The sequence below is a fragment of the Perna viridis genome, chromosome 7, assembly GCF_037379345.1.
Source record: "Perna viridis isolate PV_CMFRI_1.1 ecotype Kerala chromosome 7, ASM3737934v1, whole genome shotgun sequence".
Taxonomy (NCBI): domain Eukaryota; kingdom Metazoa; phylum Mollusca; class Bivalvia; order Mytilida; family Mytilidae; genus Perna; species Perna viridis.
Window position 1 is genome coordinate 22,899,109 of NC_142451.1, and position 55,672 is coordinate 22,954,780.

Consider the following 55,672-nt stretch of genomic DNA (forward strand, 5'->3'; position numbering starts at 1 on the left):
ATAAAACAAATCCATTTTTCAATATTAGAAAATCAAATCAATTGCTTATATTAAAAAATCCTTTTAACATTAGAAATCCCATTAAAAACACTTTATAATATTAGAAATCCCATTAAAAACACTTTTAACATTAGAAATCCCATTAAAAACACTTTATAATATTAGAAAACACCTATTTTTGTCCAGTTTGACTTGCCATATAACAAGGTGTTTAGTTGCATCTAGTTTAAATATATGTGGCTGAGAATTTAGCGGCCGTTCGTGTCACGTGGGAATGGTAGCGTAATTACGACATGACCGGCCGCTCATACTTATGTCGATACAGTATGTTATAAATAGATATCTAGGTCTAGGGAAGTAATAAGCAGCTCAGCAGTCTACTGGTTCAATGAACAGGTAAATATATACACATAACTCGTGTAATGTAGGCGTTGATCTTTTTATATATCAGGAGATTTATAATTACGCATTCATATCTCGTTTAATTCTCTTTCCTAAAGGATGAAGCAGTTGTAAGCAAGATTATTTTGCTGAACAGACGAAATATGGTGTACACGTTTCCATTGCATTCATAAGTTAATCTCAGCCCTCAGAGGACTTGTGTAGAGTACCGTGACGGCGAGGTTAAAGCGGTATGTAATAGACCTTTTCCATATTCCTGACTTTGTTTTTTCTTTAATTTTGAGCAAAGGAAAGTAACTCGTCAACCCAACAGACTGGTTTACTGTCAGATTGGATCAATGGACAGCAGTATACTTCAAATTCAAATATTTGATTTATTATAGCGGTATAGGTACTTAGATACTTTTTAATGATTTATTTCAACTCATTTAAATTCTTACCGAAAGGTAGATACTAAGATGCAGTTTCAAAGTAAAATTTTTATTGTTCTTCCTTTCCCCAATGAGACCGCAAACCAGGTTTTCGTGTGTTGGTGTGTTACGTCACTTGCTAAAATGGTTTGCATTCCATCAATATGAATCACGATTATTGAAAGACAGAAATTGAAGTTTTTGATCGAGCGAAAACAGTTCTGTCGATGTTCTTATATCAAATTTATATAAAATACGTATACATGTAACTTGCCGGAAAATGTCAAATATATGTGTATCAGAAACAGGTCATATCGCCATGATTTCCAGATTGAGTACAAATGAATTTAATATTTTCTGGCATGTACGTGTATTGCATATTGTATAGTGAAAAATCTCAAATATATCAAGGAAAAGAAAATTAATCGTATAATTGCATATTTGGTAGTGATATGGACATTTTTATCCCATTTATACAGCTAAATGTGCCACATATGATACTCATATGTAGCTCCATTCATATGATAATAATTTGTAATCATATGTTAATCATCAGATATTCAACATGTGATAGTCATACGTTAATTTTGGTTTGAAAACATATGATAATCATGCGGTAATCATATGTAAATTGAAATAAATGATAATTTGGTGGTCGATTCATATGATAATTATATAATGCAAACCATATGATTGTCATTGGTGGCACATTTAATTGCCTGAGTATAATACGGAAAGTTGGAAATTGATATCAGCCACAATAACTGGTTATTAGCCCGATATTATGAACAGCTGTCAATTATGATGTCCATCTACCTTTGAATTTACCATCCACCATCATAATTGACAGCTATTCAAAATTAAAAGCGGGTGTCTAATAGAATCACAAAGGTGCTTTGTGGTAGTTAAGTAGGACACATTGTATAATGTTGGGCGGATTTCTACCTAGAGAGGTATTTGAATTACTCATTAGCCTAGCTAGATTTGTATTGAAATTGGAACAAATCTATTTCAACTAGTGTAAACTGTCAATCAGACATTACATTTGTCTATCAATTAACTAACTGGATGTTTCTTTTTTTTTGTTAACGTTCTAAATATGATCATATAATTATAATTTGACAATGACTTCAACTTATTGTTTTTATATATTTAGCTACTGACAACTATATATCTCAATTTTCTTTTTAAAAAAAATGTCAAAGCGACAGACTTTTGATTTGATAAATAACAAATGGAACGAAAAATATCTCTGGAACTGAAAATGAGATACTGTAAGAAAAGAATATCACTGACACTGCAATGAAAAGAAAATGTTCGTTCATGAACCAGTACCTAACATATTTTGTGAATAAAATGTCATTTTTTGGTTAATGCAAATAAGTGACTAATACTGCTCAGTCAGAATATTAAAAATGATAAAACCTCCACTCTGTGTACATTGCTTTTTGCTCTTCAATAACGTAAGGATCGAGTAAAGATGTTCATACAATTTTCATAGCTGGCTGCTGATGATCCTTAATTGAGTCATCTGATGTAATTCTCAATAAACAAATCTGAAGGAATTTATTCGATATTCAAAATAATTAAACGTTGAAATATATATTTTTGTCAGTAATTCTACTTTTTTGTTTAGACAAAATAAATTTTGATTGAAATCATGGAAATATGCTGATATCAAAAAGGTAAACCGAAAAAGGATTCAACCACCTTGGACACCTATCGACAGGTGACTATGTTTTCAGATTGAAAGTTTGAACGTTTGTCAATATTCCAGTTAACTGCCTAAACCAAAAGCACATTTTTTTGTCCCCTAAGCTCGTTTCATTTAATTTTAAAATTTTAAGAACTAATTCTAACTAATTGATTATATGACATAGCTTGGTATAAAGTTGTTTTGTGCGAATAAAGAATAAATGTAAATTGGCATTGCGTTTAGTACTAAACACAACTTTATATCAGGGTCATGTGATAGTTTTATAATCATGATTAATTGAAACATCACATTATGAAGACTACTAGTATGTTTATATTTGTAGTACAATTAAAAGAGTAATTAAGGGACGAAGATTCAAGCAGAAATAAAAAGAATCTACTCTAATGATAAAGACTAAACAGCGAAAAAAAAAACACAAACAATAAAGGACATAAAATAACCAGAATAACACGTACAAAAAAAGGAAATGAGTAACCCGAACTTCACTAAAACCTGGGAGTATTGACCACGTACTCCGGTAGATAAACGTCTTCAGCTTTTCTAGAAACACCCGTCGAGTTGCTGAACAATTGTCACGTCCGGGATAGACGAATGAGAAAAGGAAAATTATATAGACACAATGAACGGTTCACGAGTTAATGACGACCATAAAACGTTTGTAGTGATAACATTAATCCTGTCGTATTATTTACTGTTCCAGAAGTCCAGAAGCCTACGTTTAAAATGTCTAGTTAAAATCGACAATATCAAAGGTAATTTGTTATTTCATTATTTCGTTCTATCACTTACTGATTGTCCAAATTATTTTTATATGTATACTTTTTAAAATTTTTTGTTATTAATTGCAAAGTTGCAAATTGAACGAAAAACAACAAGCCTGTATAAAAATACGATGACGAGATCCATTGCATGATACAATAATTCCGTTTTCATAGTTTTCTCAAAGCATTATCTTGTTTTGTATCCTGTGAAACTTGTTTTTGTAATACATTATATTATATATTAAGATTAAAGTATACTTTTTGTATATACATTATAAGTGTTTGTTTAAACACTTCATCGTTTACCCTATATAGCACCTCCAGACCTTTATAGCATACCCTAATAATTTCACTGAATGCACTATAATTTCAAGGGCAGATAACTCCCAACCTGATCTTCTAAAATTCTATTGATTATTTTTAGTATTTCCTGTGATGCAGAGATGTACTTTAAAATAGAGAACGCCCATCCTTGAGTGAAATTATTATATTGTCAGATCAACGGGGTTTCACCATGCATGTTTCTGAATTTTCCCATTTTGCCAGATTCTTACAAAAATTACACACAATACCTTGACATCACCACAAGTTAACAACATATTAGTACTTCAGAGGTGATCCAAAGACTTTGGAAAATGAGGATTTCAGGAAAACAATCGGAGTTACAGGCTGTTATTTGCTGATTATTTGCCATAAATTGCACGAAACAAAGAAAAGGACATACAAAATAGGGAGAGATTCAAACCCCAGACCCCCTCATGAAGCTGTCACTGCATTTACTTTTATACTTCAATTAAGTTGAAATATTACATGTATTTCTTGGTCATATTTGTAATGTCACTAATTTTTTTCAGTTTCAGTTTTCATACTTGATAGAAATGACAAGATTTATTATCAATAAAAGGGATGGGTTCAACTTTGAAGCGACATGCCTCGGCTGGGACATCAAATTTGACGATAGAAAAGGTAAAAAAGTATTCGTACGGGATAAACTTACTATCACTTTCTATTAGGGAAGATGGGGAACCAGGAATTCATGGGCTTCAGGTATTTGAACAGGGAGGATTTGGAAGTCTGTATTTACGTATTCATATAAATTGCAGAAGCAGTCTTTAAAAATAATGTATTTCAAAAACTCACCAAAATCACTTTTATTCCGCATTCAGAAACAGTAACGGACTATATATGTTGTATAATGACATCACCCTAGGCCTGACTTCTTGTGTTGTTAGTGTCCAATAACTTTCGCTTTATACTGCACTGAAACGTTTAACATGACTTTTATAATTCAATTGTCCCTTTGTTTTAGGGATAGCTTTTGGAGTTAAAGGGACATGATATTGGCCACGTCCATAAAAAGCAACTTTAATATCATTTGGTCCAATGTCGATTTTTTTATTGGATTCCTAATGAAAAAAACTATGCTTGCGTTTTTTCAATAAGAGTTCAGACAGCTGTTACATTTTTCGAGATAATAAAAACGCGTTTCTCGAAACGATATTTTGTTTTACAGTATTTGAATTGCGGAATATGGACCGATCGACGTTAATGACGTCATTGTACTAAAGCAAGTTATACAAAATAATTTGGTTTGCTCAAAGAGAACCGACAAATGAAAAAGTTTATTACAAATCGAATTGAATAACAAGAAGCGAAAGGAGGCCATGCCCCTAAAAACCAATCTTTTTATTTTGGTCTGATTAATATTTTTTCATAGGCTTCCTTGTGAAAATCTCTGCCTGTAATTTCCAATTATATTCTATGTATCTTTTTCGGTTTCAAGTTATAAAGGGCCGAAGTGATTTTTGAGTTATTTCTATTGGATTTCTCATGAAAATACTACCCTGCGTTTGTTTTTTTTATCAGAATAACATCTCTTACTGTTTTTTTTTAGTTATAGGGATCGAAGGCAAAGATTCTGAACACCACCCTTAAAGACGATTTTTTTTACATATCAAATTATGTGCTGTATTGTGTCCATAATGAACAGTAGCCAATATGCATAATTGTGTCAACAACGAATATTGTGTCAACATTTGACCCAAGTCCACATAGCTTTAAATGCTGCAGTTGTATCACGGTGAGCCTCATGAATGTTTTTATACATTCGGTTGTTGCACTTTACAGATTGATTTGAAATTGGCACTTTGCAACCCTAACTCAAATTTTATGCGTCTCTTCGCAGGGACGAAAAGTGTTATTTTATGTCTTTGTGTCGTTATATTACTTACTTGTCATTATTCTCTTTTCCGTGGATTTCATTACTTGTATTGTCAGTTTTTTTAGGTGTCTTATTGAAACCCATGTAGAATGTCTGTTTTTTTTCCGGATTTTGATTATTTTTGTTATTGTGTTCCTTATTTTATTCTGGTAAGGAAATGCATCCGTATATTTGATGATTTTCGTGTTATGGGGTCAACTTTGGTACCAATTGTCTTATTTTGATTTTTTTATTGAATTCCTCACAAAAATACCTGCCAGCATACTTTCAATTAGATATCTTTAAAATGACTTATTGTTTTCGAGTTATTAAGGATCACACCCTAAAATATCGACTTTTAACTTTTGATGCGATTTAATTTTTTTTTTAAGATTCCGTAAGAAAATCCCTTCCTGCATTTTTCATCAGATTTCAGATACCTGATTTTTTATCTTTCAAATTTCAAATTTTGTGCATTATAGTGTCCTAACCACTAGTTGTGTCAATAATGAATTGTAAGTCCCTACGCTTAGGTGTCAAAGACTAAAACTTTTTATTTGGATTTAGGTTATACGTTGGTGCATTTGATGCATTCAACATATCGTTCTTGATTTCTAGCCGGTGTTTATAAAACACTTGGTTCTTGCAAATCATAGAAAACGTGAAAGGATTCTATGAAGAATGGAGAATTTCTTTAGTGATTGGGAAATACTATCATGACGGGGATTGGGGGCTGAAAACGAAAGGTTAGGTTATGAGGTAAAAACTAAAAACATAAGTATACCAACCTATCCCTTTATCAATATTCGAGCAGATCAACTCTGAAATAGTATCTGTTGTACTGATCTGACTGCTCTAATTAACCTTCTTCATATGACTTTCGACACGATGTGGGACAGGTAATACGAATGCAAACCATCAAGTACCTTATATCTACTTTCGACAAAAAAGCTTTTTCAGTGAAAAAAATTAAATTCATTAATTTGTTTATTATAGGTGTTTTAACGCCGTGGAACCTGTCTGCATTATTTGACATTGCTGAAATAACAATACTAAAAGAAGAAACACACGATTATGCTCCGAATGTCTTATTCGTCATTCTGAAGCAAATAATGACCATCCAGAAAATTCTTTATAGGTACAGGGACTTTTCAAATGTTAAACTTAAGGTGAAAACAAGTGCAGGAAAACCAGGAAAAACTACGTTCTGTAGAGTCACTCGGGTTTACGATGGAAGGAAAAATGAACTTTTAGCAGAACGCTACACTAAGTTTGTTGGCTTGGATAGAAAAACGAGAAAAACTGTAAGTCATTCTGAAGAATATATCAAAGTCTTCATGGAGTGTCCGGACTTTTCTTCTATACTTCAAAAGCAACCCATTCCACATTTTCATTTTGATGAAAAAAAAATTGAATATAAAACTATTATTCGTTACAGCGACTATGATGCTAATAATCACACAAGTCAATCCGTGTATATCAGGTCATGTATTGATTGTGCATGCGTTGCTTCGACAACACAAAATCTTGTGCATTTCACTGGGGACATTGCCCGCTATCCGGTTGAACACTTCACCATTGAATATATTGGAGAAACTTTCGTTGGCAACGAGATAACAGTCTCATTGTGGCAAACTACGGATAATGTTACTGAACTTATGTTTCTTATTGAGAAAAGTGGTGACAAAAGCAAAGTTGCCTTCACTAAAATATTATTTGGAGACCAACCACTAAATGAAGAGAAACCTTTTTCAAAGATGTAGATATTACGCATCAGATGTGGCAGTGAAAGGATAACTACCGAATTAGTCTTTATCATAGTATCGGAGACTTGATAGTAGAAATTAATATTTTAAAGCGGATCATTCAATAAAAATAAAAGTAAAATAGTTATACTTTATAAAGATCAAGGGCAGTTGCAATTCATACAAAATGTATAAATACTTAATAATACAAAGAAGTCTACAAAGAATCTTTGGTAACGGTAAATAATAATTTGACACAATAATGTAACTATTCTTCCTACTCTGAATACACTTTTGAACTTTTGAGAATACCTTATAAGAAGTTTTATCTGAATGGACCTCAGAAATTGCCAGTAAAATTATAGTTTTATATGGCACAAAAACAAAAATACCTCGGCATCCATTGTTTGTTGGACACAGTTGTTTTCTTCAATTTAAAATGAATTGAAAATAATTGGAAAAGGGAATTAAAATACCGAAAAGGCAGCGAAACATTGTTTTTTCACGAAGAATGCGATTTATTAGTACATGTAGCAATGTCTAACCATTCTATTTCTGATTGCTATATTTTACGTATACATTTTATGTATATTCGTTTATTTAACAACACGTATTTGTATCGAATTAAAACTTCTTCAAAATAAAAGTAACATGGACACACGATCGTTGCTTTTTTAACTCTCCTAGGCCTGGTCAAAGGCCATGTGAGCTTTTGCCATCACTTGGCGTCCATTGTCGTCGTCGTCCGTTTTCGTTAACATTTATTCAAAACTCTTCTCTGACACTACTTGACCAATTAGAACCACACATGGTATGAATGTTTCCTTGGGTATCCTGCATACAACTGATTTCGGTATTTATGATCCGTTGAAAAAACATGGCCGCTGTTAATAAAAATATAACATAGGGATCAGTCAGATGTTTTTCGCATATATCTCAAAAATCGTTTGGTTCAGCAAAATTTTCACATGGTTATAGTGTTCAAAATAATAAGATCTATCTGTAGTCAATTTTTCATTTTAATCTGTTAAGCCCTTTTCGATATTTTTGACTTTTTTTAATGTTATTTCTTTCAAAAATCTTCTCTGCCATTACTTGACCAATTTGAACCAAATTTGGTATGAATGTTCCTTGGAGTATCTTGCATAAAACTGATATAGGGATTTTGATCCGTTGAAAAACATGGCTACTGTTACTAAAGATAGAACAAAGGGGTCAAACAGTAGTTTTTTGCTGAAATGATTTTATTTTATGTCTGATGTCTAATGCATATATAGGTATCCATTATTTTTCCTGCAATTGATCCGGAATTTTGATGACATCTTTGTGCGTCTTTTGTCGCGTCACCACTCGCTTATTACGAGATAGTCTTGCTAAATGCTGTTAATATCGCAAATGTCGAGTTATTAGAGAATATAGCGAATTCAATGCACAATTTAGGCGATAAGGAAACTGTAGAAATGTTTAGTGTGCAAAATATGAACCCGGATGATCTTATTTGTTGTTCCATTGGTAAAAACTGTGGAACACTACCCGTATGTACATGTTTTTCCCCAAATACTATTTGCCTATTTATTATTATTACGTGTTTTGGTTGGGTGAACAGTTGTTACGGGTATACATTATGTATCGGATTTATTTCAGTATGGTTTTTTTTCATTTTGGTGCAGTCCACCTAACGCATACTCTATATCTTGTCTTCTTGTCTTCTTCATATTAAATATTGTAAAATTGCAATTTTGTCCCTTCATTTTGCTGTGTTAACGCTGCCGCTACTCTCTAGTTTATTGGTTAACATTTTTAGAGCTTCCTAAGTTTGACAACTTGTCAGCGTACTGCTCAAATAGACACGATAGATCTTCGAATAATGCTTCAACACCTAGATCTTTACCATAGGGTAGGCCCTTGTATGTACAGTTGTATAGTTTCCTGGGTTCCGCTGGTAATTACACAATGTATCACATCCAAAATGATCACCAAACAAATGAGGCAAAATCAAAAGAATTTTCAGCTATTTTCAAACCTTCTGGATTATTTGAATTTTGGGTTATTGCATTGTTAATTTTTTGGTCAAGTAATTGATGGTAATGGTAAATAAAGAACCTTTAAACTTTTCGTGTAAATGATACAAGTCACCGACAATATTCTTATGGTTGTAAATTTTGTCACCTTTCTTTTTTAGTTCATAGTTAAGATTATGCTTTAATATTGAAATTGTCGTCGAATCTTTTTCCAAATCTCCAATTCTACAACTCTTCTTCTATTGTCTCCTTCCAATTTGTCATTATTACTTTCGTTGATCAATCTGCTTCGTCCTATTCGTTAAGATGTTTGTATTCTGTATCGATCTCAAGAATTAAATCCGAATTCGACTGTTTTTAGAGTTCGTTTTATTGTTGTATTTCCCACTACTGTCCAAGGTAAAGGGAGAGTTGGGCGCTCACAAGCATGTTTAACTCCGCAACATACGGTATGTGCCTGTCCCAAGCCAGGAACATGTAGTCCAGTGGTTGTTGTTGTTTTTGTTATGTAAAATGTTATCCGTAAGAGTTTTGTCCATAGTTTATGTTGATTTTCGTCTTTTATGAATATTTATGAAATTTATTTTGGAGCCTTTTACAGCTTGCTTTATGGTATGGGAGTTGCCCATCATTGAAGACCGTGTCCTGTAGAAGATTAATTGTTCGTTGCTTAGCATTTGGTAGATGACTATCTCATTGGCAATCATACTACGTCCTTTTTTGATTTTTGAACCATAAAGAGCTAAAGATAAATTCCTGAGATGTATATGTGATATCTACCATCTCCAAATACCTCTCTAGCATAGCAACACATGAAGTAGCCAACTCTGCCCCAGAAATAACATCTCTACCGTCATGATAAACATCGGTCTGGCTTTCTTTTTTATCAATATTATATGAGAATTGTTAAAATGAATAATTGACCCTTTTAAACTAACAAATTCATAGAAACGTAAGAAACCAGCATAGCTAATTAGGCACATAGTGGCTATACACAAATCCATTAAATTGTTCGTATTTGAACCATATTTTGATATAATATTTCGTATGATTGGCGTGATAATTGTGTGCCCAATGATCTATCTATATACCTTCACATACTGAATGTATCATATATGAGTTACATGGACCCGAAAAACCGGTCAGTAAATAAGCCCAACGAGTAGCGTAAATCGCTTCATCAATTTATCCCAATTATTTAACTTCGACAAGTGTATTAAAGGGAAAGACTACCTTTGCATTTATTTAGGCTCTTATGATAAATCATACCCACGTAAACAAAAATAAATAACCTTTAATGCAAAATTTTCTTTTATCAAATGCTCAATGCTATGCAAAGTTCAAAATCTTTAAAATGAATGTGGATAGCCATCTTGCAGAACTCTTCTATCTGAAGGAAGATCATTTGCAAATTTCCGATTGGCTCTTGACGTCACCAAGTCGGTTTGGTACTGATACAAGTACTGCAAGTGATATGTAAACAAAGAATATTCCGGAAATATTTCTACAAACCTGTTTATCTAATCACCAAAACATGTCGTCTTGTCAAGCTTATGACCGCACGAATGATAAAAGAGAAATATTCAAATATCCTAATTATAAATCGGTATTAATTAGTTAAGGAAAGGAAATTATTTTGTTTCAATTTAATTTTCATGAACATGTAACAGTGGTTTCGATATTTATGATTTGCACAATAACATAATCTCCTTTAAGTATAGTGCGAAATGCAATTGACCAGCTGTTAGCGAAGATAACGAATGTAAATTACACTACTTTCACCAGAAATTAAATGCATATTTTCACTTCCTCTGTGTGTTCGGCGCCTTTGAGGACAACATCATCTCAGGTTATTATGAGGCCAGGTCATCAAGTATGGAATCACCATTTATAACTCTGGGCATTAAAGCCCAGTGTCCAACAGAAAATATACCTGAGCAATCATTTAATTCTCCAATAGACTGACTACTTCAACTTGATGTTTGATGTACTATCGTAGGTTCCTGCTTTGTTGAAGGGGTAGTTCTTTTTCCATTAGCTAGGCTCCTTCCATAAGAGGCAAAACGGCTGCACAAAAGGGCTGACGGGGCTACATTTGATCATAAGTATGATTACCGACCGACTCAGTTGGGTAGTGTCTGTAGACATTTTATACGGAACAAGGCGATTCTTTGTTTTCATGGTTTCCATAGCACGAGATTCTGCTTGACGGACCTCTTTCTTATTTTTCACTGTCTGATGCTACATGATTAGATTTGTATTCCCTGCATCTGCTGCAGATGAATCAGCAAGGCGAATCATTCACCTATTCAATCAGATCAGATCTAGCAATATCTTTGCACTAAGGGTATCATTTGGAGACTAACAGACAATCTCATATAGCTTATTCAAGCCAGATAGAATATTTGATGCATAACATATAGTTTTTTTAAGAGTAGATTAGAGTTTAAGGATGTATAATAAATCTATGGTATATTTACAATTCATATTGATTCCATTTGTTCTTTTTATTTATATTCTATTTCGTTTTTATTCCTTTTGTTTCCAGTAATTTCGTTTCATTACACTTTTTGTCGGTTCTTTTTTTTTTTTTTTTCGTTATCATTTCGCAAATTTATGTACTAAAGAACTGAAGGTAGTTACGTCATTTTCGTTTACATCTTGTCGCCATACTGACGACTGTTTTGGCAATCGTTATCTTGGAAAAAGCTTTGATTCAATTGGTAAATGTATTTAATCATCGAAGCTAACGAATATTTTCCGAGACTGGTTTGGTTCTCAGTCGCATTTATAGCAAACTATAACTGCCATAACTGAAGGTATAAGTCGCCTTGAAACCGGACATTTGTGTCTTTTTGCATGGCCTTAATTATAGATGTAACAGAACCTAGATGATAAAAGAACCATTAACGCCCCTTCGCGAGCGTATTAAATAAAAACAAACTTAAATGAATATAAAGATAATATAAGCAGATTCTCCGCACTTGCGCATCGTCTATACTTCCTTGTCAACATAGTTTTGTCACTTCGGTCAGAATAGTCTCTTAACCATACATAGTTCTGGTCTTACATTCTACATTTATAGGATGTCGCTGACGCTCCGTTCATAGTTTATAGTAACAAAAGTAATTGAGCAACTGGGACACTAAAAAACTAAAAACTGGAAGCATGGACCAGGTGCACCCGCCGAGTTGCTCATAAAAAGTCAAGTCAAGAGCAGACGAAAAAGAAAAGGAAAATTATGACACGTTGAACAAATCAGTTTTCATGGTGCAGATGGATGTACCGTAACCATCCACGAGTTGATAATGACGACCACTAAACTTCTCCAGTCATGACTTCAATCATGTAGCAACAATATCCTATTCTAGAAGCCTAATTGTAAGAAGTCTATTGCGATACAAAAATTCAGCATAAGTACGGCAAGTTCTAGCAAAACGTATTTTAATATGCAAACTCCATACGCAGGTGCTGAAAGATCAGCATTGGATTTAATACGTTATGCAGACAAAACAATCTTGTTTTGAGCATTGTCTGCTGGTACGACTTTATATTTGTTATGTATAGTAGACAATGTTTTTGCTACATCGGGGTCTTTGATAACTGATAAAGCATTGACACTAATTGACCTACTTAAAACTTTCATACGTCTCAAAATTAAAGACGTTACAGCCTTTATTCATTCTGACATAAAATTAATGTCTTCGTTTTATCCATTTTCTTGCCTAGTCCTTCTTGGTACCATAAGAATTTTAAAGTTATAATACCAAATTATAGAGCGTAGTTCACGGTACTTATACCTTTAGGAAGAACCTTACGGGGAGATTCGTTTCCGGTGAAGTTTAAATCTCGTGTAATGACGTGACCGGAAGGACGATATTTGAATGGAGAGTGTTTACAAGACCAGTCAGATGGTTTAGTCTTGAAATCCTCGATATCGAAGTCCTGCAATAGACTTTTTGAATTGAAAATTTTGGATGCAGTAGGTGAAGTATATGCATAAGAAATAGCCGGTATTGATTTGTCTTTGAAATACGAGGACATTTTGTTCGTGACGATTTGTGATGGAGGATGTCAAATTAATTGCATCTATACCTTTATTTATAAACAGTAGTGGAAGAAATGGTCGTTTTTCATCGTCCTTACTATTAACACAAACTGGTTTAAAGAGCTGGGGAAACCAATACCCACAATAATGGCCATAAGTCTATGTATTCATGAGGTAGGTTCAGGAACAGGAGTGTCAAAATTGTTATGTAAAGGTTGGTAGTAGATGAGAGGTGTAGAATAGAGTTTCGTTCGGTTCGAATGTGATGAAGTCTAAGAGGTTGTTGTATGAAAGGAACACAACCATCCATGGAGACCTCATATACCAGTAAAGTATTGCAGTACTTAGTCTGCGTAACCGATATTCCTCTCTTTCCCGACGATAGCTTTCACTTAGGACAAGACTGTTCGTTGGATGGGATAATTTTTTCAACAATTCGAACTTTTATAGAGGGGATTGAATGATCCTTTTGATTAAAATGTTGATAAACTTTAAGGAATTTAGTGATATTAATTCCCGCACATTCGATTGTCTAATCGATCTTGTGTTTTACCAACATATACCAGACCGCATAAGTTGCATTCTAATCCGTAGATTAAGGTTTTTACTCAACTATATGAATTTACACATTGTTTTAAAGGGTGTAAATGAATGTTTCTATTTATGATATTTTATGATAATTGAACAATGCCATAGCGCATGCAAAAGGAAGCATTGTCCAGTCATTGTTTATGGCGATTTTGAAGAAATTTGATATCCCAATTCTTTACGCTATCCAAATTAATAATATGCAGTTCAATGGATGATATTTTTCCCACAAAATAAATCTTGTAACGGGAGGCGACTTCTACACTTCATCGACCACGAGGTAACGGTGCCTTTTTTATTTTACTGTGTTTGTTTTTCTTTTTCTTTCTATTATTATTTCAATTCTTCTGTCAAAAAAAAATCTTGAAAGTGTCTCCTTTTCCTCAAAAGTAGTTGATCCGATTGAGAAGTACTTCACGTTACTTCAGTTGATAATATTTCTCTCAAAAAATAGATCCGGTAACGGAGGGCGACTTGTAAATATTTCGTGGAAACGTAAATTTTAACTATTATATTTTTTCTTCCAATAATTTTTGTCCGGAGTTTTTAGAGGTAATTAATTGAAACTCGGTATAGAGGTAGATGGTATTGGGAAGGGGTGAATCGGAACTTTGGAAAAAAATGGCTGCCGTTTTCATGGAATTGCGGAAGGTTATGATCTCAGATATTGCAATATCTCGGAAACCAAGGTGGCTAAAAACTTGAAATTTGGTATGACGGTAGAACTCAATGAGCCTAATGGCTAGAAATTTCAAAAGTGGTCTGTCAATATAGTTGAATGGGAATAATTGCACAGTAATTAAAGTTGGAACATAAACTGTTGCCGAGGGCGACATTTGCTATTGCGTGCAATGGCAATGCTAGTTTTTAATATTTTTTCTTCAAATGATTTTTGTCCAAAGTTTTTAGAGAGCATCACTGGAGGTAATGGATTGAAACTTGGTATGGAGGTAGATAGTGTTAAGAATAGGCAAATCAGAACTTTTGGTGGAAACTATTGTTTGCTTGCAATTGTATTTCTGGTCTTTATTTCCATTTGTTGTATGGTACTAAAGTTTTCCCTATAAACTGTGTACTACATACACATAACGGGACAATATATCAACGATACGAAGCGCTCATCAAGGCTTTTGTAGATCGATCATGTTATTTTCACCTTTTCTCAAAAAATGACGATGCAATGACAATTTTATTTCTCAAATCGCGAGGATCGTACTGTGTTTCAAAAATAAAAGAAATTTTAAGCTATTTGATCTCTTGTTAAAATGAAAGCCAAAATAGTTCAAAGATTTAACATAATTTCCATTAAGTAAGTTTGAACTTTGGCCCTTATTAAAACCTTATCATAGAATTAGCAAAATTTTGTTTACGACCGACATTTTCGAAAAAAGCTCTATTTGTTAACTTTAATTGATATATGATATAGGTGTATATTATGTGGTCGCTTTAGAATTGAACATTTACATTGAAGGCCAGTGTGTCAATTTGACACACTCGGAGAAAATCGTAACGAACCCGACCTCTTCTTGGATACGCACCGATCGTTGAATCTGTACTGAAAAAGATATGATAAGATATAAAATAAAAAACAAACAAAAACAAAAACAAACAAAGAAAAACAACGTTCTCGATTCGACCTTTTCCAAGGCCCGTTTGTAGATACTGGCCAGAACCTAAGGTTTTGATTTGTACTAACTGTACATTCGTAATAACTTCATCTTTGTCATCTTTCATGACCTGTATATAGTTATAAGGAACAGTAATGTTACAGAAACAATGTAAATCTATCTCAAATTGCATGCATACAAACATTGTAAATTAATGTACATTGATAACCATAGATATAAAAGGTATGACAAGCCAAAGTGGACAAAAATCAATATCTTATATCAAAAAATAATTTTTAATATTACAAAATCATTCTCTTAAAATTAGAACATTCATTCATTAATATCTGTATTTCCTCATTTCACAATTATAACAACTGATCAGTATGATACAAAGTAAGACGTTATGTTAGGGAAAAGAAAAACATACATTACTCATGTGCATCTGAGTAAACAAAAAAATGGCTGAATATGAACATCTGTGTACAAAGCTGAAAAAATGTTTTACAATATGGCTACCGTAATTGATGATATATCACAAGAGACGATGTAGCGCTCGTCCATATTCTACTACACATTTCACAACATGGATCTGACATAGTTTAATGATAGCAGACAGTCTTCATTGTCAACAAAGTCATCTTCTGTACACGACCGAGTAGGATTTGGTAACCGGTTTCATCATCGTATTTGAACAGTTCACAATACAATCGCAAATCAAAGTTTTCAATTACTAAATCCCATAGTAGCTCTCGACGATTAATTGTGATATAAAAGATTTTCGCACAAATAGTATTAACGTAAAGTTTTCATGACATCTGGAATAAATACGTACTATTTCTCTGTTAAATAAATACGTAAAAAGTCTTAGTAGAAATATTCTCTTTGTTAAAATTCTAACATTAAGGCGACACAGTTTTTGTAGAGAAAAAAAACAATTATCTTTCTTCGATGTAACTCGTAATTGGTTGTAAACTTTCTAAACTCTCACACATGTCTGACCTGGAAGTGGATTTGAAATCGAGAAACTTTACTTGATATTAGATAATATTTTTAATATTAGATATTCATAAAATATCATACATTTTGTAATATTACTAATGGAATTGTTACATTAAAAATTCATTTTGCAATATTGCAAAATTGGTCACATTTTTGATATTACAAAATGACTTTCCAATATTAAAATTTCGTAATTGAATAAAACAAATCCATTTTTCAATATTAGAACATCAAATCAATTGCTTATATTAAAAAATCCTTTTAACATTAGAAATCCCATTAAAAACACTTTTAACATTAGAAATCCCATTAAAAACACTTTTTTAATATTAGAAAACACCTATTTTTGTCCAGTTTGACTTGCCATATAACAAAGTGTTTAGTTGCATCTAGTTTAAATATATGTGGCTGAGAATTTAGCGGCCGTTCGTGTCACGTGGGAATGGTAGCGTAATTACGACATGACCGGCCGCTCATACTTATGTCGATACAGTTTGTTATAAATAGATATCTATGTCTAGGGAAGTAATAAGCAGCTCAGCAGTCTACTGGTTCAATGAACAGGTAAATATATACACATAACTCGTGTAATGTAGGCGTTGATCTTTTTATATATCAGGAGATTTATAATTACGCATTCATATCTCGTTTAATTCTCTTTCCTAAAGGATGAAGCAGTTGTAAGCAAGATTATTTTGCTGAACAGATGAAATATGGTGTACACGTTTCCATTGCATTCATAAGTTAATCTCAGCCCTCAGAGGACTTGTGTAGAGTACCGTGACGGCGAGGTTAAAGCGGTATGTAATAGACCTTTTCCATATTCCTGACTTTGTTTTTTCTATAATTTTGAGCAAAGGGAAGTAACTCGTCAACCCAACAGACTGGTTTACTGTCAGATTGGATCAATGGACAGCAGTATACTTCAAATTCAAATATTTGATTTATTATAGCGGTATAGGTACTTAGATACTTTTTAATGATTTATTTCAACTCATTTAAATTCTTACCGAAAGGTAGATACTAAGATGCAGTTTCAAAGTAAAATTTTTACTGTTCTTCCTTTCCCCAATGAGACCGCAAACCAGGTTTTCGTGTTTTGGTGTGTTACGTCACTTTGAAAACTTGCTAAAATGGTTTGCATTCCATCAATATGAATCACGATTATTGAAAGACAGAAATTGAAGTTTTTGATCGAGCGAAAACAGTTCTGTCGATGTTCTTATATCAAATTTATATAAAATACGTATACATGTAACTTGCCGGAAAATGTCAAATATATGTGTATCAGAAACAGGTCATATCGCGATGATTTCCAGATTGAGTACAAATGAATTTAATATTTTCTGGCATGTACGTGTATTGCATATTGTATAGTGAAAAATCTCAAATATATCAAGGAAAAGAAAATTAATCGTATAATTGCATATTTGGTAGTGATATGGACATTTTTATCCCATTTATACAGCTAAATGTGCCACATATGATACTCATATGTAGCTCCATTCATATGATAATAATTTGTAATCATATGTTAATCATCAGATATTCAACATGTGATAGTCATACGTTAATTTTGGTTTGAAAACATATGATAATCATGCGGTAATCATATGTAAATTGAAATAAATGATAATTTGGTGGTCGATTCATATGATAATTATATAATGCAAACCATATGATTGTCATTGGTGGCACATTTAATTGCCTGAGTATAATACGGAAAGTTGGAAATTGATATCAGCCACAATAACTGGTTATTAGCCCGATATTATGAACAGCTGTCAATTATGATGTCCATCTACCTTTGAATTTACCATCCACCATCATAATTGACAGCTATTCAAAATTAAAAGCGGGTGTCTAATAGAATCACAAAGGTGCTTTGTGGTAGTTAAGTAGGACACATTGTATAATGTTGGGCGGATTTCTACCTAGAGAGGTATTTGAATTACTCTTTAGCCTAGCTAGATTTGTATTGAAATTGGAACAAATCTATTTCAACTAGTGTAAACTGTCAATCAGACAATACATTTGTCTATCAATTAACTAACTGGATGTTTCTTTTTTTTTTTTGTTAACGTTCTAAATATGATCATATAATTATAATTTGACAATGACTTCAACTTATTGTTTTTATATATTTAGCTACTGACAACTATATATCTCAATTTTCTTTTGAAAAAAATGTCAAAGCGACAGACTTTTGATTTGATAAATAACAAATGGAACGAAAAATATCTCTGGAACTGAAAATGAGATACTGTAAGAAAAGAATATCACTGACACTGCAATGAAAAGAAAATGTTCGCTTATGAACCAGTACCTAATATATTTTGTGAATAAAATGTCATTTTTTGGTTAATGCAAATAAGTGACTAATACTGCTCAGTTAGAATATTAAAAATGATAGAACCTCCACTCTGTGTACATTGCTTTTTGCTCTTCAATAACGTAAGGATCGAGTAAAGATGTTCATACAATTGTCATAGCTGGCTGCTGATGATCCTTAATTGAGTCATCTGATGTAATTCTCAATAAACAAATCTGAAGGAATTTATTCGATATTCAAAATAATTAAACGTTGAAATATATATTTTTGTCAGTAATTCTACTTTTTTGTTTAGACAAAATAAATTTTGATTGAAATCATGGAAATATGCTGATATCAAAAAGGTGAACCGAAAAAGGATTCAACCACCTTGGACACCTATCGACAGGTGACTATGTTTTCAGATTGAAAGTTTGAACGTTTGTCAATATTCCAGTTAACTGCCTAAACCAAAAGCACAATTTTTTGTCCCCTAAGCTCGTTTCATTTAATTTTAAAATTTTAAGAACTAATTCTAACTAATTGATTATATGACATAGCTTGGTATAAAGTTGTTTTGTGCGAATAAAGAATAAATGTAAATTGGCATTGCGTTCAGTACTAAACACAACTTTATATCAGGGTCATGCGATAGTTTTATAATCATGATTAACTGAAACATCACATTATGAAGACTACTAGTATGTTTATATTTGTAGTACAATTAAAAGAGTAATTAAGGAACGAAGATTCAAGCAGAAATAAAAAGAATGTACTCTAATGATAAAGACTAAACAGCGAAAAAAAAACACAAACAATAAAGGACATAAAACAACCAGAATAACACGTACAAAAAAAGGAAATGAGTAACCCGAACTTCACTAAAACCTGGGAGTATTGACCACGTACTCCGGTAGATAAACGTCTTCAGCTTTTCTAGAAACACCCGTCGAGTTGCTGAACAATTGTAACGTCCGGGATAGACGAATGAGAAAAGGAAAATTATATAGACACAATGAACGGTTCACGAGTTAATGACGACCATAAAACGTTTGTAGTGATAACATTAATCCTGTCGTATTATTTACTGTTCCAGAAGTCCAGAAGCCTACGTTTAAGATGTCTAGTTAAAATCGACAATATCAAAGGTAATTTGTTATTTCATTATTTCGTTCTATCACTTACTGATTGTCCAAATTATTTGATATGTATACTTTTTAAAATTTTTTGTTATTAATTGCAAAGTTGCAAATTGAACGAAAAACAACAAGCCTGTATAAAAATACGATGACGAGATCCATTCCATGATACAATAATTCCGTTTTCATAGTTTTCTCAAAGCATTATCTTGTTTTGTATCATGTGAAACTTGTTTTAGTAATACATTATATTATATATTAAGATTAAAGTATACTTTTTGTATATACATTATAAGTGTTTGTTTAAACACTTCATCGTTTACCCTATATAGCACCTCCAGACCTTTATAGCATACCCTAATAATTTCACTGAATGCACTATAATTTCAAGGGCAGATAACTCCCAACCTGATCTTCTAAAATTCTATTGATTATTTTTAGTATTTCCTGTGATGCAGAGATGAACTTTAAAATAGAGAACGCCCATCCTTGAGTGAAATTATTATATTGTCAGATCAACGGGGTTTCACCATGCATGTTTCTGAATTTTCCCATTTTGCCAGATTCTTACAAAAATTACACACAATACCTTGACATCACCACAAGTTAACAACATATTAGTACTTCAGAGGTGATCCAAAGACTTTGGAAAATGAGGATTTCAGGAAAAAAAATCGGAGTTACAGGCTGTTATTTGCTGATTATTTGCCATAAATTGCACGAAACAAAGAAAAGGACATACAAAATAGGGAGAGATTCAAACCCCAGACCCCCTCATGAAGCTGTCACTGCATTTACTTTTATACTTCAATTAAGTTGAAATATTACTTGTATTTCTTGGTCATATTTGTAATGTCACTAATTTTTTTCAGTTTCAGTTTTCATCCTTGATAGAAATGACAAGATTTATTATCAATAAAAGGGATGGGTTCAACTTTGAAGCGACATGCCTCGGCTGGGACATCAAATTTGACGATAGAAAAGGTAAAAAAGTATTCGTACGGGATAAACTTACTATCACTTTCTATTAGGGAAGATGGGGAACCAGGAATTCATGGGCTTCAGGTATTTGAACAGGGAGGATTTGGAAATCTGTATTTACGTATTCATATAAATTGCAGAAGCAGTCTTTAAAAATAATGTATTTCAAAAACTCACCAAAATCACTTTTATTCCACATTCAGAAACAGTAACGGACTATATATGTTGTATAATGACATCACCCTAGGCCTGACTTCTTGTGTTGTTAGTGTCCAATAACTTTCGCTTTATACTGCATTGAAACGTTTAACATGACTTTTATAATTCAATTGTCCCTTTGTTTTAGGGATAGCTTTTGGAGTTAAAGGGACATGATATTGGCCACGTCCATAAAAAGCAACTTTAATATCATTTGGTCCAATGTCGATTTTTTTTATTGGATTCCTAATGAAAAAAACTATGCTTGCGTTTTTTCAATAAGAGTTCAGACAGCTGTTACATTTTTCGAGATAATAAAAACGCGTTTCTCGAAACGATATTTTGTTTTACAGTATTTGAATTGCGGAATATGGACCGATCGACGTTAATGACGTCATTGTACTAAAGCAAGTTGTACAAAATAATTTGGTTTGCTCAAAGAGAACCGACAAATGAAAAAGTTTATTACAAATCGAATTGAATAACAAAAAGCGAAAGGAGGCCATGCCCCTATAAACCAATCTTTTTATTTTGGTCTGATTAATATTTTTTCATAGGATTCCTTGTGAAAATCTCTGCCTGTAATTTCCAATTATATTCTATGTATCTTTTTCGGTTTCAAGTTATAAAGGGCCGAAGTGATTTTTGAGTTATTTCTATTGGATTTCTCATGAAAATACTACCCTGCGTTTGTTTTTTTTTTATCAGAATAACATCTCTTACTGTTTTTTTTAGTTATAGGGATCGAAGGCAAAGATTCTGAACACCACCCTTAAAGACGATTTTTTTTACATATCAAATTATGTGCTGTATTGTGTCCATAATGAACAGTAGCCAATATGCTTAATTGTGTCAACAACGAATATTGTGTCAACATTTGACCCAAGTCCACATAGCTTTAAATGCTGCAGTTGTATCACGGTGAGCCTCATGAATGTTTTTATACATTCGGTTGTTGCACTTTACAGATTGATTTGAAATTGGCACTTTACAACCCTAACTCAAATTTTATGCGTCTCTTCGCAGGGAAGAAAAGTGTTATTTTATGTCTTTGTGTCGTTATATTACTTACTTGTCATTATTCTCTTTTCCGTGGATTTCATTACTTGTATTGTCAGTTTTTTTAGGTGTCTTATTGAAACCCATGTAGAATGTCTGTTTTTTTTCCGGATTTTGATTATTTTTGTTATTGTGTTCCTTATTTTATTCTGGTAAGGAAATGCATCCGTATATTTGATGATTTTCGTGTTATGGGGTCAACTTTGGTACTAATTGTCTTATTTTGATTTTTTTTATTGAATTCCTCACAAAAATACCTGCCAGCATACTTTCAATTAGATATCTTTAAAATGACTTATTGTTTTCGAGTTATTAAGGGTCACACCCTAAAATATCGACTTTTAACTTTTGGTGCGATTTAAAATTTTTTTAAGATTCGTAAGAAAATCCCTTCCTGCATTTTTCATCAGATTTCAGATACCTGATTTTTTATCTTTCAAATTTCAAATTTTGTGCATTATAGTGTCCTAACCATTAGTTGTGTCAATAATGAATTGTAAGTCCCTACGCTTAGGTGTCAAGGACTAAAACTTTTTATTTGGATTTAGGTTATACGTTGGTGCATTTGATGCATTCAACATATCGTTCTTGATTTCTAGCCGGTGTTTATAAAACAATTGGTTCTTGCAAATCATAGAAAACGTGACAGGATTCTATGAAGAATGGAGAATTTCTTTAGTGATTGGGAAATACTATCATGACGGGGATTGGGGGCTGAAAACGAAAGGTTAGGTTATGAGGTAAAAACTAAAAACATAAGTATACCAACCTATCCCTTTATCAATATTCGAGCAGATCAACTCTGAAATAATATCTGTTGTACTGATCTGACTGCTCTAATTAACCTTCTTCATATGACTTTCGACACGATGTGGGACAGGTAATACGAATGCAAACCATCAAGTACCTTATATCTACTTTCGACAAAAAAGCTTTTTCAGTGAAAAAAATTAAATTCATTAATTTGTTTATTATAGGTGTTTTAACGCCGTGGAACCTGTCTGCATTATTTGACATTGCTGAAATAACAATACTAAAAGAAGAAGCACGCGATTATGGTCCGAATGTCTTATTCGTCATTCTGAAACAAATAATGACCATCCAGAAAATTCTTTATAGGTATAGTGAATTTTCAAATGTTAAACTTAAGGTGAAAACTAGTATAGGAAAACCAGGAAAAACTACGTTCAGTAGAGTCACTCGAGTTTACGATGGAAGGAAAAATGAACTTTTAGCAGAACGCTACACTAAGTTTGCTGGCTTGGATAGAAAAACGGGAAAAACTGCAAGTCATTCTGAAGAATATATCAAAGTCTTCATGGAGTGTCCGGACTTTTCTTCTATACTTCAAAAGCAACCCATTCCACATTTTCATTTTGATGAAAAAAAATTTGAATATAAAACTATTATTCGTTACAGCGACTATGATGCTAATAATCACACAAGTCAATCCGTGTATATCAGGTCATGTATTGATTGTGCATGCGTTGCTTCGACAACACAAAATCTTGTGCATTTCACTGGGGACATTGCCCGCTATCCGGTTGAACACTTCACCATTGAATATGTTGGAGAAACTTTCGTTGGCAACGAGATAACAGTCTCATTGTGGCAAACTACGGATAATGTTACTGAACTTATGTTTCTTATTGAGAAAAGTGGTGACAAAAGCAAAGTTGCCTTCACTAAGATATTATTTGGAGACCAACCACTAAATGAAGAGAAACCTCTTTCAAAGATGTAGATATTACGCATCATATGTGGCAGTGAAAGGATAACTACCGAATTAGTCTTTATCATAGTATCGGAGACTTGATAGTAGAAATTAATATTTTAAAGCGGATTATTCAATAAAAATGCTGTACCAAAAAAGTAAAATAGTTATACTTTATAAAGATCAAGGGCAGTTGCACTTCATATTCAATTGCAAATTATAGTTTTATATGGCACAAAAAATAACTCGGCATCCATTGTTTGTTGGACACAGTTGTTTTCTTCAATTTAAAATGAATTGAAAATAGTTGGAAAAGGAAATTAAAATACCGAAAAGGCAGAGAAACATTGTTTTTTCACGAAGAAGGCGATTTATAAGTACATGTAGCAATGTCTAACCATTCTATTTCTGATTGCTATATTTTACGTATACAATTTATGTGTATTCGTTTATTTAATAACACGTATTTGTATCAAATTAAAACTTCTTCAAAATAAAAGTAACATGGACACACGGTCGTTGCTTTTTTAACTCTCCTAGGCCTGGTCAAAGGCCATGTGAGCTTTTGCCATCACTTGGCGTCCATTGTCGTCGTCGTCCGTTTTCGTTAACATTTATTCAAAACTCTTCTCTGACACTACTTGACCAATTAGCACCACACATGGTATGAATGTTTCCTTGGGTATCCTGCATACAACTGATTTCGGTATTTATGATCCGTTGAAAAAACATGGCCGCTGTTACTAAAAATAGAACATAGGGATCAGTCAGATGTTTTCGCATATATCTCAAAAATCGTTTGGTTTAGCAAAATTTTGACATGGTTATAGTGTTCAAAATAATAAGATCTGTCTGTAGTCAATTTGTCATTTTAATCTGTTAAGCCCCTTTTCGATATTTTTTGCTTTTTTTAATGTTATTTCTTTCAAAAATCTTCTCTGACATTACTTGACCAATTTAAACCAAATTTGGTATGAATGTTCCTTGGAGTATCTTGCATAAAACTGATATAGGGATTTTGATCCGTTGAAAAAACATGGCTACTTTTACTAAATATAGAACAAAGGGGTCAAACAGAAGTTTTTTGCTGAAATGATTTTATTTTATGTCTGATGTCTAATGCATATATGGGTATCCATTATTTTTCCTGCAATTGATCCGGAATTTTGATGACATCTTTGTGCGAAACGTCTTTTGTCGCGTCACCACTCGCTTATTACGAGATAGTCTTGCTAAATGCTGTTAATATCGCAAATGTCGAGTTATGAGTTATGAGAGAATATAGCGAATTCAATGCACAATTTAGGCGATAAGGAAACTGTAGAAATGTTTAGTGTGCAAAATATGAATCCGGATGTTCCTATTTGTTGCTCCATTGGTAAAAACTGTGGAAAACTACCCGTATGTACATGTTCTTCCCCAAATACTATTTGCCTATTTATTATTATTACGTGTTTTGGTTGGGTGAACAGTTGTTACGGGTATACCGGATTTATTTCAGTATGGTTTTTTTTTCATTTTGGTGCAGTCCACCTAACGCATACTCTATATCTTGTCTTCTTGTCTTCTTCATATTAAATATTGTAAAATTGCAATTTTGTCCCTTCATTTTGCTGTGTTACCGCTGCCGCTACTCTCTAGTTTAATGGTTAACATTTTTAGAGCTTCCTAAGTTTGACAACTTGTCAGCGTACTGCTCAAATAGACAAGATAGATCTTCGAATAATGCTTCAACACCTAGATCTTGACCATAGGGTAGGCCCTTGTGTGTACAGTTGTATAGTTTCCTGGGTTCCGCTGGTAATTACACAATGTATCACATCCAAAATGATCACCAAACAAATGAGGCAAAATCAAAAGAATTGCTATTTTCAAACCTTCTGGATTATTTGGATTTTGGGTTACTGCATTGTTAATTTTTTGGTCAAGTAATTGATGGTAATGGTTAATAAAGAACCTTTAAATTTTTCGTGTAAATGATACAAATCACCGACAATATTCTTATGGTTGTAATTTTTGTCTCATTTCTTTTTTAGTTCATAGTTAAGATTATGCTTTAATATTGAAATTGTCGTCGAATCTTTTTCCAAATCTCCAATTCTACAACTCTTCTACTATTGTCTCCTTCCAATTTGTCATTATTACTTTCGTTGATCAATCTGCTTCGTCCTATTCGTTAAGATGTTTGTATTCTGTATCGATTTCAAGAATTAAATCCGAATTCGACTGTTTTTAGAGTTCGTTTTATTGTTGTATTCCCCATTACTGTCCAGGGTAAAGGGAGAGTTGGGCGCTCACAAGCATGTTTAACTCCGCAACATACGGTATGTGCCTGTCCCAAGCCAGGAACATGTAGTCCAGTTGTTGTTGTTGTTGTTTTTTTTTTTATGTTAAATGTTATCCGTAAAAGTTTTGTCCATAGTGTATGTTGATTTTCGTCTTTTATGAATATTTATGAAATTTATTTTGGAGCCTTTTACAGCTTGCTTTATGGTATGGGATCATTGAAGACCGTGTCCTGTAGAAGATTAATTGTTCGTTGCTTAGCATTTGGTAGATGACTATCTCATTGGCAATCATACTACGTCCGTTTTTGATTTTTGAACCATAAAGAGCTAAAGATAAATTCCTGAGATGTATATGTGATGTCTACCATCTCCAAATACCTCTCTAGCATAGCAACAAAAGAAGTATCCAACTCTGCCCTAGAAATAACATCTCTACCGTCATGATAAACATCGGTCTGGCTAATTATCAACGTTATATGAGAATTGTTACAATGAATAATTGACCCTTTTAAACTAACAAATTCATAGAAACGTAAGAAACCAGCATAGCTAATTAGGCACATAGTGGCTATACACAAATCCATTAAATTGTTCGTATTTGAACCATATTTTGATATAATATTTCGTATGATTGGCGTGATAATTGTGTGTCCAATGATCTATCTATATACCTTCACATACTGAATGTATCATATATGAGTTACATGGATCCGAAAAACCGGTCAGTAAATAAGCCCAACGAGTAGCGTAAATCGCTTCATCAATTTATCCCAATTATTTAACTTCGACAAGTGTATTAAAGGGAAAGACTACCTTTGCATTTAGTTAGGCTCTTATGATAAATCATACCCACGTAAACAAAAATAAATAACCTTTAATGCAAAATTTGCTTTTATAAAATGCTCAATGCTATGCAAAGTTCGAAATCTTTAAAATGAATGTGGATAGCCATCTTGCAGAACTCTCCTATTTGAAGGAAGATCATTTGCAAACTTCAATGATTTTTACTGATAGCTTCCGATTGGCTCGTGACATCACCAAGTCGGTTTGGTACTGATACAAGTACTGCAAATGATATGTAAACAAAGAATATTCCGTAAATATTTCTACAATCCTGTTTATCTAATCACCAAAGCATGTCGTCTTGTCAAGCTTACGACCGCACGAATGATAAAAGAGAAATATTCAAATACCCTAGTTATGAATCGGTATTAATTAGTTAAGGAAAGGAAAGGAAATTATTTTGTTTCAATTTAATTTTCATGAACATGTAACAGATTAGTTTCGATATTTATGATTTGCACAATAACATAGTCTTCTTTAAGTATAGTGCGAAATGCAATTGACCAGCTGTTAGCGAAGATAACGAATGTAAATTACACTACTTTCACCAGGAATTAAATGCATATGTTTACTTCCTCTGTGTGTTCGACGCCTATGAGGACAACATCATCTCAGGTTATTATGAGGCCAAGTCATCAAGTACGGAATCACCATTTATAGCTCTGGGCATTAAAGCCCAGTGTCCAACAGAAAATATACCTGAGCAATCATTTAATTCTCCAATAGACTGACTACTTCAACTTGATGTTTGATGTACTATCATGGGTTCCTGCTTTGTTGAAGGGGTAATTCTTTTTCCAGTGGCTAGGCTGCTTGCATAAGAGGCAAAACGGCTGCACAAAAGGGCTGACGGGGCTACATTTGATCACAAGTATGATTACCGACCGACTCGGTTGGGTAGTGTCTATAGACATTTTATACGGAATAAGGCGATTCTTTGTTTTCATGGTTTCCATAGCACGAGATTCTGCTTGACGGACCTCTTATTTTTCACTGTCCGATGCTATATGATTAGATTCGTATTCCCTGCATCCTGCTGCAGATGAATCAGCAAGGCGAATCATTCACCTATTCAATCAGATCAGATCTAGCAATATCTTGGCACTAAGGGTATCATTTGGAAACTAACAGACAATCTCATATAGCTTATTCAAGCCAGATAGAACATTTGATGCATAACATATAGTTTTTAAGAGAAAAATTAGAGTTTAAGGATGTATAATAAATCTATGGTATATTTACAATACATAAATGAAAGAAAAGTAGAAAACGACAGCTAGCTACAACATGTACAATCTCCAATCTCTAACTCTAAACTAATCTAGACCAGGCTCATCCAAGAAACTCATGATACTCAATTGTTTCTTGTATATATAAATAATATACTAGATCGTATAGCGTATTTCTAAATAAATCGATCAGTCACTTATTGTTCTTGGAGGTATCACTTAGTATGATTAATTAATTGCTAAATAGGTACTAAGTAGAGTGGGGTATTGATAGATATTTAAATATCAACAAGTGAACTCAAGTACATGTTGTTGTTCACATTTGTTGCATCACGCTTATTGGGTTCGTCAGGGTCAAAGGATGCCTTTAAATCAGAGGATCTGCTGTACATATTCACATTAAAAATAAAATGGATTTTGTTACCTCCATGCTTCAATTCTAACAACTCATCCACTTTAAGCTTTTTTGACATAACATCCTGTTCCTGTACGAGTTTAGCTTCTGTCGACTAACTTCCCATCCATGTATTGTTTAAACAGCTGAAACGTATTATGTAAATCAGAAGTGGGTACACTGGGTCCTGTTTCTGGTGTAGGCTGAGAACGAACCCTCGGAGGGTCTTCAAGAAGAAGTGTTTCTTCATCTGACATGACGAGAACTTTACTGTACGAAAGGCAGCCGTTGATCTTAATACTACTTCTATAGATGATCGTTAAAACTATTCCCGCTAAAACCATTTAAAACCCATGCCTTAACCCATTATATAACAAGGCTTATTTACATACATGTATACATGTAAATACTATGATAAACAAACACATGTGTTCATGGTAAGATTTATAAATGCATATAGGTTGATGAAGTTTTAAAACTTTGAACTACACGTTCAGGTACCACTATACCATGCCTAATTATATCGCGGTTTTCATGTTACTCACGAGATGACACTCGAGTAAAGAAAGCTGTATAAGTTGAATGGAAAGACAGAATTTGAAGTTTTTGATCGAGCAAACATAAGACTGTCGATATTCCAATATTTTCAATGATTCAAAAATATAGGAAAGATTACAACATCGCATTGTTTCGTATCGTCCCTTGTATAAACGTGCTAATATTATCTCCGGCCAATATCAGCACTTGGGTTTTATTTGAAAGTCTTGTGTAGATACACAGGTCGATATGGAAAATATATAAAAAGAATATATCAAGCAACCAGACACAAATACAGCTATAATTTATTCTACATCGTGTGTTTGTATAATCGGATGGCAGGATATGATTCATGCATGTCAAACACACACTAAATTCACTTACATTTTAAGAGCAGAAACCGTCACAGAACCCATAATCAATCTTAATTTGTCATTCAGGTTTTATTTTGCATTTTCAAGATAAACATATTTTTTGTATGAATTTTGTCACAGTTATCGTTCTTTGATTCGGTTTGGTTCATGGGACTTCAATGGGACATACATGTAAGAATATCCAAAATACAGATCTGAATACATAAAGGACTACCGTCACGTAAAGTAACAGCATATAAAGGCAAAAATTATCATTTGTTCGGTGGTTTTATCGACACCATGAATCCCCTCTACCATTTGCATTGTTTGAATTTTATATGGACCACAAACAAATATGCAGCCCGACTATCACGTTTACATGGAAAGGGAGGTCCTAGATATAGAGAATGCCTCACCAAAAAAAAAAAATCAACCGTAGTACTATTCGATGCCCTGTTCATTAAACACAGAATTAATTTTATAAAACACGGGTATCACCATCAAATACACTTTTAATCAAACCAAAACAAGGATTTGTACATACACCTCAATAGTCCAATCTACCTTGTTGAGTTATACGAAACTGAAAATAAGCCTCTGCATTGGTCCAAATTTCATAATACGAAAAAAGCAATTTCAAGAGTTTTCAGGCGCGTAGCTGCCGTTAGCCAAGAGCTTTTGCCTGCACTTCTTTTTTTTTTTTTTTGAGATAAAATACATCCCGGAGAGGCATAAATAATGCTCTAAAACGCTATCTCCGCGGAGCTTCGGGGGAGCTTCGCCCCCCCCCCCGGACCCCCTACCAGGGCTCTGCCCTGGACTTGCTGGGGGCCTTAAGCTGGGCCCCCAGACCTCCTGCCGTAATTTTGCCTACACTTCAATTTGGCCTCAGCTACGCGCTTGGTTATATAAAAACTAGAACTTAATTTGTATTCAGTAAGACATTTTCTTTGTCACACATTCTAATTATCCAATGTTATGGTATTGAAAAACTTCATGATACTTGTTTTTTTAATCCTAACCAGATAGTAGGATAAAACTTTAATTGTTTTACAGCAGTGGAGAAAATGGAAAGGGTTGGGTCCAGAATTTGAGAAACAGTGGAGATGTTTCAGATGCTCGAAATTAACAAAATTATCCACCAATATGAGGGGGGGTCCAACCCTTTCTCATAGATTGCCCACTGTATTTTTGTCTTTACAATGAAATCGATCTGAAACTTAAATATAAAGTATAGTTCTTATTCATATTTCTGATTGCACTAATTTTATTATATTTCCATTTTCATCCGTGACAGAAATGACACGATTTCTTCTCAATAAAAGTGATGGGTTCAATCTTCAGGCGACATCTTTGGTTTTGTAAAGTGTATTAAAAAGTTAAATTGAAAGATATAATTTGTATAATTTTTTTATTTCTGTAAACTAAAATTTAAACCCATAACTAAATTTGGGTCAACAATTCACGCTCAATTTTGTAAAATGATCTTAAAATTACATATCCAAATTACTAAATATTTGTGTAACTTATAGCATAAAAAGATGTCCGTTACTAACAATTTAAGGAACCAAAAGAATTTTTGAATTATCTTAAAAATGGAAAATGGTATTATTAATATTCAAATTGATACCGCATGCATCTGTATGTTTTGGGACAACCAAAAACGTATCACAGGAAAGTAATTACATCATCAAGAACTATCTCATACCAGTTCAAAATAATTATTAAATACTGAAGTGACATAGTTTAGAAGAATATACAATGTAACATTTCTTGAGAAATTTATCCAATCAGATACTGATAGTCATACCATTTCAAATGAGACTTATTTCCATTTTGATAAAATTTCTGTACATGAATATTTATATGACCTATTAGGGCTACTTACAGTGTAACTCATATTTCTGTGTATAAAGTATTCCATGACCATGCATATATTCCTTAACCCAACCAATACATTTGCAATAAATTTAATTATGTAACATCATAATATATTCTATGGGATGCTTCTATTTCATAAGACTTAATTATTTTTGTTTTTTTTTTCTTCATTTTATATATTTAAGAATCTAGACCTAGGGTAAGGGACACAACTCTTACAAATCATTGGCACGTTTGTATTCAGCATTTTACATCAATCTCATGTAACTTGGACTGAATTCATGTTTCATATGAAATCTTGATATGCTTTGGTTAAATTGAAAATGATACAAACATATCACTGATTTCAAGATTATGTCCCTTACCATAGGTCTACCTCCTTAAATGTTGGCATTTTTGCTTGGTTTATTTATATATCATTATCAAGTTTGAAATCTACCATTCAGTACTGGAGGTTTTAGCTCTTCTATGTGTTAAGATTTTTATCTTCTTCATTTAATTTGTCTATTTTGTATGGTTTACCACAATTCCAAATTATTTACATCATGAAAATTTATTCAATTTAATACCCATGGCTACATTGAGGTTCAAAAGTGTTTTTTTTTTCTTTTTTGTACATGCTGAAAGAAAATGTAGCATATGATACATCTATAAAGCATATGATCTGTTATTTGAATAAATGTAGCTTTTTTACTGTTAAATACAGTAAAATTTGAAAAAGGCTTACAAGCTTATGCTACACATTTACCATATGTTGTATATTTTAATACAGTCATATTTTATTTTCTAGCATCCTGAAAGAACAAAATATATTTTTAACATGTTTAAAGCATATGCACTTTTTGCTTATTCTTATGCACTTTCTGTATGATTTGAAAGGTCAGTAAATGAAAATTATACTTTGCCCCTCCAACTGTGAGTTTATTTCTAATAAAGCTAACATCATCAATACTGTTCACCAATGAGGCATTATTAATTAATTAAAAACTGATAACTTCATGTTGTACTTAACAGTGTCAACTAAGATTAATTTCAAAAAAGTTTTCAAAAAAGAATCATTTCTATGCTAGGCAGGTTGTTGGTATATCATATCTATGGAACGTTTCATCTAAAAGGGGCGAGTGAATAATTAAAATAAAAAACAGAAAAGTAAAATAAAAGGTTTTTTTTATGAAATGAGGACATCTTAACTTGAAAGATCAAATGCACAACTTCAGATATTAGACAATGTGAATAACATTCGAATGCAACCCCAGCGGATACATTTTCGTAGTTCCAGCAAAGTTATTGTTATGAGAAGATCATCTGCTATTTAATAAATATTCATATCATATTTTGTTTTTGCCATATATGCAAAAAAATTATATTTGATACTTATCATACGCATAAAAACTGTATGCATAAGTTACATACAAAAACAAATTAAACTATTCAAGATTGCTACGCCTATCCATGTGCCCCACGCCACCGCAAAACAAGAAGTGCAATAGTCCCATAACTTCCATAAAATTTGTGGAATTAAAATCACAGTGCAATATGATCAACTGCATATGATGACAATCACTAAACATTGGCATATGGTGACTTAAGCTTACAATCATCAAAAATTTAAACAAAATACAATGAGCTGTTTCCAAGGAGTTGTGTCCACATAATGTTCTTATAGTGTAGCTTGTACAAATTTAACAAAGTACAATAATTCATATAAAAAGACCAATTACGTATAGTGCCTCATAGTCCTTAAATATTTTAACAAAATCCATTGAATAGTATTTGAGAAGTTGGGTCTATAAAGTCAAGGTTGACTGACAAATTTAGGGACACTGGTATTCCGTCTCCTTCCACAATATGGCAGGGGGACAAAATACAGCATACATGCTACAATTTTAAAATGAACCTTTAGGTAAGTAAATATAACAAAACCCAGATACAGCATATGCTATAAAAATGCTTTGCATATGCTACAATTTTTTTTTAAAGCATAAGCAAATGAAATTATTTTTAAACCTCTTGGTACACCTAGGTGGTACATCTTTGTGACTCTGCCCTGACTACATTACTGTAGCTTGACTCATGTGAGATTTTACTCACTCACAATGCGACAGATGCTGCTGGGAAAGCAGGACATGCTTACCTGTCCGGAGCACCTGTTGCTTTTTTGTGTGATGGCTTGTTTTCTTTTTTCAGATTTTATAACCAATTTTTAAACATACTTTCATTTTGTTAGCTACAATACGTATGTTAATCGTCTCAGTTTTCTGCTTTCCTGTGTAGGCCATGAACTTGGGAATTTGTAGAACATGTAAATGAATTTTCCAATTACTGATGCTTAGGTATTTCATCGCCAATATTTGATTGACATATTACTTAAAGTCACATTAACTTGATACATATTAATGGAGTAGATGGCATTTGTTTTCATTTAACAACATTACACATTAAACATGAAAAAGTGCTCCAACATTTCTTACAAAGGCGAAGGGCAATAAAGGATCTCATTGGCCTTAAATTCATCTGAAAACTAATCATAAAGTGTTGAAAGATTTAATTGTGAATTGGAGGCTTGAATCCATCACCAATGAGAAAACATAAATACTTCTGATAATTCTAGCATTGAAAAGACCGAAAAAATATAAAGTTGTTTGAACAATTTTTAGCATTTTTGCTAAATGATGTAAAATTTTGGCACCATTATGACGTCATTAGAATGAACTAACATTTATATATTTTAGTATGTCATAAACAACTTTTATGTTAATACACCATAGCTGATATTTTAGGCCATATTCCTACATTATAGCTCCTACATCTTTGAACAAAAATTGAGCCTAAGCCTACTGGAAATTGTCTCATTTCTGGAGATATCATCTTGAAATAAATGTTAAAAGATTTTATATCCACTATAGAAAACCAACAGAAATTAAAATTAAACTGCTTTTGAAAATTAGAAAATCCCTGAGCTGCAAAAAATACGTGAAACCTTCATACAGGCAAAATCAAACCAATGGTATACATTACAAAAAAACAAATTCATTACATATGTATGGAAAGTTGCAGATGATTGTCACATAAAAAAAAACAAATGTATGAAAATGAATTCTTAGGTATTTCATATACTATCATTACAACCTAGGAATAAAAGAATTGTTCACTTATATCAGCAAAAAACTTAAGCCCAATGACAAAATCAATTATAGCCATTTTCAAAAAGAATACACCATTACACCTTTGATATTCTGTCTTTAAACATTTATAACAACAAAGCTATCATTTCATAGTATATGTTTAGTCCAGTATGGCATAGAAGAAATAGATGCCAACTGCAATGACAACAACAGAGCATTGAACCAGCTGTGTTACTGATGGTAACAAATCTTCTATCCAGTCTCTCTTTATAACAGCTGGTGGTTCTTCTGGTATACATGGCACATGTTTACCATCATGCCTCCGTACAATCTAAAATAATTTAATTTGATTTGTAAAAACCTATCTGATTGGTTGTTTCCCTTTGGGCAAACCAGGTTATTTTGTATAACATTACTAATCAATTAACATTCATTATTAGGCTTAATATTAAAATAATAAAGTCTATTACAAGGTAGTTACACATTAATGATTACTTTTCCTTGTAAAAAGATCTAAAATATAATAAAAAAATAAACATTAACAATGAAGTTATCAAAGTAACATTGGTAACACAAGTAACACTATCCTATAGAAAAATGGCAGCTAAAATGGTAAAGTCTTTGATAAATACACAGAAAAATAAACCGAAATTGATAGAGTGCATGCTACAAAACTTCATCGTTATCAAAGTCTATTAGGAAAATTAATTCATGATAGTAAATAACAGAACCAAGATCACCAATTTATGGCAATATAAATAATTATAATTAAATTACTCACAATAAACAATGAATTATCCTTTTTATCATACATTTATTTTATACACTTTTTTGTGTTATTTTCAACACAAATTTTAACTTGTGATTGACAATTTGTTGTGATGTTAAAGTTTGAGACTGAAATTAACAAATTTATTTTACATGTGAATTATCAATATTCATTACACAAGGAACATTAGACCAATCACAACTATCTATACTATAATAATTGCATAACATTTGCCAAATTGTATTATACATGTACATGTATGCAAGATACTATTACTTATTTATCTCACATGAATACCTTGTTAGCTGCCCCCAGGCTTACAATTATGCCCCATTTGCTGCTCACAGGTATACATGTATACTGTTAGCAGCCATGAGGCCTACATATATACCTCAATAGGTGCCCTTAATGTATATCACATTAGCAGCCCTGAGGCCTACATGTATACACTATTAGTGGCCCTTAGGCCTACATGTATACCTCAATAGGTGCCCTTAATGTATATCACATTAGCAGCCCTGAGGCCTACATGTATACACTATTAGTGGCCCTTAGGCCTACATGTATACCTCAATAGGTGCCCTTAATGTATATCACATTAGCAGCCATGAGGCCTTCATGTATACATTATTAGCAGCCCTGAGGCCTTCATGTATACCTCAATAGGTGCCCTTAATGTATATCACATTAGCAGCCCTGAGGCCTACATGTATACACTATTAGTGGCCCTTAGGCCTACATGTATACCTCAATAGGTGCCCTTAATGTATATCACATTAGCAGCCCTGAGGCCTACATGTATACACTATTAGTGGCCCTTAGGCCTACATGTATACCTCAATAGGTGCCCTTAATGTATATCACATTAGCAGCCATGAGGCCTTCATGTATACATTATTAGCAGCCCTGAGGCCTCCATGTATACCTCAATAGGTGCCCTTAATGTATATCACATTAGCAGCCCTGAGGCCTTCATGTATACATTATTAGCAGCCATGAGGCCTTCATGTATACCTCAATAGTAGCCCTACATGTATACCTCAATAGGTGCCCTTAATGTATATCACATTAGCAGCCCTGAGGCCTACATGTATACACTATTAGTGGCCCTTAGGCCTACATGTATACCTCAATAGGTGCCCTTAATGTATATCACATTAGCAGCCATGAGGCCTTCATGTATACATTATTAGCAGCCCTGAGGCCTTCATGTATACCTCAATAGTAGCCCTACATGTATACCTCATTAGCAGCCCTGAGGCCTGCCTGGATTGCTCCATCCATATATCCACTCCATTTTGTAGCAGTTTCTGTTCCAGCAAAATGGATTTTATCAAAAGGTCTTGTAAGGCATCTATAAATATGAACATTCAACCTTTATATTTTTCAACAATATGTTTTTCTGGCGATGCAGTTTTAGATGCATTTTAACAAATCCAGATTCTTTTCACTCAATCATAAAATAACATACAGTCATAATGGCACAACTAAACTGGGTATTTTTTAGTGTTTTTTCACAATTTTTTCCAAAAAAATCAGCTTTTGTCTAGAATTTACATTTTAATGTTAAATCTTTGTTAAAAAAAAATCACAATTTGAGTTTTTTTTTATGATATGTCTTCCAAAAAAAAATGTTATTTAATTGTTTACATTGTAATTTTATATACTCTTTTTATCTTCCAAAATCATATGACTCATACATATTTCATATTTACCACAAACCCTATGTTTTTAGGATTTTGGGAAAAACTCCTTATGTTTTAAAAGGTACAGCTGGCCCATTTTTTTCTTAAATGTATGGAATTCTTACCAATATTTCAAAAAAGAATACAACATATATTTTGAAATGTATCTTAGGTTATGGATTAAATTCAAATGACACTGTACTTCTTTAATCAATTAGTATGCATCAACTGTACCACTGTTAAAGGAGTTGCTAAATGTATATCACTGAAATACATACCTGACCATAGAAGTGACAACACCTGGTCCCATCCCAGCAGAGTAACAACCCCCAGAATAGTCTTCCTCCATCCAATTTTTCTCTCTATATCCTATAGGCTAAAATATTTAAATTTAGAACAAACAAGTAAAAAACATATGAAAAAAAAATGGAAATAAGTTCAGGAACTGTAATTTTAATCTTTCCGGAAAACAAAAACCATTTAAAGAACAGAAAAAAATATTGAACTCCATCACAATTTTTAAGCATCAAGTCACCAACAAAAACTGGGTTTTGGAGTACAAAATAAGCCTAGTTAACTTTATCAAAAATTTGGACTGTGTCAATCTAACAGTTTTTATGGCAAATTTAAACTTCATCCATTATTGCTAATGCATTCCATGAACTCAATATGTTGCGTATATTGTCCCAGTCTCTTAGTGTACATAACTTAACTTCTCTCTTATTGTTACATACTTTCAATATACAGTGTTGTGGAGGTTTTTTTTAGATATTAGTGGGAAAACATTTGGAAACTAGAAAAATATCAAAATGACAAAACAGACCACTAAGATTTCTGACAATCTAAACTATAATTCTACTTCAATAAAAGAAAGAACTTGTTCGGGTTGCTTTTCTTTTTTTATTTTGGTTTTGGTTTGTACACTACCATAAAACTGAAAGGTGTTTGTCTGTTTCCTGTTGTGTATTGATCAGCACTGCCCCCAGGGCTGATTTTATGTATTACTTAGGATTTAACTATTGGTTATGTTTTCTTATTTTTCTATTCATACCTCTAGAAATTTGTCACATCTGAAACCTTCCGCATAATGTCTACACACAAGCTCCTTTCTGTAACAAAAGATATATGTTTAGTTCAGAGATACAGTAGCAAACATTATAAAAACTAATTCAAATTTAGCTTTTCTTAGAATAAAGAGAGACATTCTCATGTCATGTCTAATGTCATGGAATCTGACTGTCTGCATGATGGAGATCAACACACTATAAGCCAGAAATAAATATCAGATGTCAAGCACAGACGTTTTTAGGTGACTTTACTTTGGAGGTAACTTAACCCTGTTTGATAAGCATATCCATCAGACATTTATGACATTAAAGAATGGTATAATGGACTGATTCAGAAAATATATGACATTCTGGTATTGCTATTTTTCATGACTTTCCTGACTGGTCAAGCCATGCAACAGCAATGTTTATACAAGGAAGGAATTTCTGAATTAATCCAATGTAAACACAAAGAAGAAAAAAAGGAAAATTATTTGGAAGCAGTGAATAAGCAAAATATGATAATGAGTTTGGAAGAATATCCAAATTCAACAAGCCCACATGTTCCATGCATAATTTAAGTAGAGTCTTTCCAAAAATCAGACAGAAGGTGATTCATGCTTGTCAAAAACCCTCCGAATTCAGTTTTATTTCTTGTTCAGAAACAGTTACTGATTATATAACCAGTCAGTTTTTTATTTGGTTCTTCAGGTTTCGAGGTAAAAATTATACAGATTGTACCGGTACATGAAATTGGTGCTTTGCAAAGTTATCATTCTGGATGTGGGCTCATTTGATTGATGGGGTATGATTTTCTAAAAAGTGCAGATCTGAATGCAGAAATGACTATCGTTATGTGAAAGTGTAGCATATGTAGACTGAAAAAGCATCTTTTGTTTGGTTGGTTTTTATACACCATGAATCACTTTATCATTGGCAGTCTCTGACTTTTATGTGGACTGGTACTTAATTTTCAAAATTTTCAATTGTTCTTGGCATGAATACTTTGGTTATACAAATTAATTATCTTATTATCATATATAGATTTTGTCAATTTCAAACATAAATTTTAAATTTTATGATCAGTAGATTGATATGTTTGCAAGAAAAGGAAAAGTCCAAGAGTGAAAATAAAGAATTCATTTCACATGTGAAAAAATGAAATTTATCACATATTTTATTGACAGAACAGGGATTTTGCATCTGTAATACAAGCATTGTTTTCTGTATGTTTGTCACACCTTTGATAGAGCTTTATCATACTCTATAATCTTTGTAACTGTTCATGTGGGGGATACTCCCCCATTTACACTATCTACTGTGTGAGATTTTTATGTTATAGCAATTTTTGGTAAAAACTCACAAATTTCTTTTTTACAGAAAATATAGTAATTTTAACCAAAACCTTCTGCATATCAAATATTATATGTGAGACATTCTAAATGTTTCGTTGGTTATGTAGGAGTCACTCCCATAATGCTTAAGAGTTGACAGGTCTTCCTTATTCTAACCACACCTTTCGGACTCTGTCAGATGCATTAATTCTCTGGCCTCACTAGCCAAAATAAATCCCATGATGGCTGGATGAGATCCATCTGGCTTGGTGTCGTCCATACAGAAAGCTACTGGACCATGGTTAGAAATCAGGCTACCACACATATCTAATAAAATTAATAAAATGGTAAAATGTGTTGTGCAAAATACAAATATGATAAAATACAGATAAAATTACAGTTCAGCTCTACTTTTTTTGCGGGAATACTGTGTAGAATTATGTGTATAAATGTCTTTTCTCTGTTAAGTAGCTGTCTTTATAAACATCAGACAGGAGGTGGTTCCAATTCAGAAACAAATACAAAACTGGTCATACTTTGACTCAGTTATTTCAATTATATAGATTGTGAGTGAAATTGGCACTTTGTAAGAGTTATCTTTCTTAATTTTGTTTCATTTGGTTCATATTAATGGAAAAAAAATGTACGGTTTTCTCAAAAATACAAATCTGAATACAGAAATGAACATAATTACATAAATATATAGCATATGTAGTGGGTGTAACAATTCTACACCATGAATTACCTCTACCATAGGCAGTGTCAGAATTTTATTTTAAAAAGATTTCTTTACATTTTTTGACAGTGTCTAGTCTGGGTAAAGTCTTCATGATCTTATCATAATCCATGAAATGATTACTCTCGTAGTATTTAAAGTTACAGGTATGCCTAGATGACCAGTCCAATCAATTAATTTACATGAAAAAAATTAAGAACTTGTGGGTTTTTGCACAATCTGATTACTACACATCTTTGTTCTGATGAAAGAAACAAATCAATTAGAAGTACCTGCAGTGGAAAGTTTTGTTTTCAAAGATACTTAATTTTGCTTTTAAGGTTAGCGATTTTAACACTATCTTTTTTTGCAGCTAACACATTTATAAAACATGTTTTTCATGAAGAATGAAGGGACTTGTTTGTGATAATTTATTTTCAAGATATTTTCATGCTCCCCAAAGTAGCAAAAATAAGTTGCTTGCAAAAGTAAGTTGGTTTACTGCATTTCCAAAAGTGCACTTATTCGCTAAATGCTACATTTTCTTTCAATTTTACTATTAACTTAAAAATTATTGGTGCAAGTATCTAAACCAACCCATATCTTTCCAGAAAGCTTCCTTGTAATAAGTTACTGTCTTAATAATGGACCCCATTGGCATACGCTGAACAAGTTGAGTCTTGTCACCTGGCAATGGAGGGTCAAAGTTTATTTTATTCCATACAGATGGAGGAATGGCTAAAACAACATAGTCTGCCTAAAACAAAAACAAATTAGATGTACCGAAACCAATTGTAAAAAAGCTTAAAAATGACCTCTTCACAAATTTTTGTATGCAAAATATAGCAAACATTTAAAAAAAAAATGCAATAGATCAAACCCTTTTAGTACCAAGAACAATTTTCTTACTTTAAAATTCATTATTTGTCCAAATGTGATTTTTTTCTTGCTGTTTAGTAATTCCTCTACACTGTGGAAATTTTTTTTAAGACTGAACTGGAAATAGCAGCCTCCAGATGTATAATTTGTGCTGGTACATTCAGTCATCTCTTAATGTTGAAAATCTCATGAGTGATATTTTAAGTTGTTTTATAATGATTGGTTGAAAATCTTGATGACATTATCATTGTCACATAACAGAACACATAAGGTAGTTGACAACATCATCCTTACAATTTTTTGATATTAGAAAAAATAGGGCATTCAAACTTGATCTCTTTTTTTATGATACTTATACAAAGTTTGAAAAAGATCCTTCAATATTTTCTTAAGTTATCATCTGAAAACTGCCTGGGGATGGACAGAGGGACAGACATGCAACTTTTCTGAGGGTATCAAATAATACCTGGCCACTTCATGTGGTAGGGTATAAAAAGTGAATAACATTATGTTGCATGGCTCATGCTTAATTAAAATTTTGCATTTAGTTTGATAGGAGAAATCTTATAGTTCACTCATAAAATGCATAACAGCCCATAAGAATGATTCCATTATTAAATGTACTTTGCATGATTAACTATGACTTACCTGGTATGTTTTACCATGTCTGTCTGTAACCAAAGCTCCACCCTCTGATTGTTTTATACTATCAACAGGACAAGACAATTTAACATGATCATCTAAACTTCCTGCTATTCTCTGTGAAAGTGTCTGACTGCCATCCACAAATTTCCTTTCCTACAATAAAATCATAAAATAAAACTAACCTAAAATTATGTAAACATATTAATTTTCATGGTTGTTAATTTTCACAGATTTTGCCCAGTGAAAATATTCTTAGATAACAATTTTTGTGGTTTCAAAAAAAGATAAGCATTTTAAGCTGTTAAAAATCAATTTCACTGGTACATTTTTTTGCACTTATTTCTCCTCCACCAAAATAGAGAAAATTTATGCATTTATAGTATTTTCATCACTATAAAATCAGTATTAAATGCTCCATGGAATTATTTCAAATGTTGTTCAATAAAATTTACTTGACTAGACTTTGCTTAAGAATCAACAATGTTCAATAATATACTGTTAGGATTTTTTGTTTACATTCTAAGATATATCTGCCAGCCCATATATTATTAATGCTATAATGGGACCTCATTCTCTAATTAAGAATGTGATGCCATAATTTACAAAGTTATGTATCTTCCAGATGAGGACTCCAGTGTAAACTATATTTATAAAGTATAATATAACAAAAATATTAAATATATTTAAGTATATTTAACAAAAAGTTCATGATACCATGCATAAAACTGCAATATATTAACTGGCTAGCCGCCCCAAAATATTTAACAAACCTAAGCTACACATCGGTTGAGATAAATATTTTTGGCCCACCAACCAGTCCATATATTTCTTAGTGTCATAGGACTTGCAGCACATCAAAACAGCTTGAAATTTTGCTTCAATGCAAAACACAGAGTTCTAAAAAATGAGACTATCTTACTAACAACTGTTTGTGATAATGCTGATATGTGTACCTTAACCCATGCCAATAATTTATGCCCAAATATGATGAGAAATGTATTTCCTGTACATTTACATTCATTTTTGTAAGGGCTGTTCCAGCAAAACATATATAGATGTCAGTGAACATTGTGGGTTGGTGGGAAATGCAAATATTGCCAATTGCTTGGCTTCATTGATAATTTGATCGCTACTGTGGGTGACTATTGTTTATTTTTTTTTCTTTTTCTATTTTTTTTAAAGGAAACCACAAATATCTTGCCATCCAAGAAGTAGATAAAACTACCAAATCATAGAGAAACATTTGTCTCATCTATCAAATATTTAACAGGCAGTTAAAACAACCAAAGAAATGCATTTTTGAACAAAAGGATTTAAACACACTGCCATTTAAGACATCAATATACTTACCTGAGCTATATCAGTGATGCTGAAGGATTTGGACACACCCCCTCTTAGGTTACTGATATTCATGTACTTACTGGAACTCCATGATTAAAACTTGAAGGTCTCAAAGACACATAAAATATTGATAAACTTACCTGAGCTCCATTTGTTATGCTGGAAGATCTGGACACACCCCCTCCAGAGTGTATGTACCAAAGGGCACTTAAAAGAGACAGTTCACATGGTTCTACGCAGAATAAACTTTTCACATAGACATTTACAGTGTCTTTTACAAATCTGGAAGAAAGTCAGTTCAAGATTACAAGTAATTAATGATAAATTTTTTGGGCATAAAACAAAGTACTCTACAGGGGCATAAGCAAGGAAACTTTGATGGGTAGTGTTAATTGGTCTGTTATTAAAATTTGCTTTGTGTGTATTATTGTGAACTCTTAATATAGTAATAACATCTTGACATGATAATACTGAAAACTGTAAATTTTGTGTCAGTTTTATTTTCCCTTATTCCACAGTAAGAGTTATAATGTGAAAAAAAATCTGGCAGGAACATACTTTATTTGGGAACAAATCCCATATCTAAAACTACCTGAAAGTAGATTGATCACAGAAACTGACCAAAAAAAAAACAAAAAAAAAACAGCATGGAAAGTTTACAGTAATCTATTCATTAAAAAATTTAGAATGAAAATAAATAAATGTTTTGCAGGGCACACTTGATAGGACCACAGAGGTCTATCCCTGAATAGTTGGGGCAAGCATAAACACCTTAGGAATTTGACCAGAATCCAAAAGCTTCATTTGTAAATGGTTTCAGTCACATCCCCCCAAATCAATACAGTCCCTGTATGGGATAAATTTTCCACTTGCCCCATACCCCATTGCCCCATCCTCCATTCCCCATTGCCCCATCCCCCTATACCTTATTTCCTATAGCCCCATTCCCCATTGCTTCATCCCCCATTGCATCGACTTATTTCCCATTGTCAAATGCCTTTCCCCATTCTGAAAAGAAAAAAAAAGTAATGTAAATGTTTTATCAAACACATATAATGCATTAGGATGCAAAAAGTTTTGTGCAATCAATATTGATTTTAGAATCTTGCAGTCCAGTTCGAGAATTACTGAAATCACGTGATATTTGCATTGTTTACATGTATTATTCCCACTCCCAGCTGCATGAGAAATAATCATGCACAATATTCTTAAAACTATAGATATATGTTTAAATTGTGAATGAATTTGATTTCTAAAATAATTCTTAAAAATCTTAAAATTGTCCAGATAAGATTTTTGTTGATTGTTGTTTTACATATATTTCAAACCAAATTCTTGAAAATGAGATATTTTTCCAAATTAAATGAGTGCCAATAACTAAAATTACCTTAATGGTCTTAAATAATTGTAAAAAATGTAAAAATTGTTAATATAAGCATCATATGTGTGGCTGTCATATATCTATTTCAATAAAATTTCTTAAAAATGACATATTTCTGCAGATTGTAAAGGTGTGAACAATTTCATTTTCAATAATTGTCCAAAATTATTGTTAAAAATATTAAAACTGGCAATATTTATATCCGTTTGGTGGTTGCAACACTCATATTTAAGTCAAAAATTTTCAAAATGACATATTTTTGCAAAGTGTATGTGTTCGAACACTTTTAATATACATGTACCTATAAGTCTGAAATTAATGTAAAAAATGTTAAAATTGTCTATATCATTATTATGTTGATGGCTTTAATACATAGTTTTCAGAAAGAAAGAATATCGTTTGGCTAGATCCTTCAATCTCAGTTTCCGCTATATAGATGACGTATTATCTTTAAACAATCCTAATTTCAGGGATTTGATACATCGCATCTACCCAAAAGAACTTGAGATAAAGGATACTACAGACACTGCGAAGTCAGCCTCATATCTTGACCTACACTAAGAAATCAATGGTAAAGGAAAACTATTGACCAAACTTTACGACAAACGTGATGACTTTTCGTTCAAAATTGTCAACTTTCCTTTCATCTGTGGCAACATCCCTTCGGCTCCTGCGTATGGAGTGTTCATATCACAACTCATACGTTATGCCAGAGCTTGCCGAAACTACGCAGACTTTTCGTATCGCGCTAACAAATAGTAGAACTCTAACAAATAGGCTTCTGGAACAGGGTTATGTTGCTACAAGATTGAAGTCATCACTACAGAAGTTTTATGGTCGTCATCATGAACTCGTGGATCGTTATGATGTATCCATCAGCATCATAAAAACTGATTTATTCAACGGGTCATAGTTTACCTTTCCTCGTTTGTTTACCCCGGACTTTACTTTTTATGAGCAACTCGGCAAGTGTTTCTAGAAAAGCAGAGGATCCTTACCCTACCGGTGCACCTGGTCCATGCTCCCAGTTTTTAGTGGAGTCCGAGTGGCTCATTTTCTTTTGTTACTTTGTATGTATGATTTTAGTTACTTTATGTTCTTTGTTGTGTGTGTCTGTTTTCCATGTCTGGTCTTTGTCCCTGGATTATATTCGTTTGATTACCGCTATAACCTTGGTTCCCTTGATTACTCTTTCAAAACAAATTCTTGAAAATCTGATACTTTTTGCAAATTGAATGAATGCAAACACTAAATATATCCTTAATGGTCTTATGTTATTGTTTAAAATGTTAAAATTGTCAAAAAAAAGTGCCATGTGTGATGCTTTGACACATCAATTTCAGTCAAATTTCCCCAAAATGACATATTTCTGCAGATTGTGTGGGTGCGAACAATTTTAATTGCAAAAATGGTCAAAAGTTATTTTTAAAAATATTTAAAATGGCAATATTAGTATCCAGCTGGTGGTTGCGACACTCATATTTCAGTCAAAAAACTTCAAAATGACATATTTTTACTAAGTGTATGTGTAATAACACTTTTAAAATACCTATAAGTCTAAAATTCATGTAAAAAATTTTTAAAAATTGTCTGTATCATTATTGTACGGGTACGAACAATTTTAATTGCAATAGTGGTGCCAATTGAAAGGGAATCAACATTTTATTTTTTTTTTAAATGGTCTTGTTATTATTACTATATGTGTATAATTTGTCAATATTTTAAAATCATATGAGTTTCTCCGACGACACAAAATTATTTTAGTATAAATTTTCAAAAATGATTTATGTTTAGAAATCGTATGAGCACGAACATTTTCAATCAATAACAAATGTACTTCCGGTTAATATTTAAAAAAAAATGTCAATGAATAATGAACTGCGACACCTGTAATAATTAAAAATTACTCTAAAACAAGCTTGTTTAAAAATTATTTTAATTGCTGTCATAGAATTATGATAGGTACATAGCTTGCAAAAAAAGGCAGAACAATTTGTTTGATTGACCTATCAAAATGATTTCCATGCCCCATTCCCATTGCCCTATTCATTTACCCTATTCCCGATACCTTATTACCCATTGCCCCATACCCCATAAAATGGGAAGTTTATCCCATACATGTACTGTATCAATACCGAGCCTTTCTTTTGTGGTACATGAGTGATACCTTTTTGTACAGGTACAGTTTCTAAGAAATCAATCTAAGTTTACTTGAGTTATTTTTCTGACGTAATCATGAAAATGCTTATTTCTAATTCTTAAAACAGTTTGAGGCAACCAATCCAATGAAACCTGTGGTATTACACCTTGTGATTTATGATATCATAAAGTTCCATTCACTTTTACTCAAGTTATTGTCCAGATATGAATTGCAAACAGACAACAAAGATGCTGACAATGACAGCACAGTAACATTAGACAGCCACAATTTCTTCGCAGACTGAAGTCTTCAAAGTTGCTAATCATCAAATATTCCACTGATTTTGGCTTGCTTTCAACATCCAGATAAATTCAATGCTCTACTGAACTTAACTCCAAATCAATCCATTATTTTCTCATTTTTACTATAAACTTTGGTATAGATATATGTATGGACGGTTCAAAATTAAAAAAAATCACAAATTTAAATGAGCTGAAACTTGAAGATTTTAGGTCCATTAAGGAAGACTATGCCAGGATGATGATTGATAATATACATTCATGTTCTTTTCCAATTCACATCTTTTGACATTGTACATTTGAATATTACTAGCAAAATAAGTGTTTTCTTTTTGCAAAATGTACTTGACTTTTTAGAACTAACACAACAGTTTGTCAATCCGCTTAGATCGGCAAACTTCAAATGAGTCCGAAATGATACGAAATCAAGCTAAGTTGCGTGACCTAGGGACCGTGATGACCCAAATATTTATAGAAACCTAATTATTGCTGTGCTATACCTTGTCCAACATAACTTGTCTAAGTACTCCTTGAATGTCATGCTATCCCATTCTTTAGCTTTCTTTGCCATCCATGGTGCATGCTTAGGGACCTATATTAAGAAAAAAATTGTTTACTACAACTTTAAAAGAATATTTGCTATTACATAAACATATAAGGACAAGGATATTTGAAGAATTGTAAATAAATACAAGTCCACTACAAAAATATTTCAGAATTAACATTTTAAAGGATATGCAGGTTGCTGAATTTCTGTCATATTCTGATCTAAAAAGGCACCACCTGAAAATAGAGACAAAAGATGAATAAAGATCAGATATAGAAAAAAAACACCTGAAAATAGAGACACTGGCTGAATATAAAGATCAAAGAGAAAAAAACATCCACCTGAAAATAAAGGCACAGGCTGAATAAAGATCAATGTACAGAATATTTTATGGAGTTAAAATTTGTGTAGGGGTATAAAATTATGAGATACACAGTCACCACGATCTTGAATCTAGAAATTGCTACTTCAATGCCACTAAGTTGTAATTAAAAAAACTTGAACTAGCCTTTATGATAATTATGATAATTTTCATAATTGTAAAAATTTCAATCATATTTGTGTACATAAATAATAGCTGAAACTTACTGTATATTGTTCAAAACTGATCAGAAGGTATTAAACTATGAACTAATATGCAATAGCTAAAGCAACCAGGATTACATGTAATAAATTTTGAAAATATGGGTTTGAAAGTTGCACCAATCAGATAAGTGCAAATTGATACATTGATTTAAATGGAAGAGTCAGACCTTACCTGTAGAGCCATGTTGTCTATGGTTCTCATTGTATTGTTCAAATCAAGTAATACCAATGGGTTCCAGATGTTGGGAATAACTCCTTTAAATTTTAACCAGGAATACTACAATGGTTAAAAGGAAATGTAAACCTAAAATTATAAACTTTAAGATTCTAGTATCTTATTCCATTACATGTAATGTGAAAATGTGACAAGGTTGTCCAACGGTCCATAAAATAAATATAACTTGCATTGCTTTAATCTTTTATATGAATGTTGCACAATATAGCAGTAAAAATAACTTTACATCTCTTTTCATAATCATAAATGCAAACAATAATTACTAACACAGGGGTTTAAATTTACTTTCAGGAGAAGAAGGTCCTGAACTTGTTCAAATTTCAAACCAATCAAGTCAATGGTCCACTTACGGATAACACAAAGTCACATATACAGTGCCAATGAAAATTTACTTTTTTACAAATGTAGGTGAATAACATTTCAAAGGTCCCAGGTCAGAAATAAAGGGTCAGAGACTTCAGACCATTACAAATTTGAACCCTTGTGACACAACAGTTATTCTTTATTTTTCAACATTAAAACTTGATTCTGTATAACAATCTAACAATTTATTCAAATATACTAGTGTTAATTCATGTACCTCACATTCAATTCATAAGTATTTTTCTAAATCTTGTAATAACAGCCATATATTTTACATCAATCCAAATCATACATCTTGTCCTAGTTAGCTACCATACAAATCCAAATCAACTTTTGCGACAAATGAAAATGTATAAAATAATGTTTCCTTTGAAAATCATTTTTCAAACATTTACAATTTAAAATTTCTTCTACTGCAAATTATATGTTCAGTGTGACTGAGTGTGTGTATGTTCACACTTGACAGTACATGTACATGTATAAATGTACCTGAAAATTAAGTACAGTGTGTTCTCTCTCATTGACATAATAAAGTTTGAGCTCATACTCCTCAGCAAGCCTCAGAACATGGTCCTGGGTTGGTCCCACATATGCTCCACCTAAGTCTAACTTTCCATGAACTGGATCCTGTAAAATACACTACGTTAGTAATTATAGATTAATAAGACCTTGCAAAATTAAAGTGCTTGACATTTAGTTTTATTCACTACATATGCATACATGTATGTACAATAAAAGGGTATTGTTAAAAATGACAGCCTGTGTGTAGGGATTGGGCAAACTGCTCGGCTTTGCCAAGCATTTTCCAGTCCCTTGACAATGGCAAAAACTGCAGGCTACATGTATATTTTTCAACAATACCTAATACTATTTTTATCTTGCAAAGAAATAGAATGATACAATCTTTTTAAATATAGATAGAAATAGTTGTTTTATCGATATATTATACCTATTGTGCCCTGCCAAATTTATTTCAAATTATTACACCAAACACACGGGGAACCCCTAATTTTATAGCAATCTTACATAATTATGGATGTGGCATAAACAATACAGGCAAAATGTACATGAACACAAATACAGCATAGCTGTATTTGACATCATGTATATGAAGATGATGATTGCAAGATAAGACCTTAAGATTAATATATGTACTAGTACCCATTACATGTATATACACGTACACTCCTTGAGACGTTAAGGTTTCCTGCATACACGATACCTAAACGCATGCTAAATGCTCACCAAACACACGATAAATGAATACTCACAGCGTGCTTTTGAATTGAATTAATGAAAATATATAAATTAATAATAGCAAATAATATGAAAATAACAGTTGAATCAAGGAAATAATCAAAATATAAAAATAAACGAACGCTTCTATGGTACATTTAAACGAACACTGTATCATGCGTTTAAACAAACTCTCCTATCATGCATTTAAATGAATGCACCCAGCCTGCGTTTAAATGAACACTTGTATCGTGCGTTAAATAAATGCTCTTAGCATGCGTCCATGTTTAAATGATGATAATTACTTGGGTACCAGCCTCTCAGGACAAGATACTGTGATTAGGTTTTTTTTTAAATTAAAAGATACATAAATTGATTGACACATATATATGACGATGTAAAATCAGAGTATTTCATTGTTACTGAATTAATGTACCAAAATAATAAAATTCACTTTAATTATTAAAGTTAGCCCAAAGTTTTAAAAACAAATTAAAATTAAAAATGAATTAATTATTAAGGACATATCTTCAGAAATTAAAATTTGGTAAAACATAACAATTATATGAAACATTTTTTTAAATAAACATAAGTGTTTTTTCTTTCTTCGTTATGTACATGTATGTTGTACAGTGTCTTTTTCATTATTTAAAATCTGATTGGTCTATTTACTTAAACATGTAAATTTATATTATCCTTACTAGCATTTTATTCCAATACATGCTGCCAACTTACATTAACAGCCTACTGTACAGTCATGTTTTTCCTCGAATACAAACGTCCATTGATTTACCAACAAAGTTAAGGAGGTAGACCTCAGGTAAGGGACATAACTCTTGAAATTAGTGATGTACTTGTATCATATTCAATTTCATCATAGCCTTTCAAGCTTTCATTTGAAACAGAATGAAATAAATCCAAGTTACTTTGGTGCCTACATGAGATTGATGTAAAATTGAGAATACAAATGTTCAAATGATTTGTAAGAGTTGCGTCCCTTACCCTAGGTCTACCTCCTTAAGAGATTGGTCACTGATGAAGGGCTCACATGGGGAGAGGCACAGAAGCTGACAAAATACAGACAACGTGGAGGTAGACTATATATTGCAGGCTTACCAAAGTTACATGTATATGTATCTCTAACCCGAGACAAGAGGAATAAGTAAATAAGCTATACTCACATTAACTGTGCATGTTCTTCCACCAACTCTATCTCTTGCCTCAAGGACAACAACATTGTGGCCTTTATTCTGTAGTTCTTTTGCTGCAGAAAGTCCTGCAAAAACACATCTCAATAAGTCAAAGTTAGTTAAAAGTGCATGTATTTTGTGTGTACCCAAATTTTCTGTTCTATATTTAAATATTTGTCTGGTATATTTACTCTTTCAATTAAAAAAGCAGTTTTTGTTAAAGGTATATACATGCAAATAAAATTATACTTAGCCATGCTAGAAGTTGGCTACTTCTGGTAAGCTCTTCCTGACTTATATGTTGTGAAATCCCCTATGTACATGTAATTTTGGCACACACAAAATTACATACAATGTACAAAGCAGCTGGGAATGACATTTTAATTTTCTGATCTTAAATTTAAATTTTTTTTAACAAATCCAGTGACTCTAGGTGGATTTCACTTTTCTGGGTGGAATTACCTTCCCCACAAGTCTGCAGTACTAGCAGTACAGTGGTTTGACCACTTTCTGGTGCAATCTGTTTCCAGTGGCATCACAAATTTTGATTTTTTACAACGAAGGACAGGGACCTCCCTATGTGGATCGTAAGTCATCAAGGTCAAACTAAGAGCCTTCAATTATCCTCTTTTTTATTAATCTAAAAATCGAGCTACCACCAGATGACTTTTCACAATCCCTTTCTATGCTGCACTTTAAAAAACAGTGCAATTCAAAGAATTACAAAACTTATCAATTAGATATTTACCACTTAAACCAGCTCCAACAATCACGATTTTCTTCTTTTCTTCTGCTTCATTTCCTGCCATGGGGTTGATAATGACGGGGAGTGTAACTATGCAAACAGAACAAAACATAAAAATGATAAATCGGACCACAAATGACCCGGCCCAATTGCATCATGCATAGACGACAAAATAAATTTGTAATATATTTCAACAATGTATTTTACCAACCGAAATTTCAGGATAACCGGATTCTGGATAAACTCTAATTTGAATGCATTTACAAAAAATGAGTAAATAAATAAAATGAAATGAAATAAGTACTCTGTACTAAGTAAATATGAGGCGCCTCATACCATATATGACGTCAATCGAATATACAACAGCCTACAACCAGATCATATATTTATAGCTCCATATACTAACAAATATGAATTAACACTCTAACTAAAAATATATAACAAACAAACTTACAACTTACTGAACCTAGAACTCTATCAACTAGAATACAGGCTCAAATATTGTACAGAACTGCTCGCCTTACTTTCTGAACTAATCACCTGATATTTCTTCTAATTTATTGACCCATCCGACCAAGTGCAGTTGTATTTAAAAAAAAAAGTAGAACTTAAACAAATTTATCTCAACAATAAATAGTGACGCATATTGAATTGGTTTTAGATAAAATATTGTGTTACTCTTCATAGCTGATATGTAGTGTGTCTTATTTAGGAGAACTTCTTTTACATCCATGTTTGGGTTCGCCGATCCACGATGGGAACTTGAAAATAAAAGAATTCAAAATCATGTGCACTTGTTTTACCTATCGAATGGTCATAACGCAGACAAAGCATTCCTGCGTTAGCACATAATATTAATTATAAGATTAATTATCTATGAAAAGTAGTAGAAGCAACGCGTTAGCCCAATGTTAGCTCACACGGGTGGCTCAGCATAAGTCCAACCAAATGGTACGAAGATAGACCATCATGGTGTACAAAAAAATCAGAGCAAAATATCATTTGTTTGAAAAAGTCTTGATCTGAAACAAATACTGTTTGCATTTAATGTTGTTTTTTTTTTCAGTCATGTAATGTATTCAGGAGTATGTACACCATTTTGCAGAATAGGCCTGACTTTGCAGAGGTAAAAATCAGTGGACTACCGTATCAGTTCGTCAATAGAACAGGTAAGCTGGTGAATTCTTTGCCAAGATATTTTTTTCACATTTTAGAAAGAAATTTGGACTTCTAATCCATGATGCTTTTTTCAGTTTTCTTTTTGGATAGACATCCAGTTCTCGACAATTTTGTTCTTTTGTTATTGCAACGGAAACAAAAATAACTGGCTATTTTTTTTCTGTGTTGAAATATTGTGTTCTTTCATATTTTGAAAGTTTTCTTGACACATTTATAACAGACAGAATGACTGCAATCATCATACGCGGTTATGTACCTAATAAAACTCTCACATGAGGGAAATTAAATACGTAATGCAGCAAGCTTTCCAGCAATGATTTTTAAAACAAATAGACTAGGAGTTTCAGTCTAACTTTTGACCATGTCTTTCCATTAAGGAAATGTCAAAAATTATTTTAGATTCTTTTTAGAAAAACAGGCATGAACTTTGGTACACCAGGACAGGTCAAACTAAAATAGATCTATCTTTCAACTGCTATCAATGGCCAGTAAAAATTCGGTATATTAATTTAAATTCCATGTTACATGCTAACCAATCATGTTTTTTTTTTATTAAATCCTGTATTGACTGTGCCACTGATGCATCCATGAAAGGACTTTTAAACTCAACTAAAGGAGATACCATATGGTATCCTGTAAAGAAGGGATAAGTGTTAACTATCTTGCCGAAAGATTCGATATGACATTGCTGTAGCTTACATGTGGCAAGACACTATTAGCCAGAACCCCTTACATTTTTTTAAACCCGGATTGCTTACTTTGTTGCATAACTAGGTTTTGAGAAAATACAAAACGAACTTTCGTGATATAAGTTCGTTTTGGAAATATGGAAATGTAAAAGGAAACCATCAGGGGTATCATTTTATAACAACGATTTGTACAATATGATTATGAATGTAGGAAATACAAAAAGGCAAAAATTTAATTTGATTTCGTCGTGGGAGGAATCTTATATGACTTGTATAATTATTTGCACATGTATATTTCATACTATATATAAACATTGCCATTGTAGATAAAATAAATATCAGCTATTTTCATTTTTTTGTGCATATTTCTAAACATGTGCAATGAATGATAAGAGACTTGGTAAATACTCATTTGTGGACTCCAGAAAGATTTCAACCCTTTTGATAGTTCTTGTAATAGGACAAAATACAAAAATCACTATCATATTATATTACAAATTTCGATATGCTGTACAACTGTTAATGTGATTGAATAATGATTTTCTTTGCTTCTTCAACACATAAAGCTTATTTCATTTCGTAATTTTTGTTGACAAATGTGACAAGCAATGGTACCATAGATACTGAAACCTCTTTTACAAGATATATCGTCCAATATTCTAAGGAACCGGTCAAAATTATCGCATACACATAGGACCGATGCAAAAAAAAATAAGAGCCTAAATAAAAGTTGCAACTTGAAAAAATGATGTCCTATGTCATCTTGGTAAGAAAAAAGTTCTATCATAATGAAATATATTAACACATACAAAGTATTAAAGATCTTACAAATGAAGTATTGATATAAAGCTATTTCTATTTTAATACATATAGTTATTCCAATTACAATGATTTAAGGTGTAATTTCTACTGCATTTATATGTCGTAGACTATTTTTGTTATATAGTTTGTTTTTGTTTTTAAAGTTAATAAAAAAATTAGTTCAAAGTATTTGTTCCAAAATTAAAACATAGGACCGATGCAAAAAAAAAATAAGAGCCTAAATAAAAGTTGCAACTTGAAAAAATGATGTCCTATGTCATCATGGTAAGAAAAAAGTTCTATCATAATGAAATATATTAACACATACAAAGTATTAAAGATCTTACAAATGAAGTATTGATATAAAGCTATTTCTATTTTAATACATATAGTTATTCCAATTACAATGATTTAAGGTGTAATTTCTACTGCATTTATATGTCCTAGACTAATTTTGTTATATGGTTTGTTTTTGTTTTTAAAGTTAATAAAAAAATTAGTTCAAAGTATTTGTTCCAAAAATAACATGTGTCCTATGGACGTTATCAGTAAAAAAGCGGTGTTTCAACAAAAGCATCACATCAAAAAAGTATCTGTCCTGCTGCTATTTGCACTGGTCCTATGTGGCGATAAATTTTGACCGGTCCCTAAGATCCCTATATGGCGCCATTTACACGTAATTCGTCTTATATAAAACGCCTCTATTGATAAAAATAACTCAACTAACAAGAAAGTTGAAATTATTTTCTGGTTTACAAATATGGTGTCGGTCTTTTTTACTCACCATGTACTAAATTTACATTTTACCAACTTGATTCATTTAGCTTTATACTCAATTTTATTTTCTCAAAACTTATATTGAAGTGTTATGAATACATATCACAAAGATGAATACCAACAATTGACGTTTCCCAATGTTTTGAACATTATTACATTAAGACATTGTCAGTTCACAAATTATTAAATTTCTTTAAAAGTTTTTGATTCTTCTTCTCCCCTTTTCATCTAGCATTTGATTTATTAAGTAGTATTTCCAACGGATCTCTCTTAAAAAAATGTACAACTATTCGTAAGTTATGACGTCGTAGTAGTTCAAAGTATTATGACGTCATTACAAATTTTATTAATATTAATGATGACTATTGCTATTAATGATTATTGAATTTATATTAATTAAACAAGTGTGGACACAGACTGGTATTGCCCGAAGAGCAAGTATGTACGCATACTGGTATTGCCCAAAAAGCGCATTTGAACATACATACGTTTTGTCCTGAACGTATTTGCATTGTCTACAAAACTCCTCCATTTATTG

The 55,672-nt window shown here is 32.4% G+C and overlaps 3 protein-coding genes across 19 annotated transcripts; 2 read left to right on the forward strand and 1 right to left on the reverse strand.

Annotated features, from left to right (window-relative positions):
* Positions 1–324: 324 nt before the first annotated feature.
* On the forward strand, positions 325–7,893 carry LOC148611845 (uncharacterized). Of its 7 annotated transcripts, none has more exons than XM_088592782.1 (6): positions 325–396; positions 501–632; positions 2,449–3,281; positions 4,145–4,256; positions 5,185–5,370; positions 6,487–7,893. In XM_088592782.1, exons 5-6 carry the CDS (start codon positions 5,352–5,354, stop codon positions 7,251–7,253), a joined length of 786 nt encoding a protein of 261 aa, XP_088448908.1. In that variant the 5' UTR covers positions 325–396; positions 501–632; positions 2,449–3,281; positions 4,145–4,256; positions 5,185–5,351; the 3' UTR covers positions 7,254–7,893. The 7 variants fall into 7 exon arrangements, with proteins under 7 accessions (XP_088448908.1, XP_088448904.1, XP_088448907.1 ...); XM_088592778.1 differs by lacking the exon at positions 5,185–5,370 and having other exon boundaries at positions 334–396; positions 2,449–2,541; positions 3,230–3,281; XM_088592781.1 differs by lacking the exon at positions 5,185–5,370 and having other exon boundaries at positions 334–396; positions 2,449–2,497; positions 3,230–3,281.
* Positions 7,894–16,935: 9,042 nt separating this feature from the next.
* Positions 16,936–24,414, forward strand: LOC148611846 (uncharacterized). 9 transcript variants are annotated; one of them, XM_088592786.1, is made up of 6 exons: positions 16,936–17,065; positions 17,170–17,301; positions 19,129–19,221; positions 19,909–19,960; positions 20,824–20,935; positions 23,167–24,414. In XM_088592786.1, the coding sequence occupies exons 5-6, from the start codon at positions 20,848–20,850 to the stop codon at positions 23,931–23,933; spliced, it is 855 nt and encodes a 284-aa protein (XP_088448912.1). In that variant the 5' UTR covers positions 16,936–17,065; positions 17,170–17,301; positions 19,129–19,221; positions 19,909–19,960; positions 20,824–20,847; the 3' UTR covers positions 23,934–24,414. The 9 variants fall into 9 exon arrangements, with proteins under 9 accessions (XP_088448912.1, XP_088448915.1, XP_088448914.1 ...); XM_088592789.1 differs by having other exon boundaries at positions 16,941–17,065; positions 20,846–20,935; XM_088592788.1 differs by having other exon boundaries at positions 16,941–17,065; positions 19,129–19,177.
* A 9,542-nt stretch (positions 24,415–33,956) lies between these two features.
* On the reverse strand, positions 33,957–52,276 carry LOC148611847 (amine oxidase [flavin-containing] B-like). Of its 3 annotated transcripts, none has more exons than XM_088592794.1 (14): positions 52,143–52,276; positions 51,692–51,778; positions 50,935–51,029; positions 49,007–49,144; positions 48,092–48,196; positions 47,288–47,379; positions 43,108–43,249; positions 41,630–41,779; positions 40,700–40,859; positions 39,570–39,714; positions 38,059–38,116; positions 37,286–37,383; positions 36,565–36,676; positions 33,957–34,884 (listed from the first exon to the last, which is right to left on the reverse strand). In XM_088592794.1, exons 2-14 carry the CDS (start codon positions 51,750–51,752, stop codon positions 34,714–34,716), a joined length of 1,527 nt encoding a protein of 508 aa, XP_088448920.1. In that variant the 5' UTR covers positions 51,753–51,778; positions 52,143–52,276; the 3' UTR covers positions 33,957–34,713. The 3 variants fall into 3 exon arrangements, with proteins under 3 accessions (XP_088448920.1, XP_088448921.1, XP_088448922.1); XM_088592795.1 differs by having other exon boundaries at positions 52,150–52,257; XM_088592796.1 differs by having other exon boundaries at positions 34,676–34,884; positions 37,286–37,376.
* Between the last annotated feature and the right edge of the window lie 3,396 nt (positions 52,277–55,672).

Coding starts and splice junctions, on each gene's coding strand:
- LOC148611847 (XM_088592794.1), bottom strand. CDS start 51,752: ATGGCAGGAAATGAAGCAGAAGAAAAGAAGAAAATCGTGATTGTTGGA. Junction 47,380..48,091: donor TAGACAACATGGCTCTACAG/GTAAGGTCTGAC, acceptor TTCTTAATATAG/GTCCCTAAGCATGCACCATG. Junction 40,860..41,629: donor GACATGGTAAAACATACCAG/GTAAGTCATAGT, acceptor TTTTTGTTTTAG/GCAGACTATGTTGTTTTAGC.
- LOC148611845 (XM_088592778.1), top strand. CDS start 4,169: ATGACAAGATTTATTATCAATAAAAGGGATGGGTTCAACTTTGAAGCG. Junction 4,257..6,486: donor CAAATTTGACGATAGAAAAG/GTAAAAAAGTAT, acceptor TGTTTATTATAG/GTGTTTTAACGCCGTGGAAC.
- LOC148611846 (XM_088592786.1), top strand. CDS start 20,848: ATGACAAGATTTATTATCAATAAAAGGGATGGGTTCAACTTTGAAGCG. Junction 20,936..23,166: donor CAAATTTGACGATAGAAAAG/GTAAAAAAGTAT, acceptor TGTTTATTATAG/GTGTTTTAACGCCGTGGAAC.